General features: G+C 36.9%; 3 protein-coding genes across 5 annotated transcripts; 2 read left to right on the plus strand and 1 right to left on the minus strand.

Annotated features, from left to right (window-relative positions):
* Window positions 1–3,115: 3,115 nt before the first annotated feature.
* LOC121421317 (nuclear pore complex protein Nup50-like) lies at window positions 3,116–27,835 on the plus strand. Of its 2 annotated transcripts, none has more exons than XM_041616000.1 (8): window positions 3,116–3,223; window positions 14,254–14,409; window positions 17,689–17,775; window positions 19,413–20,205; window positions 21,165–21,380; window positions 21,632–21,722; window positions 26,556–26,671; window positions 26,897–27,835. In XM_041616000.1, the coding sequence occupies exons 2-8, from the start codon at window positions 14,338–14,340 to the stop codon at window positions 27,172–27,174; spliced, it is 1,653 nt and encodes a 550-aa protein (XP_041471934.1). In that variant the 5' UTR covers window positions 3,116–3,223; window positions 14,254–14,337; the 3' UTR covers window positions 27,175–27,835. The 2 variants fall into 2 exon arrangements, with proteins under 2 accessions (XP_041471934.1, XP_041471935.1); XM_041616001.1 differs by having other exon boundaries at window positions 3,131–3,249.
* Window positions 27,836–35,483: 7,648 nt separating this feature from the next.
* Window positions 35,484–48,413, plus strand: LOC121421321 (PHD finger protein 21A-like). Of its 2 annotated transcripts, none has more exons than XM_041616005.1 (12): window positions 35,484–35,654; window positions 37,298–37,330; window positions 38,247–38,312; window positions 39,110–39,175; window positions 39,680–40,003; window positions 41,280–41,456; window positions 41,837–41,971; window positions 42,796–42,862; window positions 43,934–44,013; window positions 44,767–44,910; window positions 47,331–47,510; window positions 48,221–48,413. In XM_041616005.1, the coding sequence occupies exons 1-12, from the start codon at window positions 35,592–35,594 to the stop codon at window positions 48,341–48,343; spliced, it is 1,458 nt and encodes a 485-aa protein (XP_041471939.1). In that variant the 5' UTR covers window positions 35,484–35,591; the 3' UTR covers window positions 48,344–48,413. The 2 variants fall into 2 exon arrangements, with proteins under 2 accessions (XP_041471939.1, XP_041471938.1); XM_041616004.1 differs by having other exon boundaries at window positions 35,485–35,654; window positions 48,108–48,413.
* A 10,084-nt stretch (window positions 48,414–58,497) lies between these two features.
* On the minus strand, window positions 58,498–67,435 carry LOC121422129. The gene is made up of 3 exons (XM_041616970.1): window positions 67,193–67,435; window positions 59,160–59,417; window positions 58,498–58,964 (listed from the first exon to the last, which is right to left on the minus strand). Exons 1-3 carry the CDS (start codon window positions 67,248–67,250, stop codon window positions 58,648–58,650), a joined length of 633 nt encoding a protein of 210 aa, XP_041472904.1. The 5' UTR covers window positions 67,251–67,435; the 3' UTR covers window positions 58,498–58,647.
* Between the last annotated feature and the right edge of the window lie 2,056 nt (window positions 67,436–69,491).

Genomic DNA, 69,491 nt, shown 5'->3' on the forward strand with positions numbered 1-69,491 from the left:
CAAAGTGTGTTCATAGTGTGTAGACAGTGCGATCATATTGTGTTGAAAGTGTTTTCACAGTGTATACACATTGTGTTCAAAATGTTTTTGCAGTGTGCTGATGTCCACAGTATGCCCACTGTGCATGTGTTCATAGAATTTGTTCAGGGCATGTGAATGTGGTTATATACAGTGTGTTTTCAGGGTGTGTTTGCAGCGTGACCCCTCCTCTTTTGTTGTAATAAGCTCATATGTAACAGCGCAAAAATAATTTCACGCTGTGGGGCATTTTTAGTGTGAGTGATTATTGTGTGTGTACAGATTGGAGTCTGAATTGAGATTCACAGTTTTTATCTGTTTTAGCATTTGAACGGTGCCCCTACAGGAAAGAACACATTGTCTCACAGTGTGTTCACATTGTGGACTATGTGAAAATATTATTCACACTGAAATTCAACAGTGTAAAGATATTTTCACACTGAGAACACCTCGACGATGGGATTGTTCACAGTGTGTTCACATGGTTGACTATGTGAATATGTGATTCACACTGTTGAAATGCTCAAATTCAACATGAAGATATTTTCACACTGTGGACACCCCAACAGTTCACAGCGTGTTCTCAACAGTGTAAAGATGATCTCACATTGTATTCCACACTGTGAACACACTGTGGCTCATTCTGCTGGACACTGTGGTCTATCCTGCAGGGTGTAAGACAATTTCATACCGTGTACCACAGTGTGAACATACTGTGAACACACTGTAGAACCAAAAAGTTACCATCACTTGGTTGGACCCATGGTGGGACATTGTTATAATTTCTAGTATGGACTGGGTGTGCTCTGTTCAACAATCTATTCAAATTTAATACCTCAGTCACATTTGCTCTACGGTGGCCGTAAATAGCGAATCAAAAACAGCCGTCTTATTCATTTTTATTCAAACCTATATATGTAGCCCGTATGTAGCTGGTACAAAAAATGTTAAAACGGCTGTTTTCGACTGGCCGTACGGCGGCCGTGGGGCAAATGTGACCAGAGTATGATAGTTTAGTATTAGAGTATTTAGGGGCATGGCAGTCTTTTATATAATTTTCTTTTTTTTGCTTGAATTTTCGAAATTCTTAAATTGCACTTTCGTGATTTTGTATTCATATTTTATCGTAAAAAGATTTGAAATTTACATAACATTTCGATAAAAAAGACTAATTCCGTGATTATATAAAAAAAAATGGTCAGGATCCAGGGTTAGGATATTTACATACATATTGTCAGCTGAGAATCAGAAGGGTACTATTGCAGGGCAAAGATGTTCAATTGAGAACCAGAAGGACGCTGTTACCGTTGACTTTGCACAGCAACAGCAATGGAACATTTTCTTTTGATAATAATACTACTAATAATGAAGATAATAATAATGATGATGATGATAATAGTGAATAATAATGATGATGATAATGCTAATAATAAAAATAATAATAATAACAATAATAATGATAATTATTATTGAAGATTTTAATCAATGTTTTTACTTTTTATAATGCCACACAGCAAAAACTGAGGTGTTAACCGGTGTACATAGAGGACCACACCAGTTATTTTACACCGGTGTTAAATTGGTGGTGTTAGTTTTACACCTATAGGATATTACAACACCTATGGTTGTTACAATTACACTCTTTGGTGTTATGTTCAATCTCTAGGGTGTTATTTTAACACCTCAGGGTGTGGTCCTCTATTAACACCAATTGGTGTCAGTTAACACCACAGTTTTAACAGTGCACATTTTCATTGTCACCCCCTTCCTTGTGTTGCAATGAAGGTTGTACATTTTTATCATCAAACTTGCTGCTGTACATCGTATTCCAATTTTACTATTTGATTTGTGCAATAAATGTGATGAAAATAAAAATCAAATTAATACATAATTTTGTCAAATGAAAGACGTATATTCTCTCTAAAAAAATTACATGGAGGGGAGTAAAGCCAGAGAGGGAGGGGGGAAGATAATGGGGGGGGGGGGTGGTGACCTCGATGGGGCTATTAGGCTATTGTTGTTTTTCTTAGGGGGCGATAAACAGATAATGTTTTTGTAAACGGAACGGAAATACTAATAATGGAACGCCGTATAGGCCTAGTATTTTAAAAAAAATAAAATTCTTGTGAAAAACAAGCAAAACACATCGAGTGATTGACTTCATTGGCTTCCTTTTTTGCATAAGGACCAGGACTTCTGTTTATGTGTTGTGTTTAAAATACACGAAGGGGGGGGGGGAATAACCTTTTATTTTATACCGATTTTGAAGAATTATGTTAAGGGCTTGCTTGTTTTTTGTCCATATATTTAAAAAATAATTCTTTGATTGTATTTTTTTTCTTATAATTATCTATTTTTAACTTGACAAATGTCGCCATATGAAAATCGAAAGTTAGATACCAAGAAAGTTACCGTACACTGGACAGCCAGGGGGTGGGGGCAAATTTTTATCTTCTGATTTTCATATGATTCTGGAAAAACACATTAAATTGATGAATGAGTGCAGCTGCCTCTGGTGAAAGGTCCTGACCTTATCTGTCCATCGAAGATTGAAGTCTCATATGAGGAGCACTATACACACCAACATACACAGCAACACAGATACAACAACCTCCTCCTCTCGCAGCCATTCATTTTGCCAAAAAAAAAATGTTGTCGACAAGAACAGACGGCGTTAGCAATACTTATTCGTCAAATCTTCCCATAAAGAAACAGCATCGTCGGTAAGGAACAAGCAAACAATGTTCTCATTGTTCTATGTTACTTCTTATGAAGTGAAATTCTGAATAAGATTTCCTATGTGTCTTAAGTTTCATGAGTCGTGTGAGTGGGATAGTAATTTTATTTTCTGTTTTTTTTTAAAGAGATATTGCCCTTTTCCGTGCCCCCTGTCCACTTTCAACTTCTCTCCGCCGCCCATGTGTAAGCCTAGTGATTGTAAATTCAGATGTTCAAATAAGACCCCCCCTTCGAGTTTTTACATCATAAACGCTAGAAGAAAAATATAATCCCTCATTTTCTAAATTTCATGTGTAACTTGGCAGGCGCAAGGCCAGGAAGGAAGCTAGGACATAAAATGCTGTGCCGCCCTCTGTTGTTCATTGACCTTTTATAAAATGGCGCGCTACATGCAGAAATGAATGAAGTTGATAGTCAACATCCGTTTACGAAATAACGAGTTTCCATAGCTTCAACCCCCAAACAGGTCAGCAGAGTCCTCATATTATATCGGTGATTTTCTTATTTAATATTTACGTTGTCATGTGGCTTCTACTCGTGTAACCAGCAGCCGGCTACCGGCGCGCAAGGACATGAATTGAAGGACAGGTCGCCCCGGGCGCGCCGGACATGCCGGGTGCGCTGCCGCTGGGCTGGGCCGGCTGTATGGCTCTGTAACTCGGCGCGCTCGCAGCGCCTTCAAGTACAACTAGGCCCTAGGCCTATATAGATCTACAACTTATCAATCACTGCACTTGCTTGACGGTGAACATGGTGAAAGTTAATTTAAGGATGGGACTGTTACTGTAGCTGTAGGCCAGGTAGGCCTACTAACTAAATTATACCACTCATTCAATGAACAAGGTTATATTATAACCTTGTTCATTGAATGAGTGACCTTGTGCTTGTTCTCACTTTTATCTCCACGTGTGGCAAAATAAGGGTAGCAATGCAATGTTTGGCTTATTTTCTCTTTTTCTTTGGGGCAAATGCTTGATTTTTTTACACTGAAAGTAGGGTTACCAAAAGGTCGGCCGATCCAATGAGCAAAAAGCCTATGGGCAAATGAAAAGCCAATTGCAAGTGCGTAAATCGTGCGCATTGCCACCCATCGTCTGTTCTCGATGGCAAAAATGAGCATTGAAATGCTTTTCCTCAGCAAATTAGTTCATCTTAGTTACAAATTTTAGGCTCGTTGTTGTCTATATTAAATTTGACTAATGTGGGATGAAGTGTCTTACCTTCATGTGGTATCGAAAGTGACGTTTGGAGGTTAAATCCACGAGAAATCCACGATTATCGTCGCGTGTATTCGCTATGGAGAAAAATGCGTGCGATCGCATGCATTATTGCAAGCTCGAGATGGCGCTGTTGAACATGGTCTAGAAATTCATAAAAAATAAACGAAAATCCTTTGAGTAGGCTCACAATAAAATCATAAAAAATATGGTTTATGACTAAAACGGTAGTTCTCTTGCCCACACATATCATACTTGTTGTTGCGTAAGAAATCCTTTTTTCATTACAAAAATATAGCAATAAATGTTTTAAAAATTATGTTTTACACATGGAATATTTTGGAAACATCTATATTAGAAGAAAAATGCTTTTTTTGAATGAATTCAAATTAAAATGAAGTTTATACATGCCTGCACTTTTTCCTACTACTCAAAAAACTAAATGGGCCGTCAATCAACGTTGGTTACCTCGGCAAGTAGGCGTGGTCTATCGTGAAGTTCGTTGGTGACTTGTAGACTTGACTCAGCCGCCGAATTTAATTCATTCTCCGCGCACGTCCAACTGCAACTTGTGCACTTATCATCACTGCTAGTGTTTGCCGCACTGAGGACAGATGAAACAATTCAGATAGAGTTGCGCGTGTACAATGAGTGAAACAGCGCGATCGTTTCATGATCGAATGAATTAGTGTGCCTGTCGAGATAAAATTCATCTGCCATGTTATTTTCTTCCATGTTTTATACAACTGCAATTGATTTGTTATATTATTTTCTTTGATATTTTCCTGTATATGTATGTATGAATGTTATTTGAAGTGAATTTATTATGCTGGTGTCCTTGCCATTGAGGACATATGAAGATGAAACAATACTGATAGAGTTGTGGGTATACAAAGAGTGGAACAGCGCGATTGTTTTATGGTCGAATGAACAGTGTGCCTGTCGAGATAGAATTTAGCTGTCATGTTATTTTCTCTGATGTTTTATACAACTGCAATTCATTTTTTATATTATTTTCTGTGCTGTTTTCCTGTTTATGTTTGAATTTTATTTTAAGTGAATTAATGATATAAAGATTAATCGAAAACAAAGCAAATAATTATCGGTTTCATTGTATTCGTGATGAACAAGTTAAGGTATAAAAAATGATGCTTGTTTTTTTTATTTAAAGGACTTTAAGTTAATTGGAATTGAAAAGGACGTTTAGTGTTTCCTATTAAGTGCACTTTTTTCTTTTTTTTTTTCATTTCACATTCTCGGGATGCGAACCTCCATTATTAATAAACAAAAATATTTAAAAAATAAAGACTCGCAAAAATTTTAGTACTATAGTGCAACGGTGATTTGTTGATTTTTTTGTTTCATTTACTCAGAGGTACGACAGACAAATACCCAGTGTAGATCAAAATTTTGCTAATGGGGGGTGGCTACAATTTTTCTCCCCGATCGGCGCCGTTAAAAAAACGATTTTTTTTTCTTTAACAAAACAGCATGATATACCTTTCTTTTTATTTTTCGCACCGCCAGTAGGAGGGGGTGCCGCCGCCCATAATTGGGTCCGGCACCTGGATCTGCCTATGGAATGGATGAGGAATAAGGAAAGGGGAGAAAAATAAAGGTGCCCCCTCCCGTAATATATCAAATATTTGTTAGTGGATTTTGTCGTTCATTCTCAAGTGAGGACTTATTTTTCAACTTTTGATGATTTTTTTCCTAGCAAATTTCACCTATTAAAGGGGGGGGGGTCTAGTATACTAGGTCTTGTTTATTTTTTTGTATTGAATGCCTCAACTTTTGAAAATCCTGGATCAGCCCCTGTCAAGGTGTATATAGATGAAAATAAACTTGAATAGGGCTCCATCACATTAATGATTTTCAAAATTAGCCATTTCCTATTTTCCCCGTTTAACATGCACTGTGAGGTGAATAATTCAAATGCTTTCACAATCGCTACCAAAGAAGGGATCAGGGGGCCGGTCACCCCCCACCCCGTTGGCCAAAAAATTAAGAAAGGAAGAAGAAACAGAAGGAAAAGAGAGGGGAAAAGGAAGAGGGGAATGGGAGGGAGAAAAGTGAATAAAATTAGGGAGGGGATAGACTTTGATGATTTAAAAAAAAAACATGCAAAATTGACATTTTCGCTCGCGCTTCGCACTCGCATTGCTCATTTTCGATGAGTACATATTGCTCAATAGCTGATATATATCAGCTTGACATTTCAAGCTTTGCAGTCAAAATACAAAACATATACTCTACAGTCAGCTATAGAACATTGAACTTTCATTATTATTTTTTTTATTTATACCTCGGTCACATTTGCTTGTACGGCGGCCGTGCGGAAAGTCGAAACAGCCATTTCATTCTTTTTTATTGAAACCACCAATATTTAGCTGGCACACACAAAAAATGTTTAATACAACTGTTTTCTACTCGCCTTAGAAAAAAATGTGACCGAGGTATCACGAATCAATAAAAAAGTGCTTTGTAAAATATTTGTCTTATGATCTGAGTATCAACATTTTTAGCTCACGCTGTGCCCTAGAGCATTATTTCATTTGTGGACTACCTACACTCTTCATGAAGGCCCTATTTCATAAATTTCTCAAAATCTTATATCAGTTAGCATTGAGCGTGCGTGCTTGAATAGGTAAGTCGTTAGGCATTAATAGATCAGATATTAATTTTAATGGTTAAATTGTCCATTTTGTTTCATCTCGCGCTTAGCAAGAGGAATAGAAAAATATTCATCACTTTCAGGTCCGATCCTTTGTCAAATCTATATCAGCTCTTTATTAAGTGCGATCCAAATGCACCTCACAAAGTACTTGATCTGAAATCTATCCTTTTTTCAGATCGGAATATCAAATATTTTAAGGACGCGCTTCGTGCTCGCTTGGATTTTCGTATATTAAATATATATTCAGAATGCCTAGATTGTAGGCATAAATCGGAAACACGCGCGCGCATGTTTATCCAGATACTCAACTTGTTAGTATTTCAATAATTATTATCCAGTTTCAGAAAAACAAAATTATGTTAGCGCTTTGTGCTCTTATTTTTAATGTAGGAGGAACCCCTATTACTCATCCTTTTCATGATGTACAACACATGAATCGAGTGTCCCATTTTTAGGTCTAAATCTCGATTTTTTTTCTGCTCGGGCTTGGCGCTCGCATTAATTGTTTTATAGCGACAATCCTGTTCATGGTCACAATAACTGATTTAAATTTTCCATTTTTTATTTAGAAGAGTCCAAAAAAAATCGCCGGGCTCGCCCTTCGCGCTTGCATTATTTTATTGTTGAAGTAACGTCTCCATTAAGTGAAATAGTCCTTAACAGGTACCTTTTTGATCAGTTTGAAACGTATACAAAAATCCCCGGGCAAAAAATCCTTTCCTTGCATGATGTAAAAAGACACGAATAGACATGTCTCGTTTTTAGGTCTAAATCTTCAAATTTTGTGATCGCGCTTCGCATCAGTTGCTGAGTTGCGTACCTATCCTGTTTAAGTTACAAAAAGTGCCTATATATGATGTCAATTCTGCTTGCGCTTTGCGTTCTTAGTAATTGTTTAGTTGCATAAACATTTTTTTTCATGATAAACATTGCCCAGAAATTTCAAAGTTTGTGGATCAAAAAATAATTATTTCAATGAATTAGCTCGCGCTTTGCGCTGGCACTAAATAAAAAGGGTTATATATCTATGTTGATTTATAAGACAAAAGCTAAAAAGTAACATTTCTTCAAAGAAACAAATATAAATCATCTTCGCGCGGCCGCTTGGGGAAAAATACGGGTGAAAAAAGAATTCGCCCCCCCCCCTTGACGAAAGCTGAATCAACCCCTTCATCCTATTTGTTTCTCTCCTTTCATCCATCTCTCCATTCTTCAAGGAGCCGCGGAATAGTTTTGAAAAAGGGGCTAAACATGAAATTTTGAATTTTGTGTGTGTGTTTCTACCAATGAAATTATTAATGAAATATAATGCGGTACAAAAATCAATGTCATTCTTCTTTCTGTTTTAAACTACTTGAAAAAAAAAACTGGGAGGGGGTGGCAATACCGCCACTGCTAGTAATATGATTACCAGGTATACATCCGTCACTATTTTTTTAGATAATCATGAGGATTGCCCGAGGAGATATCTTTTAAAGGGGTTGCTGGCTTTGAAAAAAAAGCCAAGGGAAAGAAATTATCTCTCTAAAGATAAGTTGATTTTGGTCGAATATCATACTAAACTGATTTCCAGGGGATGGTGCTTCTGGTTCAGGGGCGGCGATCCTGGGGATAGGTGGGAGCTCAATGCCCCCACTTTAAAAAATCACTAAAAAGTGCCCCTTTTCTGTTTCCCCACTTTCAACTTTGCTCCACTCCCCCTGTCGTACGTGTACAAAAAAAACGCACCACCAGCTAAAAAAAAAAAAATCTTGGGGGTCACAACCCGAGCACCCCACTTCCCAGGACCATATACAAGGACTCTAATTTATTAATTTTAAAGAAAGCGTGAGTGAGACATCATTTGTTGAAAAAAATTAGAGACCTATTAATGACTGCATGTGGTCCTACCGGTACGCTAGATCTGCACACAAAACTACTTTCATGTGACACGCAAAAGGGATAGATCTTAGTGGAAAAGTAGGATAAAACAAACAGGTTTTAGAAACGCCTTCGTTGGCGTTCAATTATATGGGTGGTATGATACAAATTCTGCTAGCTTATTCGTACTAACATTTCTGGCCATTGTACTTAGATCTGTATTTTAATGTGGAAACATTTTTTTTATGATACAAATCGAGCGAGGCAAGCACAGTGATATGGGGCACAGTTCCAAGTCTCCATGCCCCAGACAGTGGTGTAGCTAGGATTTTTTTCCAGGGTCCTTGCTTTTTCAGGGGGTGTGTATGTGTCCACAAGAGATCCGAATTTCGCCAATAGGGGATGGGGCCCGAAATTATCTTCACCTATATCAGTCACTTGTTAGTTTTATTCTTATAAAACAACATAAACATAAAATAATCTCATAAAAGTGCGAGCGCGAAGCGCGAGCGATTTTTTTTTTATACTTTAATGTATTTTTCCTGAAATTTAATTTTCTGGGCAATGTTATGTGTGATCCTCAACAAGATTCGTATGTACCCCCAAGCTTGAACATAAATTTTTATCAACTGTTCTAGCCTTATCGAAAAGAGACCTGTTAAGGACTGCTTACAGTTACCCATGAAGACGGTATATATTTCAATAATGCGAGCTCGAAGCGCGAGCAAATTTTTTGACATTCCGACCTAAAAAAACGTGATCATTCTGAGCACTTTTTGTATTAATTAATGGGATAGCCGATAGGTATTTAACTAAACAATTGATGCGAGCGCGAAGCGCGAGAGAAAGATAACTGAGATTTTAGACCTAAAAGCGGGACACTCTATTCATATTTTGTAAGTCATAAATAGGATATAGTCAATTGGGTATCATTAATAATGCGATCGTGAAGCGTGAGCAGACAATTATTGATATTCTGATGTAAAACTGAATAATTTAAGTACATTTTAAATAAAGAACGTGCACGCTATCGCGCATGTTTTATATTCAGACCTAAATTCTGGGCATTCTGAATTGTTGAATGGAATGAACATTATGGAATACCCGTAGACAATATGAACTTGGCAAATCAAACAATGTGACCACGCAGCATGAGCTTAAAATGCTGATAATGTAGACCATAAAACGGACATTTTACAGAGCAATTAAATTTGTAAATGAAAAAAAATAATGAAAGCTCGATGTCCGAGCTAAAATATGTGTTGCATATTGACTTCAAAACTTGCTCCACATCAGCCTATTGAGAAAGATATGAATCCCATCGAACAGGCAATTATGGCGCAAAGCGCCAGCAAAAATTTTATATAGTAACATGAAAAGATTTTTTAAAAATTGCAAGTCTTCCCCTCACATTATTTCATTCACTCGTCTTCCTCCTTATTTTTCTCTTCTTTTTTCTTCTGTCTTTCTACTTCTTTTCCTTTTTATTTCTTCTTTCTCCCTTTTTTCTTTACTTTTTTTTCTCTTCCAATTTTTTCTGGGGGGGACCTGGGGAGGGGGCCCCAAATCTCAGGGGGGCAGATGCCCCCGGCCCACCGTTGCTACGCCAATGGCCCCAGACTGAATATATTTTTACATCAACTTACTCTAAAAACAAGTGTTTATGTTTTATTTTGTATCATTCATTTTTTAAGTATAAGGTAAAATTATAAGTCTCGGAGTGTCAGTTAATGCTGCAAAAGAAGTATAAAGCCTACTCTTTTGCAGCACTATCCAGCTACCGCGGCGAGGACGCCCTCCGAGAAGGTAGCCATATCAAAACTATAAAAAAAAATTCCCCTTAGATTACTGGTGGATCCAAGGGGCATAATTATCGAGAGCCAATATTGTAATTTGTTAATAGGCCCTATTTTTTGCTTGTCAATTTTTAGGGACGAAAGGACTTTCCATTTTTGGTAAAAGCATTTTTTAAGGCATATCAAATTTGTATCGGGAAAATGTGCCCTCCATAGGCCTTATCCCCCTAAATTTCAAGTGGGGACCATTGGCAGCGGAAAGCAAAATTTTGGGAGGGGGGGGGGCACCAAACTTTAGTGACAAGCCCTATCCCCCCAAAAAAAGTTTATCAGCACAAATTTTAGGGGAAACCACATGATTTTTTTAGGGGGGTCCACTGGAATTTAGGGGGCACGCACGAAAAAAAAATTGACAAGCAAAAAAGAAAAGGTTATCAACAAAAAAATTAGGGGGGCGATCGTCCCCCACCTCAAAATTAGAGGGGGGGGGGCACGACCCCCCCCCCCGCTGCCTATGGGGGGACGTTACTTTTTTGGGGCAATTTTTTTTTCGCCCCCCCCCCCTTTGATAACCTTTTTTTGTCAAAAATTTTGGTGCCCCCCCTAAATTTTTTTGACTGCCGTAGATAATAATGCTCCCCCCTTTGGAAAATCCTGGACCCTCCCTTGTCTAGATATAGATGTTTAAAGAATTAATAATTTTGAAAGTCAGAGTGCCCTCGCCCCCCCCCATGCTTTAGTTATCATAGCATAAAACTTATGCCATGTCTAATCCTTATATCAGCGAGATGTCAGAGCATACTATCCGTCACCAAACGACTGCATTTGAGCCGTTTATTTCTTCTTTTCTCTTCTTTTTATTTTTGGGTTGTTTTTTAATCATTGTGTATTTGGATAAGCTCGGATCCGAGACTAACTGGGACGATGAACGTACTTTCGTTATTTGGGTAACAATAGGCCGAGGCGAGAAAGGACACGCCCACAATCCCTCGTTCAGTGCCGAGCTTTGTGCATGCGTGTCGACGAAATTTCAACTACAAATTTGTACACAAAAACTGTCACAATTCGGACCTAATTTAGCCTCAGATTAACAGATAATTAGATCTCTTTGATATACCAAAAGTCATTCACTTGGGGTTTTTGAGTATGCTGATTCAGGTGAGGTACTTTTCAATGCTTTTTAACATAGATTTAAAAACTTAGATTTTCCTTTTGGTAACCCTACTGAAAGTTTCCATTACACCTATTCATACAACTTGACTCTTAATCTTATTTAAATTTGATTCTTTAAATTATTTTTTTCTTAATTAAAAATAGAGATCAAAAAATGAAAATTTTCTTGCCATATTAGTGATTATTACTTTCCACCAATAGAGGGCATACAAAAAAATATGCCCAAAAGTCAAGTTTTTTAGTGCTCTGGTGAATACGAAAATTATTCGCAAGTTACTAATGAAAAATGAATTGCAACTGTATGGAAATTTGTAATTTTGGTCACAAAAGTGATATTTTAATGATTTTTTAAGTGTGTGCTCTGACTCTGTACAACATTGGCATACCATAGTCTATGGCATAGCTAGTCCTACCTGTAGATTCCCCACAGGCAGGGTTGTAGCAGTGAACAAGTGCTAAATACTAGTCTAGCAGTAGAGGCGCTGGTCAGAAAATTGGGATCGTCCCAGTATACAGGGACTGTCTCAGTTTATAAGGATTTCTTCACACAAGAAATCTAGGAAAGTTCATTCACCAGTTGAGTACTGACACCAATCAAGAGTGCTAGTCAATGTAAACATATCGGGTTTCATAACAAGATTATTGGAAGACGGCAAGTCACAATAAATAAACGGTGAACCTGGGGGAATTGAGGTCACTGAATCTATTTTTAGCACTCTCAATTCCCCTAATTGCTGTCTTTGTCCCGTAGGGAGAAGTGAAGAAAAAACGTCCCCATAAACAAGGACAGTCTCCATTTATCAAGACATAATTTGTCTTGGTTTATAAGGATATCCTTGTTTTCTGGGACAATCCCAATTTTTGGACCAGCGCCTCTACTGTCTCGTTAGTAGTGTCATGATTAAGTATTTAGAAAAAAATGTCTAAAACCCTTTTCATAAACCTATCCTCCAATTAGCCGACTGGGCGTTGTGGCGTGCGCCTGTAATCCAAGCTATGGGGAAGTTACAAATTGATGCAGAGGTTCGAGGTTCGAGCCCTGGTCACGTCTTTCGGATGGTGACGTTAAAGGTCGGTCCCAGACGTAAATAATCATATCTGATTGATACACGTCTGACAAAACTCAAATACACACACACACACACACGCCTAAGAGTAATGCGAATAATTCAATAAAAATTGCGTTCATAAACTCCGGAAATAAGCCGCATTATTTTTACGAGCGCCCGTCCTGAAAAAGGCGGATAATCGCCATGACAACTGGACACGCCCCCTCCGATGCGGTTGTGTTGGAAAAGGGTGACCTTGTGACCGCACCATGGCAATTATCCGCATTATTTGGAAATGCGTTCATAAACTCAAAATCTTATCCCGATGCCGCTATTATGCGGATAATAGCAGCATCAGAGTAATGCAGATAACTCTTGTCCTCCAATTTTACGACCAAATTATGCTGCTATTAGCCACCTAATTCATTTTAATTGGGTTTATGAAAGGGGTATAACTTTTTAATGTTATATTTGATCTTGATCTTTATCATCTTGATGTGCATGATGGGCAGGGTGACCAAAGACCAGATTTCACAAAATGAAATAATGGGATAATCGACCCCCCCAAAAAAAAAAAAAATCAACGAAGGCCACACAGTGTTGTTAGACTTGTGACAAAAATATGAAGAATTGGAAAGGAGGGTCAATGAGAGAAAGAAAAGACGAAAGAAAGATGAATTGAGAAGAAAGAAAATGAAGGATTCAAAAAGAATAAAAGAAAGTTAGAATAAAGGAAAGATGAAAGAAAAGAGAAAAAGGTTTCCGTCATTCTTTGAACTGAATATCAATATAGAAAGAAAGGAAGATGAATGAATAAATGTGTGAAAGACAAAGGAGATAAAGAAAGAAAAAAAGAGGAAAGAAAGAATGAAGTAAAACATGTTTCCTTCATTCTTTGAAAGAAACAGGAAGGGAGAAAGGAAGGGAAAGAAAGGATAAGGGAAAAGAATTGGAAGGAAAAATAAAATAAAAAAATGAAGGAGAGAATGAAAAAAAAATAATGGAAGAAGAGAAAGAATGAAAAGAAAATGGAGAGGAAACTAAAAAGAAGCAAAAAAGTTTTAAAAAAGAAAGAATGAAGGAAATAAAAAGGAAATTTAATGAAGAAGGCAGGCAAGAGAAAGAAGGAAAGAAGGATAGGAAATGACGATAGATGGAACAAAAGCAGGGAACAGTGCGTGCGCGTGTGACATTAAACTAATTTAGAGCCTTGCTATAGCCTATATGTATATATAAATGGCTAATTAAACAGGTACGCATGATGACGTCATATGCTTGAATCATATATAGATCTACAGTGTAGATCCAAATGTACAAACAATTTTTGTTACTCTCGCGTCTCACGGGCGCATGTGCTCATTGCAAGTACATCCTGTACTTGTTTTGTCATTTTGAATTAAAAAATTGCAGTTGAATGGTTGTTGACGATGCGGGCGCATCGTGGTCTAGTGGTCATGGGTTCTAATCCTAACCATGGCGTGTTTTCCTTCAGCAAGAAATTTATCCGCACTGTGCTGCACTCTACCCAGGTGAGTTGAATGGGTAACTGGCAGGATTAATTCCTTGCATGCACTGAGTGTTGGTGATGGTAGCTCGAGCTACATGTAAAGCCGGGGTAATAATAGCAGCTGTTTGTATCCTCAGGCAAAAGGCGCTTTAAAGATACAGCTATTATTATCATTATTAACTGATTCTGTTTTTTTTCTTTTTGTCTCTTTAAAAAGGATTTGTGATTAAAACCAGGAATAACAAAGAGGATAAACTCTGAATAACTGATTTCTCCTGGAGGAACAGCGACGATAATAAAGATGTCAAAGCGGAGAGCAGGAGTTGAACTCACCCATGATAACTGGGACCAAGACGAAGAAGTGGTTGAAGAAGTAAGTTATCTTTATTTGTCCCTTCTTGCATTTTTAGTTTCATGAAATGACTTGTCAAACGTTTTATCCTACAAGTCCCATTTTATCCTACAGTTACCATCTTAGTAACACTTCTCAGCCAATCAAATTCTAGGAAAGTTATCAGATCTGACAACTTGTCAGATAAAAATATAAATGAAATGCTCCCCTGTTCACCCTGCCAATAAATCGATTTTAGTAAAAGCAGAACAAAATTGGGAGAAATGCTGCTGAAGTTTTAATGAAAATCTGTCAATGAATAAGAAAGTTATGGATTTTAAAATTTGTTTTAATATGTGATGTCAAATGTTGGTTTATTGGTATTTGATCCAATGCCAATAGACCAGTTCATAGTTACTTCATGGACAATTTTGGTCAAATGACCTTTTATTTCTTTCATCATGATAGGCAGATTTCAAAGCAAGATATTACGTAAGCTTGCCTTACATAGCAGGGTGAAGAAATTCAATAGACCAGGTGACTAGAATAGCACACAAATGAACACTTAATGAAAGCATTTGTTGCATCCCTTCTTTGAATGCATATCTTAGCATGTTGCACAATGTACTTAGCAAACTGTGTGAAATACCAGTCGTTCGTGGAAGTGTTGTTGTTTTTTGTGGATGTAAATGAAAACGACAATTCAAAAGAATATATGAATAATCAAGACATCAAAGTTGGTGCTTATCTCATTAGATTTTAAAGCTCCATGCGTAGAATCTTTTGATCATTCGCAGAAAGGAACTACGAACTGGCTTATTCGTCCAAGTACCAGCTCATTCACTATATTTTGGTTTACCATGCTGAATATGTCAGCTTCCCTGTATATCATGCATTGCAATATAAATTCCCTAAATTCCAATTTCTAAATGGAACATGACTGATATATTTTTTTTATAGAACTTTTTTAGTATGATCACGAGTTTGATCACACATCTACTGCCAAAATGAAATTACTCATTATTTTGGAGAAATTGGCATTCCCAGGGGTGTGAGAGTTCAGATATTTAGCTGTTACAAATTCTATGGTTCTATGGTGATATAAAAGTCTCACCAGAAAGAGTTTTAAGAGGATTACTACCAGACATAGCAACAGATGACAGAATAAGTTTGTAGTTCCTTTCTGCACATGACCAAAAGATTCTACGCATGATCAGAGGAAGGTCATTTGTACTAAGTGATATGGTGGTTTAAAATCTAATGAGATAAGCACCAATGATGTCTTCATTATTCATATATTCTTTTTAATTGTGGTTTTCATTTACATCCACAAAAACAACAATGCGTCTGCGAACGACTGGTATTTCATAGTTTGCTAAGTACATTGTGCAACATGCTATGATATGCATTCAAAGTAGGAATGCAACAAATACCTTCATAAAGTGTTCATTGGTGTGCTATTCTCGTCACCTAGTCTATTCAATTTCTTCTTCCTGCTATGTAACCAAGCTTACGTAATATATTGCTTTAAAATCTGCCTATCATAATGAAAGAAATGAGAAGGTCATTTGACCAAAATTGTCCATGAAGTAACTACAAACTGGTCTTTTCAAGATAACCTTGTTCATTCATAAATACATGTAGTCAGTTGATATTTATACTTCATTACAAGTTACCAAGTGAGAAACATGGATATTTAAAGAGCTTGGTGATTTATCCCCTGTCTAGCGGAAATTCTTGATAAGGTACATATTGCTTGACAAAACTTTCTTTTGAAATTCTAAAAAAAAAAAATTGTCAGCTGTTTGTCATTCAATAAAAGACTCTGTACCAGGCCTTCTTTCTTTGGGGCATGGTAGCAAGGTATTCATTGAATTTGGATTACTACTCAGATTCAGATTTGCATGGATCAGTTGTTGCTATGCCGGGCAAGCTGTCAGGCTATCAAGAACATTCTTTGTGAAAATAGTATGCATAAGATTTGAATACATGTAGGTTGGGAAACTGGTCTTTTGTGTGACAGACATAGCTACAGTAGTTTTGTGTGGTGTGTTTTTAATTTAGATTCTAGACAGTACAAATGCTGAAATTCCAAATATACATGTATTGAATACAGGATTATAATAGCGAGTTCCATGTGTGGAAAGCTGCATGCATACATTACAGCATTTTGCTGTCAGATGTACGTGTGTGATGTAGTTAGTCTGCTGTACTCCGATATTCTGCATGTATTGGTTATTGTACTGGAGTGAAGTTGTAATGTCATACTTTGGTCTGTTACATGGTGCTGGGGTGATTCTGATCTAGATGTGTTCTGATTGTCCGGCGTAGTATTGGCCCATTGTGCAACGCAACTGCTATCCTTGACAAAAGCCAAGATGGGGGCGTGACTATCGACAAATTTTTCCTGCGGTTTCAAAAAATTAATTTTGATCAAGCATTTTGTGAAGATGAGTCAGACTTTTATCATCATTTCTTCATTTGTGAAAAGTTGCAGATTGATTATTACATTTTTACCATCTGCCATTGGGAAAGGGTTTCCAGCCCTTGTTAATAACATGCAGTTCTTGCTCGGTGTGATTGATAAAAACAAGTGCCAAGCGTCTTTGAGGAGTTCAACCTCACGTTGGCGAATGATTTTTACATTCCAAATGCCTCCTGGTTGCACTCTAGTGGGAATTAAGATCTCAATAAGGTTGAAAAAAGCTGCCAGAGTAGTTATACCTTGGTCACATTTGCTCTACGGCGGCTGTACGGCGAGTCGAAAACAGCCATTAATTTTAATTCAAACCACCTATATGTAGTTGGTACAAAAAATGTTAAAATCGCCGTATGGCAAGGTATTAGACTTTGAAGCACTATTGTACAAAATACACCGATATTTACCGGTAATCAGAATTTTTACCTTGGATGCAATTTGTGATATCGAAAATGCAATCTAACTAATTTCACACAAAAATGTTCATAACTATTAAAAAAAAGAAGGAAATCACTAGCCAATTCACTCTGCTGACAAGTCTTGTTGCCATCATTATTTTTGAGATAGGCTGCAGAGCCCTTTGAAGATTACAGCAGATCATGATGATGATGATGTGTATTGTGTGTTACTGTCAGTGAAGACTGTCTACAAGTGCACCTCCCCGTAATGTGCTATTGTCGCCCATGAGGTCAATACTGCTATGTTTTGACCTCATCGGTACTAGGAGTGCCTGGCAAGATGATACTTCCCCTCTTTCATAGAGATATGACAGCTCCCTCTTCAGTCAGCCTTTGAGAGAAGATTCCCATGTGATTCATCGATTTTTTTTCTTTTGTTTATAGGCTGGTACGTTTGCTGTTGCGGATAATGAGACCTTATCGCGCCGACCGATGATCAAAGCTAAAAGGAGAGTCAAAGGGCAACAGCAGGTAATGTACAATTTGACCAGGGCCCCGTTGTACAAAGAGTTACGATTGATCCGATCAGTCGTAACGATGGAAATCCATCAGTGTCATAATTTTTCTACAGGAAATTTGCAAAATGTCCTTCATAATCAAAGGAGATCACTCCAAATTGTCAAGAAATCAATGAATTTTTGGATATGGATTCATATCTAGAATTTTTTTTGAGCAAACATGCATTTCATATGTTGATTTTGCTGGCTTTCTATAGTTGCGATTGATTGGATCAATCATAACTCTTTGTACAACGAGGCCCTGAGTTCCATATGTTCCTCCACTAAAATTGAAAAATATGGAGATTAAAATAATACATTTACTCCTGTATAATCGAGAACATTTATGAAGGGAGAGTGGAAATACATACCAATATATGGCTTTATTCCGTCAATTTTTTAGCAGAATCAAGCCCGTGTAATTGTCCATAGACATCGGATTATGTAGCCAGTAAATGGTCTGAAAGCTTAGACTAGTCAAACTATTGGCTCATAAATCACAAAATAAAACTACTTTCGCTATCAGCTTTTTTTTGCTAGCATAGTGGAAAGGGATCTTGATTTCAGTTAACGAGGTGAGTTTGAGTCTCAACTATTGTAAGTAATGGAAAAAAATTGAAGTGAGAAAACCAGAAGTCTCAACATTCTTTGGCTTTATTTTTTTCTGGTGGGGGTGTGTCTGGAACTCTTTCCCAATTTCTAAATTTTGTGAATTGATTTTGAAATAAAGTTAAACATTAATGCCACTTGTGGTATAAATCTCAAATGATTTCCTACAGAATCAATTAAAATGACCAACAGAATGGACCAAATGATTCTTGTAGCAAAAAAGTGTAATTGTTGAGAAATTAAAGAAAAACGAGCATGTTTATGGTATTCCATGGAGATATCGGGTACTTTACTAAGCAACAATAATACACTGCCCCATATGTGCTTATCTGTGTTTGTGATCCCCTGTGAGATTGTGGTAACTCTTCAGCTTAGATTTCATGATTCCACAAAGAAAGATATAAACCAGATCAAGATCGACCATAATGTGATGGCAAATGCCCTCGATTTTACAGGCTTCCCCATGAAATCTGTGCCTGCTGCAAAGTTGTTTTACATTAAAACTACAAAGGCAGAGCTTATGAAGTCCTTGTGTATGGTATTGGGCAGGATAAAAAACTGAAACAGAAAGCAAGTTTAAAGTTCATAAATCTTTTGTTGATTTTTTGCTTTGAATATGGATAATAAATATTGATATTATGCTCAGTGCTTGGTGCAATGTTTTTAAATATATGCTCCATACTGATGAAAAGTGTTTCCTCTTAATGATGATAGTAATAATAATAGGCATTTATTTTGCGCCATCTATCCAGAAATATTCTATTCCGAGGCACGTTGTTATTATTACCCCGGCTTTAGCTCGAGCTGCCTTTCAGTGCTCATGCATTCAAGGAATTAATCCTGCCGGGTACCCATTCACCTCACCTGGGTCGAGTGCAGCACGATGTGGATAAATTTCTTGCTGAAGGAAATTACACCATGGCTGGGATTCGAACCCACGACCCTCTGTTTCAGAGTCAGAAGACTTATCCACTTATCTCTTGTGATTCCCTTTGACCATAGGAAAAGGAAACAATCTTGCCACCAGCACAGACCCCATTCGCTGCATTCAAAGGATTCTCAGGGTTTGGTGCTTCCACGCAGAGCTCATCAACGCCATCCGCTTCGTTCGGCTCCAAACCCGCTTCATTCAGCTCCAAACCTGATTCATCCGCTTCGTTCGGCTCCAAACCCGCTTCATTCAGCTCCAAACCGGATTCATCCGCTTCGTTCGGCTCCAAACCCGCTTCATTCAGCTCCAAACCGGATTCATCCGCATCGTTCGGCTCCAACTCGCTTTCATTTGGCTCCAAACCGGTCTCTTCTGCTTCATTCGGCTCCAAACCGGATTCATCCGCTTCCACCGGTGAACCCCAAACAAAGAAAACTGTCACATTCGAGTCTGCACCCTCATCGGCATCCACGTTCAGTTTCAAAGCCAGCACGGACTCGCAACCATCCACAAACATGTTTACGTTAGGCAAAACAGACACGGACTCCAAAAGCTCGTCAAACGGGAGCGTTTTCTCTGCGAAGTCGGAGAACGGGAGCAAAGATGTGGATGCGTACGCCGATGAAATTACGGCGTTGAACCGTTCGGTTAGTGCGTGGATACAGAAGCACGTTGAGGGGAACCCTGTATGTGACTTGACACCGATTTTTGAGGATTATAAAAAGCACTTGGGCGAGATTGAAGAGAAGCAAGCAAAGAGGAAAGAAAGCAAAGGAGGGGAGCAGAAGGACACGAAAGTACAGTTTGGAATGGGTGCCGCCGAGCAAGAAAAGTCTTCCAGTACGACAGCAGCTGCATTTACAGGTATTGTAAGCTAAAATTTCCTCAATGTATACAGCTTTGAAGAAATGTCAGAAACTGAAGAGAGGCTTTAACTTAATTCTTGTTGTTTCCCACATTGTTGGATTCATTACACATTATTTTGTAGGAATCCGCTTGACCAGGTGAATACTTAGTCAGGTTTCTTGATTTTATTGAGGAAATTCACTTTAGTCAGGTCTAATATCAACAATGGAATATATGCTGTTCTTATCTCTTTGTAAGTGAAAGCATAACACCAGTCATTGAGAGGGGAATTTGAACCCATGGTGACACAAGTTTGCTCCAGGCCATCTGTTCAAATAGCATCATGTGACCAAATATATTTAAACTATGATGTTGTGTGACGTCATTATTTCAGAAAACTGGATATATAGCTAAACTCTCGGGCGCACCGGCAAGCGAGCTCTCTCTCCCGGGCAAGTCCCTTAATGCGTTGGCGCAGGCACTAATGTGCTTTCCGCTAAGCGCGGTGGCTCTGAGAAAGGTAGGTAATTCAACGCAAGTAACCGGGCTTTGCAAGTATGATATAAAACAAATATATCAGGTGTTTCATTCAAAAGCATAGTGGGAATTATTAATCCTCGGTTGGACTGGCAAAACCAACCTCGGATAAATAATTCCACAATACTTTCTCAAAGCCTGATATATTTGTTTAATATTCACTGATAGTCTTTTTGAGCATTTCCTGTAGGCTCATATATAAAGAATGTTCAGTAAACTTAACAAATACTAATCCAAGTTTTATGTACCTGCTTGTCAGGCGAAAAGTTATGTTTTATTTTGGGGGGCTTTTTTCACAGCCAACTGCCTAAATATTTTGCATTGGATGAGCTTTAACAATGCAGTAAATGGTAATTTCCAGGGCTTTTAAAGCATTTCGCTGATGAAAACACCCAGAGTCCCTCAATAATTTTTTCTCTACACTTTGTTCTTTTTTCCAGGATTCAAGTTTGGTGGGAAACCGGCAGCAACGGAAAGTGAGAAGGCACCTTCAGCTCCGAAAACCGGCTTCAGTTTTGGCGATAAGTCCTCCTCGGAGACGAAAGGTTTAAGCTTCGGGACATCGTCTTCGTTGTCATCGTCCTCATCCATACTGGGATCGACTACGCCCAAATTTTCTTTTGGAACTATGCCCAAACCAGCCTCCTCAAGCCAAGGTGAGAGTCGGCTTAAAAGCATTGGTCAACATCGATATAACTTTTAAAAAAATCAGGGATTCGTTTCATAAAGACTTCAAACTATTGTAACTTTACCAGAATTGTACTTAACCATGGCAACCTTGGATTTTGATTGGCTGCTGAGCCATGTTACCTTGGTACTTTCATTATGGCAAAATTTGGTAATAACTTATACAAAATTATTCCCACATTCATTCAGTACATTTACTCCTTTACCTTTCCTTTTTAAGACGAGAAAGAAAAAGAGGAAGAAGAATCAGACGAGCCACCAAAGGTCGAAGTTAAAGTGATTGAGGAGAAGGATGCCCTCTATTCCACGAGGTAAGTCGGTTTGATTTCCATATTTTCTCAAAGTCAATGGCCTGTATTCTGAAGTTGGGTTTATCTTAAACTTGGGTTTAAAGTTGAGGTTTAACCCTAAATCTCCCGGGGTATTTTGACTCTTGTCATTCCGGGGGAAGGCATTATGGCCCCCTTTACCCCCCTTAACCCTAAATAGACTGGGCTATTTTGACGCCTAAAAAGACTGGGGGGGGGCTGATTCAGCCCCCCCTTATGATCTCGGCTGTTGATCGCGCGATCGCGACGAAAATTGGCACACGCGTTACCCATGGCATTATCTACAAAACTATAACATCAAATTTGGCAAAAAATCTCATGTCTCATTAATTATGCTAATTTATGCGTAAAATCATAAGTTTGCTCTAATTAATAAAATAATGCCCCTGAAATGCTAATTTTTGTTTCACATACTCTAGATAGGCATTTGATCAAATTGATTTTAAAAATATTTCAAAATCAAATTTATTTTCTTATGTATTCTATTGTTTTCTAAATTTCTTATGTATTTCTTTGTTTTTCGACTTTTGTTTTTTATTGTTTTTTCAATGGAAATTGTCGGGGACTTTATTTTGACCATAAACAAGATAAAATTAATTGATTTTAAGCAGTAAAAGGAAAAATAATGAAACATTTATGAATTTTGGCTAAGAACACTATTTGCATTTGATTTGTACACAAATTCACGTTTTTGAGTAATTTTGGGTCTGCATGCACTTACGAAATGTTGCGTAATTTTGGAACCGCGTACCCGGGGGTCACAATTTTGGTCTCAAAAGTTGCGCGAGACTTGAAAGTAAAAAGTCAGCGAGCGACGCGGTCAAAAAAATTCGCGCAGCGGATTTATCGCGAAAAATGTCGAGGGGGGGGGCTGAATCAGCCCCCCCAGTCTTTTTAGGGTTAAAGGACAAGTCCACCCCAACAAAAACTTGATTTGAATAAAAAGAGAAAAATTCAACAGTCATAACACAGAAAATTTCATCAAAATCGGATGTAAAATAAGAAAGTTGTGGCATTTTAAAGTTTCGCTTATTTTCAACAAAATAGTTATATGAATGAGCCAGTTACATCCAAATGAGAGAGTTGATGACATCACTCACTATTTTGTTTATTTTGTTCCATTTGTTTATTTTGTTCCATTATTTTAACATTTGGTGCTTCAGGCAAGGAGGTCCTAATCATCAAATTCATAAAAATTGAAATATTATATAATTCAAACAATAAAAAACAAAAGAAATAGTGAGTGACGTCATCGACTCTCTCATTTGGATGTAACTGGCTCATTCATATAACTATTTTGTTGAAATAAGCGAAACTTTGAAATGTCATAACTTTCTTATTTTACATCCGATTTTGATGAAATTTTCAGCATTGTGCTTGTCTGATTTTTCTCTATTGATTTAAATCAACATTTTTCTGAGCTGGACTTGACCTTTAAGATCTCAGCCACAGATTGCGCGATCACAACAAAAGTTTTCATGATGGTAGAGAATGACTTAATCTACGCAGTAGCATTGGTAAATATCATTGAATTCATATATTTTTATTTTATATAAATTATGCTAATTTATTCATGAAATCATACTGTTTGCTCTGATTCACTAAATAAAGCTGTTAGATTGCTATTTTTTGTGAAAATATTCTTCATAGCATTCCTAACAATTGTGAATAAAAAAATTCTGGTACCAAGACCGATATCCTATGTATTTGATAGTGTTTTTGATTTCTTATGTATTTCTTTGGTTTTTACTTTGTTTTTCATTACTTTTCAATCGTTCCAGACGTAATTCTGATCATAAACAAGGCAAAATTAATCATCAGTAATAGTAGAAATAATGATACATTTATGAATTTTGGCTAAATTCACAATTTACATTGGATTTGTACATGAAATCACATTAAAGAGCAATTTTGGGTCTGACATGCACATACACGTACATAATGTCGTAACCGCGTACCTGGGCGTCACAAATTTGGTCTCAAAATTTGCGTGAGACTTGATAAAGTCAGTGAGCGGCGAGGTCAAAAAAAATTTGAGCAGCAGATATATCACGAAAATTGTTGAGGGGGGGCATAGTGCCCCCCTCAACAATTTTCGCGAGAATGAGGGTTAAGTATCGATGGCCAATTGTTACATTAATCACTAACAGTAGAAACATCATATTTTAGATCATTTGGCTCTCAAATCATTCATAGTTGTCTAGGAAGTTTAAAGAGATGATTGTCTTCACCATCGATGAATCGGGAAAGAGCACAGTAAACATAAGAAACATACATTGTAATGAAAATTTTGACACTTTTGGCCTTCCATAAATTTAGCAGAGTTTGGCCATGGTCTAAGTTAAAACCTGACTTCAGATTGGATTGTGTGTAAGTTCTTTAAAAAAGGAGATTATTAAAGGAAAATAAAATCACTGGAACAAGAAATCTTGTGTGAGAAGAGAAAAATCAAAGAAACAGATCATTTAAACTTCGAGAAAACTTGAATAGATAAGAAAATTATGAGTATTTTTAAGTTTAGGTTGTCTTTATAGTCAAGTTCTATAACACATATTCCTTTGAATTTGTAGACAATTTGATGACCACTAAAGACAGGTTTTTGTCTCACCTGCGAAGCAGAGTGAGACTATAGGCGCCGCTTTTCCGACGGCGACGGCGGCGGCGTCAACATCAAATCTTAACCTGAGGTTAAGTTTTTGAAATGACATCATAACTTAGAAAGTATATGGACCTAGTTACTAAAACTTGGCCATAAGGTTAATCAAGTATTACTGAACAGCCTATTAGAGTTTCATGTCACATGACCAAGGTCAAAGGTCATTTAGGGTCAATGAACTTAGACCATGTTGGAGGAATCAACATCGAAATCTTAACCTGAGGTTAAGTTTTTGAAATGTCATCATAACTTAGAAAATATATGGACCTAGTTCATGAAACTTGGACATAAGGTTAATCAAGTATCACTGAACATCCTGCATGAGTTTCACGTCACATGACCAAGGTCAAAGGTCATTTAGGGTCAATGAACTTTGGCCAAATTGGGGATATCTGTTGAATTCCCATCATAACTTTGAAAGTTTATAGATCTGATTCATGAAACTTGGACATAATAGTAATCAAGCATCACTGAACATTTTGTGCAAGTTTCAGGTCTCATGATTAAGGTCAAAGGTCATTTAGGGTCAATGAACTTTGGCCGAATCGGGGGTATCTGTTGAATTCCCATCATAACTTTGAAAGTTTATGGATCTGATTCATGAAACTTGGACATAATAGTAATCAAGCATCACTGAACATTTTGTGCAAGTTTCAGGTCACATGATCAAGGTCAAAGGTCATTTAGGGTCAATGAACTTTGACCGAATTGGGGATATCTGTTGAATTCCCATCATAACTTTGAAAGTTTATGGATCTGATTCATGAAACTTGGACATAATAGTAATCAAGCATCACTGAACATTTTGTGCAAGTTTCAGGTCTCATGATTAAGGTCAAAGGTCATTTAGGGTCAATGAACTTTGGCCGAATCGGGGGTATCTGTTGAATTCCCATCATAACTTTGAAAGTTTATGGATCTGATTCATGAAACTTGGACATAATAGTAATCAAGCATCACTGAACATTTTGTGCAAGTTTCAGGTCACATGATCAAGGTCAAAGGTCATTTAGGGTCAATGAACTTTGGCCGAATTGGGGATATCTGTTGAATTCCCATCATAACTTTGAAAGTTTATGGATCTGATTCATGAAACTTGGACATAATAGTAATCAAGCATCACTGAACATTTTGTGCAAGTTTCAGGTCTCATGATTAAGGTCAAAGGTCATTTAGGGTCAATGAACTTTGGCCAAATCGGGGGTATCTGTTGAATTACCATCATAACTTTGAAAGTTTATTGGTCTAGTTCATTAAACTTGGACATAAGAGTAACCATGTATCACTGAACATCTTGTGCGAGTTAGAGTAGTTTTCAAAGTCAGCACTGCTGCTATATTGAACCGCGTGATGCAGGTGAGACGGCCAGAGGCATTCCACTTGTTTCCATAAACAGATGGTGTCTGAGGTGCTGCACAGTGGCTGATGGGCCCGTAATCAATTGGGCAAAATTATTTTCAGAGTATTTCTATTTCAACACATAAAAGAGGGATGTATATTTTCACTAAGACAGGTTTGAATGTACATTAAGTGAAAGTGTTTGAAGTTGTGATGTGTAAAGTTATAAAGTTGTATCTATGCTGAACAGAATGCTGCTGCTTGCCTGCTAACTGTTACTAAGAAATATGACCACATCACCCCTATTCTCACAGAGTTGCATTGACTTCCAATTAAGTACAGGATCGAATTCAAAATCCTCCTTACTATCAAGGCTGTGCATGGTGCAGCTCCAGGATACGTGACCTCCCTTGTAGAACAACGCGGTGTACGTCCTGACTTGCGCTCATCTGGTACTGGTATCACTCTTCATGTACCCCTAGCACACCTAGGGATTTGGAGACCGTGCCTTCTTTTGCTCCACGCCTTTGGAACTCTCTCCCTTCTTCACATCATGAAATTGACAGCATAGAACTCTTTAAATTGTCCCTCAAAATTCACTTATTTCGGCAGATGTGTAGTGATTAACTTATTGGATGAGCCTGCGCCTTTGAATGTTTTTAACAGATATATGGTGCAATATAAATGCTGTTGATCATCATGTGGATCAGTTATGTATTAAGTTTTCCCCATCTTGTTAAGTCTCAGGGCGTCCAGGTAAAATCAAACCAGTAAATAAAAGTAAATTAAATGAGTTTGTTTGTATTATGTCATTCTTCTAGATGTAAGGTATTCTACAAGAAAGGCTCCGAGTTCAAAGAGAGGGGCGTCGGGATGCTGCACGTCAAAGCTGCGGGAGGAACCGCTCAGCTTCTTATCAGAGCAGATACTACACTCGGTAAGTACACTGGGAAATTTCTATTTGGTCTACACAAGCTTTGTCTACTTTTTGTTTGGTCTTATCCCACATAATTCGGCACAGCCACATATTTTTTTTATTTAATTATCATTATACTAGATTCTGTACAAACTCATTTTGATATCGTTTACATGTTAGATACTACAACCGGCATTTTTCTTTGATCTGTAAATAATTGATCTACTTTGGGTGTCTCTTGTACAGGAAACATCATCTTGAACATCGGCGTGGTATCCAGCATGCTATCACAGGTGACCAAACAAGGAAAGAACAAGAACAGCATCATGCTACTCTCTCCTCTAAATCCTCCGGCCGAGAAGAAATGTCCCAAGTGCAACAAGAACTATCTAAACCCCCAAGAGAGTACCGCCTGCGAGGAAGGCTGCGCCCCGACGCCTACCCCGCTCCTGCTTCGCGTCAAGACCGAGGCGGATGCTGACAAACTGATTGAACAGCTCAAGAAGATTTGTGAAGACAAGTAATGACCAAGAACATTTTTTAAGATAAGTAATGACCATAACGCGTCTCCTGCTTTGCGCCAAGATCGAGGCGAACGTGGACAAATTGTTCAAAGAACTCCAGAAGATTTGTGAAGATACGTAACGACAATTGTCATACCAGCCCCTCTCCTGCTTTGTGCCAAGACTAAGGCAGATGCTGCCAAACTGATCAAAGTGCTCAAGAAGATTTGTGAATATACGAAATGATTTATGATACCGACCCGTCTCCTGCTTTGCTTCAAGTCTAAGGAGACACAGATAAAATTGAAGAGCTATAGAAGATTTGCAAATATAAGTAATGACCATATGATACCTACCCCTATCCTACTTTGCGCCAAGACTGAGGCAAACGCAGACAAAGTGATCAAAGAATTCCAGAAGATTTGTGAAGTAATGACCATTTTGATACCAACCCATCTCCTGCTTCGCATAAAGACTGAGACAGCCACCAACAAACTAACCGCAGAGCTCAATAAATTTTGTGAAGATAAGTTATGACCATTACGATACCAAACCCTCCCCCGCTCCATGTCAAAACCGAGGAAGACGCTGACATAGGAATTGAAGAGCTGTAAAAGATCTATGAAGATTAGCTATCAGGATTTGCCGGTCTTTTGGCTTTGTGAGATAATGGTGGATGTGACAAAGACATTTGAAGATTGATAAAGGCGATTGAAGCCTCATTCAGATGTTGCCTGACAAAGCTTAGTGGCATTCTCTGTACAAAGTCAATAGGATATGAAACATGAACTGGAATATTCAGAGATGTGGGATAAAATTTTGTCTCACTTGAAAAAATTATGAGCAGATCTATTCAAAGTCGTGTACATGAATGTTTGACATATGACCTCGCATTGCATTGCAGTGTCATTCATTTGTGCATGCTATTTTGTACAGAAAGGCGTGTGATATTTCGCAAGGGTTACAGGAATTAGGTAATTGAGTATGTACGAGGGGTTATTGGTTCTTTAGGATATGAAGATATAAAATGAATTAAAGAATTAATTTGAAAGAAGTACCCGGTAGGTGAAGTAATGTGGCATGACTATCGTTTACGCCTGTACTTTGTCATGCTAGTAATGTCAACTTTTCAAATTTTCCAATGGGTTTTGGATATATTAGCTATGTTTCTGTTTGTGGCGACTCCCGTAGGAACTCAAGAGAACAGCATTTTTGCTGGTAAATGCCAAGATGGTGTATAACCAATTACCTTGGAAACATTTTACGTCTAGGTTGATCAGTCATAGTGGCTGACGTAATAGATGACAGATATCACTCTTGGGCCTTTTTCTCAAAGTGGAGACAATGGCAGAGTTAAGGACTCGAACTCACAGCCTAGGGATTTTGAGTCCATTGCTCTAACCACTGGACCACACTGGACTTTACGACCCATGATATATCTGTTTTTTCCATATGTAGAGTTGTAATATTACCATGACTTCAGCAGATCATGAAGTGATGAAAAAATTGATAAAATGTTTCTTAGATGAACTAAATGGTCAATTTTTTTTACTGAATTGCCCATTTTAGGCCTCATCTGAAATTGTTTTAGTGCAGAAAGAAGTAGATGCATCATCCCCTATTATAGATGATGTCACAAACAACTACATGTATGCATCGCAGTGTTTTTCATCACATGATGAAAAACACTGACAATCCAAATTTGGTGGGAATCAGTCCATTGGGGCGTAAGATGTTGGAATTCCTACTTTTCTCCATTGAATTCAGTGTACATTTGCATTGTTCCAAACTCTTTTCAACCAGGAGCCAATTTAAAAGAAACCAGAACCCAAGAGGAAATGCAATAATAATAATAATAATAATAATAATACCCAATTTTTATAAAGCGCTTTTCCCAGAATGGCCCAAAGCGCATTACAGCATATTATTACCCCGGTCATTGGATTCATTTCAATCCTGCACGACAGTACACAATATCCACTCCCTGGGGAGCATTCCTTGCATTCATCGCAGCCTCATTATGGCGCTGGCAAAATCAAACATACAATATCTTTCGCATCCTACCGGGTACCCATTTAGCACCTGGGTCGAGAGTGGCAAAGTGTGGATTAACGCCTTGCCAAAGGACGCTAGACCGCGGTGGGATTCGAACACACGACCCTCTGTTTATAAGGCGAGAGTCAGAACCACTACACCACGGCTCTTCCACACTTATTGGAAGAGTAAAACAAGAAGTAAAATTTAAAACAAGCTTCATCAAAATCGGTTATGAAATAGAGAGGTAATGGACGTTTAAAAGTCTTGTTGTAATTTCTATGGGGATCCTCAAGTTGGCAAACGTGCTTCAGAATGGCCGATATTGAGGACAACCCACTATTTGTTCTGTACACAAATTTTCAGATTTCTCCTTTTATGTCACATATTTCATATTTCCTCCTGACCTTGACATATATGTATCTGGTGTAAATTATATGTTCCCATGACATATATTATACTAATATGCTCAGATTGAGGCAATATGCAATTTGAAAGAAAAAGGGTGAAATATAAAAAAATTGTGTACAAACCGAAGGGAGAGTTGCCATTTTGAAGCATGTTTGCCAACTTGAGGATCCCCATAGTACAACCAGACCTTTTGAACGTCCATAACTTGCTTATTTTACAACCGATTTTAATGAAACTTGTTTTAAATTGTTCCTCTCATTTTGCTCTTTCCAAACAGATTGCTTCTTTTCTTGGGTTTTGGTTTCCTTTAATGGGGCCTATTAGGTATATATTAGGTCATGGTTTGGGTCAACATGGAGCGACTCCCGTCAAATTTAACGTATGGAAGGTTTTTCATCATGCTCTACCGAAAACTTGCTATGAAATCGTCGAATGTTAAGAGAGAAATTTGACTTTGTACTCTGTTAGAGACTATTAGCCCAAATTTATGGAAGAAATGGAAAACATTTGTGGTGATGGTATGATACCCATGGTTAGTTAAACCAGGGTTAACTGAGACCACAGGTTTACTGAGTGCCATTTGTCACAAATTGAAACTTATTCTTATCGTGCTGCAAAAATTTGTTCGAAAATTAATTGAGTTGTGAAATGGAAAGAATAGGAAAATGTAAAAATATAATGAATTTTCATGAATTAATTGGTATATTATAATTGTAATGAATATGGAAGAAATATGATGCCAGCATTCCATAGAAGTGCAGTTTGAAATCCAAATTTACACTAGGGTTATACCGTAGTCTAAATTATTTAGTTTTATCAGAATACCAGCCATTGATGATATGGTTATAATATACCTCAGGCATATTTGCTCTAAAGCGGCCGTACGGCGAGTTGAAAACAGCCGTTTTATCAATTCTTATTCAAACTTAGCTATTACAAAATATGTTAAAACGGCCGTTTTGACTCGCCGTACGCTTGACATAGAGCAAATGTGACGGAGGTATCAGTCAGCCATCTTGAATTGAAATGTGAATTGAATAAAACTAATATGAGAACTTTGCCTGTGATAACAGAAGTAATTTACGAGGAATCCTTGACTTTGATTGTCTACTGAGTGTTATTACCATTGAACTTACCATTGGATGGCAGTGTTACCATAGAGTGATTTAATGCAATAGGGCCATGTGTGTGGTCTTGGTGGGCAGTATTCATATGGCGAATATAAGCCATTATTATTGAATTATTTCAAAGGAACAGTAGAATATGTTTCTCTTTCAATTTTCATCTCGTACTTAAATCTTTGTGAAACACCCCCAGGATGTTTCAATTGCATTCACGAATGTGAATAAAGTTTACCCAAGGGGTAAAACCTATTCATTTTGTTAAATGATGCGCTTTTACATTCACCATGTTGTGAAATAAGCCCACCTTTGCAAATTCCTAAATTTAACTTTTGACGTCAAATGACATGATTTCACTCATGTATACTAGTTACATGTAACAACCCTTAAAGGGGAATCCAGCCTTGGTCATAAAATTTTGTGTTGGAAAGGCAAAAAATAAATAAAACAGAATGGTGAAAGTTTGAAAGAAATCGGCCGAGCAATAAGAAAGTTATGGCTGTAGTTAAAATTGAGATCACTAAGACTATGTAGATTTCAAATTGGCAACTGGGTAAGTAAATTTTGACAGGGGCAAGGACAACTTTCCCATAGGCCATATACTTAATTATCACGAATTGGGGTTTTCTCCTAAGTACACATTCTCCTGGGGCAGCAGTCTAAATATAACCCAGGTAGTATATTGTTTTATGTCCTCATGAAAGAAAAGTATAATTTTAAGTAAATCTTTTGGGAAAAATGATATTTTAGTAATTTTATGTACTGAAGTACATGGAAAAGTAGTCCTTGCCTTCCATGACTGTGACATCACATATGCGGCCAATTTGAAGTCTCCATGGGTATAGTGATTACCAATATTTACAACTTTTAAACATTCTTAAATTTCTTAATGTTTGTCCGATATTGTTCAAACTTTCACCCATCAACTTGTCTGATTTTTCTTTTTCCTCTAAATACAACTTTTATTTGGGTTGGATCCCCCTTTAACGAATTCAAGCCATTATTGAATTATTTAAAAGGAACAATAGAATGTGTTTCCTCTTTCAATTTTCATCTCAAAATTTTAATCATTTACATTTGCAAAAGGAATGAAATGTTAATTAATCATATTAAGCATTATGAAATTGAAACATTGTAAAGATCTCTTAATTGAAAAAAATGTAATTGAGCATTTTTGGGCATTTATTTAATACTGTTATAAATTTCACAATGGGGAAAGCAGTGTAGTAATTCTAACAATATTTGTGGTCTCATAATTACCATCGAAAATATGATTGTAAATATACTAATTACAGCAATAGTTTTGAAATGTCGGGGGAATAATTCATTTTCTTCATGTTCCATATGCTGCAATGCACTAAAACAAAATTATGAAAACCATATAGACACCCATCTTTCAAAAGATTGTGATTGATTAAAGGACAAGTCCAACCCAACAAAAAGTTGATTTGAATAAAAAGAGAAAATCCAACAAGCATAACACTTAAAATTTCATCAAAATCAGATGTAAAATAAGAAAGTTATGTTTTGCTTAATTTCACAAAACAGTTATATGCACATCCTGGTGTGTATGCAAATGAGGAGACTGATGTCATCCACTCACTATTTTGTTGTATTATATGAAATACGAAATATTCTAATTTTCTCATTGTTGTCAAATGAAACAATTGATTCCTCCCTGAACATGTGGAATCACCAATGTCTAATACAATATGAGTTTGTCAAGCTGGTCCTTATTGTAAAATCTGTAAAAAAGTGAAATAGTGAATAATTCTAAGTTTCAAACAAACTAAAGAAATAGTGAGTAAGGGACATCGACTCTCTCATTTGTATGTCACTGCGTTGTGCATATAACTGTGTTGTGAAAAATAAGCGAAGCTTTTACATGTCATAACTTTCTTATTTTACATCCATTTTTGATGAAATTTTCAGCATTATGCTAGTTTGATTTTTCTCTATTCATTCAAACAAACATTTTTCTGGGGTGGACTTGACCTTTAATATTCAAACTATCATTGAGATTGATCTTCTTATGGACTTAAAATTTCACTTCAGTTGAAGCAATTAAAGGGGAAGTTCACCCTGACAAAAATATTGTTTTACAAATACCAGAAAAGAAAAACTAGTGGTGAAGCTTTGATGAAATTTAATTACAGATTGAGAAATTTATTTGAACTTTAAGATGCGATGTCATACGAGCTGCTGCCCCATATGTTATGTAAGATGAAATACATAAATTTATCTTTTTCTAATTCACAATACACGAGAAGCTTCTTGTATATATGACGTCAAAAATCAAATAATCAAAATTCTAATATTTTTAATTTTTTATGTTTTTTTCTCAAATCTTCGCCAATAGTTTAAATTATTTTTTTCTTCTGCTATTTTTACAACAAACTCTTTGTTAGGATGATTTTTTTCTGTAAACCTGAAGCAGCCATTCATGACATTTTTATTGGTTAAATTGTTTTTAAAAAAATTCTGAAGGGTTCACCACCCCCCATGACTCCATTAGTACAGTGTCAATTCTTGCTTTAATATCAATATTTGTACTTTTGTTATGTTCTGTTTGGATGGATTACTCATTCAGGTACTCTTTTACAGTTCCATCTTCTGTTAATTATTTGTTATGAGATACAGATCAAATTTATACTTTATTTCAACTTATTTAATCAATGATCTAATGATATTGAAACTTTTAATTCACATTAAAGCCTTTGGTACATGGTTAATAATTCAAATTATACTCAAGTATCATCTTAAATTTCTACTTATACAGTGCGCTCCACAAAAAGGAAACCAATTTTCAGAGATAGATTTACAGTTAATGGTTGTTTTTACTGTAAATTTGACACTTAGGTAAGAGTGGAATCTCATCTTTGATTCAAGACCAACATCTTTGCAAATCATTCATGCATGGCAGGTTATAACCAAACATTTAGGACTATCAGAAACCATTTGCGCCCAACTCGCATGTGAATCATTTCAGAGATCGATGAGAGAAACTTAAAGAATAAAAAAGAAATGCTACTGAGCCACTCATCGAATAAGCATGGTCATCTAATGGTTAGCAATTTTGTCCAAGTTTTTTTGACATTAAAATTTCAATCTCGTCTTGCGCATTAATGTGTGAAATGTGAAGAGGAATAATTGAATTTTATGATCTAAATGAAATATCATTCGTCTTTGAAGAAAAAATGTTTACTTTTTCTGTGATGCACTACATGTATATAAGTGTAGTGGCCATTTGAATATTGTTTCAGTCATGTAAATTCAAATTTGGCATTGTTTCCTATCTAATGCCTTTTTGATAATTTTTTTTATCTTTTATTTTTTTAAGTACTTAATTTACAATGTCACTGATTGGATATCAGACAGCCACAAACAAGGATACTTTGAAATTCCCAGCCCATTCAATGCTTATAATTTTTATATGTAAAAGAAAAAATCATTAATATTTTTTTTATTATGCAGATTTATTTTGCAGAATTATTTGGATTGGGTGCCTCCAAATCCAAAAATTTATCCAGTCAAACACATTTTTGTTTCACGTCCTCCACGCACACACCGGGGCACACGCATTCATATAATCTGGTAATAAGTATGAATAGTTATAGATGCATTTGGGAGATCAGACTTTAGCTAAAGGCACATTTTAATGATTAGCAGATTAAAATACAAAATCTGTTGTATTTTCGTTTTACACGAGGCCCTTTTCTCACTTGGTATTTATTTTTAACTCCCTTTTTATTTATTTTTATTTTTTAGATAATTTTTTTTCTTCAAGATTGGTCATACATTTATCGGATCTGGGTTCCCTAAACTTGAATATTGTGATACAATCATGAAAATGTTTGCTCATTGTTTTAAAAGTATTGTATTGTTTAATTATATGAAAAGAAAACTTGTTTTTATTTGTATCAATTGCTTCTTTTTACTTTCAAGCCCTGGAACATTTGATTGTAACTAATAAATATGAATATTTCATAAAAAATTAGCGTTGTATTGAAGATTTTGTGTGTAGATTCATTCACACGGAAATAATAACAATTGTGAAAGAATAAGCAATATTGTATGGAGACTTTATAACACAGGCAAGGGGGAGGGGGTGTTAGGAGAAATACAATAAAAGAGGGAGTGGCAAACAGATAAGGAGTGGGCCAGAGATAGGGAGAGTGGAGATAAGATATAAATACAAAGACAGTCATAGACAGAGAGGGAGAGAGAGAGAAAGAGCAGGAGAGTGATAGAGAACAATGGTAAGAACACCTACCTCTATGGTAAGAACAAAGAAATATATGCCATTAGGCCTACAAACTTTATTAACCCCAGTTTGGGAATAAAATTAATTAAAAATTCAGGGATATGGTATATAGTAACCCCTTCTTTTTGATTGAAAAAAATAATGTAGTGGATGTATTAAATAAGCTATTTGATTCATATTAACTTCTATTCTCCTCCATTCTAATGAATTTGATTATTTTGTAAACAAGGAGCATTCCATCAACAAGTTCTCGTCAACAAAGCAGATACGAGCTGGGAATCCCACATCCGGGGACTTTGAGAGATGCATAAGACCACTTTACTCATTATCCCATGCATCCGCGAAATAAGCAAAATCCGCTGTCAAGTTTGGTTACTAAATTTGGGATGAAATGTCGAAATATAATGAGAGAAATATATTTCTCACTTTGAAATATTATTTATAATAGGCTTTATCTTTTCGACAGCGTTCGATGATTAATTTATAACTTTAATTTATCACTACGCCCACGTAATGCGGTGCACCAAGTGAATCTATTTTTGTTGTCTCTTACGGTATTTTTATCTGCTCGAACTGGAGTTTAGTGACTATCTGGTGTCGCCTTGAAGATGTCTAATAAAGATCTGGAGAAGCTGCAGCAATTGTTGCGAAAGGAAATACAAACCCATCAGGTAACTTTTCATAATAATACAAGGTTTTGTGAATCTTAGCTCGCAGAATTCAGGGGCCGATACCCAGTGATGCCTGCTGCTGCACCCCTCCGGTTTAAATGTCCTATTGCAACTTGTGTGCGTGCATGTGTAATTTGCATGCAAGTCTACGACTATTTCTGGGTGCTCTACCGGCGACTCCTCGCGAGTTCGTGTTTTTGACCTTTACAAAATCTTTGATTTTAGCCACTGCAAGACCCTTTTGGCCACTTTCACTCAAATGAACTTTCCTCTTCTTATTTATAGTACACATAGATAGTCTCAATTTTCTGTGGATGCTCACTATAATTTTCAGAATGGGTGGTTATTCTGGTTCTCCCAAACTTTCTCGCCGCATCTTTCCCACATCATTTTTGGTCTATTGTCCTGCAGCTCTGCTGCTGCAAGTTTCATTCATTGACATTTGTTTACATGCATGTGTATATGGACTGGGAGTGTACCGTGGCCGTGCAATATGTGAGCAGAGAGTGTGTGTGTGTCATGTGTTGTATGTAAGCCAGGCCTAATAAATAGTATTCCACAAACCCTGCACATTTTGTATTTTTTCAGTATATTTACAAATGGATCTAAATCCACAGCACAGGGAATTTAGTGTGAATATGCATGACATGGGAACTTCATACAAATCCATAGCATAGGCTACATGTAGATCAAGTTTTCGGTCTAACAACAACATCAAGAAAAATAAGTTCTAACACTACAGTTACAATGATGTACTCAAATTGTATTCTTTTTTTAGAACTTGTCATATTTTTAATCTGTTTCGTAAACTTATAATGTTCCATATTTATGAAATAATGATTAAAGAAAGCTGTACAAGGGTTGCAAATTTTTTTATTAGTGTCTCTTGAAAAATGTGAAGAATATATAATTTTGGCCTTGGGCACGAAGGCTGAAGTTTGGACAATCGTGAGTTGTTCGGTTCATTATATATTAGGCCTACATAAATTTAGTTGTTTTTTTATTTGTGTGAATGAAATTACTGTCTTTTGTCAGATTGAAGTGCTGTCTTCACATGTGCATTTTTATTTAAAAAATATCCCAGGCAAAAATGCTTTATTTTCATTTTGAGGGTTACACTTCTCACAACCCGAAATTTTCAACATGGGATTTTAAACTTCAGCACTGCATTGAATGTGATTTTCTGTGGCTCCCTTATATTAATTTTCAGGGACCGATTGCACGAAAGGGTCTTTGCAAGGACCGTCTTTCGTGTCGCCATCTTTTATGATATGCGCCATGTGAAACGCATTTTAAATAAATTATCTGCAAACATATTTTATTCGTCCGTTGAATTAAACAAAATATTTGTTTAAATAAAATGATGTGATACCTGTACTCATAAAATTGTATAAAATTTGATTTAAAAGCAAACTAACAAATCTTATTCTTTATCATAAATTTCAGAAACACCCCGCCTATAGCATATCGTAAAAGATGGGCGACACGAAAGACGGTCCTTGGAAAGACCATTTCGTGCAATCAGCCCCTGGACTACTCCTTTTAATATTTTGAGGTGAAATTGGCCAAAGGCCCTTGACGTGATTTTTATTTTCCTGAAATATTTTGATCTTTAATGACTTGCTTAAATTCTTTCCATGCAGATACTTGTGACAAAGATCAGGAGTGAACCAAATGTAAGGAAACTTCTTTTATGTTGCTCTCCTCCCCATCAAGTAATAAGTTTTTTAGAAGTAAATTTCATACAAACACATATCATTAGAAAATCCAAAAATATGTAATGAAGTGATGTCATGAAGACTCACATTATATGTATTATATTTGAAAATGTAGGTAAGTGTAATAAAAAGATTTAAACCAGGAAGCCTTGAAAATTGGGTTGTCCCAATAACAAAAAAAAAGAAGAAGAAAGAAAGAAGACTGTTGTACATGTAGCCCTCTGAAGACAAAGGCAGTCTTGTATTAGCAGAAGGTCTTTATGGACAGGATCTTCTATAGCATGTCAATTTGGAGAACAAATAATGTATTACTTAGGGAAACAAATCTTGTGGTACATGTATTTGTAGCCAGGTATTGCATACAGTAGATCTAGAAATTGCCAAAGAAGGTTCCTCTAAAAATAATGTATGAAATAACATGCATTCATGATATAATATTAGCTCACTCTTAGAAAAGGGTAATTATTAAACATGGTTATATTATAAAGCATCATGAGACCATCAAATGATAAAGGGCCTGTCTTACAAGAAGTTACAATTGATCCAATCAATCATAACTATGGAAATCCATCAGTGTCATAATTTTTTATACAGGAAATTTGTAAAATATCCTTTGTATACAAAGGAGAACATACCAAATTGTGAAGAAATCAGTGAATTTATGGATATACATCATATTCCTAGAAATTATTTTGAACGAACATGGACTTTATACGTTGACTTTGCTGGTTTTCCATAGTTGCGATGGATCGGATCAATCGCAACTCTTTGTAAGATTGGCCCCTGGTGAGGACTAATAAAATACTCTGTTTGTTTTCTTTTGTTCAATGATATTCCTAGTACGGTAATTTATTGATTTTTTTTATTTTTACAGAATGTTGAACTGCGTAAGAACCTTCAAGACCAGCAGGCGAAGATTACTTCTCTTAGTGAAAAGCAGGTGGGTTTTGTTACTTATATGTATGTATATATATATATATTTTTAAAATTTATTTATTGTTATTAGTAATTTTTTTTTTTTTTTTGGGGGGGTGTTTTTATTTTTGTTCATTTTGTTGTTTTATTTTTGTAAGGTTTTCGTAGGCTTTGGAAAAAATTATAACTGAAGGATATCTTTTTTTTCATTGAGGCTGCTAAAGGCAAAGTGTTAATTCTTTAAATGGTTCATTATTATGGAGCAAAATACACATAAGACCTACATGCAGGTCAACCATACATACTCCCCAAGAAAGATGTTTGTTCCCTAATTTTCGAGTCCGCTAGTTAGCGGTATCGATCGATTTTTCAGCTTGTTACATGTACAGTACAATGCACTGTTATTACGCAACAAATAAGGGTCTGAGTTCCTTTGGTTTTGTTTGTTTTATAGCACTGTGCATTGATTAGCTGTGTGTACCCTTCATGAAATTTCATTCATTTTCATTTCATTTTATTTCATTTTGACACGGTACTGTTAACAGCCAAAGGCTGTTCTTCAGAATAAATACAAAATGATACCATTCAATGTACAAGTAAAGCACTGATATTACATTAAAAAAGAGAAAAGTGTTGAAAAAAAAAAAATAAAACCAAAATATATTTAAAAGAAGAAAAAAAAATGGGGGGGGAGAGCTCTTATAAATATGAGTGTTGTACTCCTCAAGTCTGGTTTTCCAGCCTCGCACACAGCACTGTGGAGTTTCTTTGATACACTTATCACCCTTGTTTTTTTGCTTTTATGTTATTTTTTTTTCATAGAAAAAAGTTGTGGAACAGCTGCGCTCTGATCTTGGAGTGAGGAAACCCTCCACACAACATGAAGGGGTAAGTTCAGTCACACTTAAATATTGGGGAGTGTTTTTATGAAAAGTTTTGTTGAACCCTGATTTGCACTGACAAATGTGATAAGCTACTGCAGATTCTTGCATCAGATTTGATGAGAAGTGTCTTATTCGATGTATTACAATATTGACTGGACATCTCTTCTTTTGGGGATCATAAAATATTTTGCTGTTAACAGAACCATATTGCCCTTGTTAAAAGACTCTGGCCATTATGATTCTGTTGTGGGCATATGTTTAATGCTCGTTTGAGGCTAGTCAATATGATGTAATTATTCAGAATTTGCAAGTCTGTATCAGATTCAGATTTAGATATTTTATTGCCAATGATGCATTGGTACGGTACATATGGAAATTTAGTTTGTTATCATTAAAAAATTTGGAAATGTCTGATATGCATATAAATTTACATGGTTTTAAAGAACTACATGCGTTAACAATAGAAATTAGTAAACGAAACACTTTAATCGTTTGTTTGTTTTAATAGAAAATCACACAACTTCAAATCAGTGCACAGCCCCTGACAACATCACAACACCTCAACATCCCTAATCGTGTGAAGGCCAACATGCTCGGCAATCCAACCACTAAACAACAAGTAGCACCTGCAACCATCCATACCACCACCACCACCACTGCCACGCCCATTACCGGTGGAGGAGGGGGAGGGGGCGCCCAGCACACCCCTTCCACCCCCACTCGACTGTCCATCCTCACAAACAAACCATCAGTGATCAGCATCAAGGTGCCAAATATTTCCAATCGGTTGAACTCTGTGGTGAAGAGACCAACTTCACAGAACCTGTCTAAGGTAGGTGCTCACTTGTTGTAGTTATGATAGTTATGGTAGAGTGACTGCCTCATAACTGGAAGGCCTGGAGTTCAAGCCCGGGCTGCGTCAGGCCAAAAGACTTTAAGAGATAGGAGCTGCTGTTACCCTGTATGGGGTCCAACGATTCAAGGGATAGCGCAGCATCAAAATTGGCTCTGCTCAGTGGCTGCCGGGTCCACAAGCATTTGGCAAAATGATTATTTTTTTTTAATGATTTCTATTTTCTATTTTTATTTTGAACAAATAAAAATATGGATTATTATTATTACTATCATTGAGGACATTAATGAGAATGTTCCATGCCCAAGGCATCAAAAGTTGGTAATTCTTGTAATTGCAAAACAATGTTATGTGTTATAAGATTGTGATGTGGATCAATGTTATTTCATATACCATCATCTCAAGACAAGACATGGTCCTGTAACGCAAAGGTTAATGATTAATCGTACGTTTGATTGTTACGGTTGATTACACATTGTAGTCATTGGAATTGATCGTAGAAAAATGTTCTACGATCATTGCTAAGTTTTGTGGTAACGACTCCTGATAACTAATGACTTGGATGCTGGGGATGATTTAGCCTCAAATGTTCAAACTAGCCCAGGGGACATTTCATAAAGCTGTTCGTAAGTTAAGAACGACTGGTGATTCTTTATTGTGGTAAATGGTATTTTCATTGACGATGGTTACTCGCGTAAGAAAGGTTCTCCAGTCCTTCTTAAAGTCGCTCTTAACTTACGAACAGCATTATTTGCCTCCAGGAAAGTTTAAAAAAAAAACTAAAAAAAAAATCCCCATTCAGTGCAATGTTAAAATTTATCCAATGTTGCAGATTCAGGCAGAAAGTTGTGAAAAGGAGCCCTCAAAATTTTTATTTTTGCCCTTCTAAAAACCTTGACTTGTCATTTTAATTTATGTATGACCATTTGTCACCGGACATAAATCTACATGTTAGGCCAAATAAATCCCTTCTTTTCAACCAGAGAGCCCCGAGTACAAATTTCAGCTCAGACATTATTTCCCCCAGAAAGAAATTCATCTGCATTGTGCTTCACTCAACGAAGGGATAGTAAATGGGTACCTGGCATGAATATTCATTCCTTGAAAAGCTTGTGCACCTTGAAGGTAGCCGGCCAAAGCCAGGGTTATGATAGTAAGCACCTTGAGCACTCTGCGTTGTGGATATGAATGCTTCATAATTTGCAGTGTTATTGTATGGTATTTTCACTTGTATTTTAATATGGTTTCCATTTAGGAACTTGACTATATGGCAAAGCAATACAAGCGTCAATTTCTTTCTACGAGACCTAAAGACAATCCACTGCCCTCATCAATATCGAGTATCGCCGTCTCTCAGCCGTCATCATCGTCAACGTCTTCTACAAGTTCTACGACTAGCTGCCAGAAGAAGCCTCTTACTGCCGAAGAAACGGTATGTTGTAGTCTACGTTCTCTATTGCAGACTTATTTGCTGTGTGAACTATCCACTCAAGGAAAGTGGTCTTAAAATTCAACCCAAAGACCCTACCATTGACTAGGTAATTTATTGAAACACTCATTTGTACTTGTAAAGACCCATGTGTTGATTATAGTCTCAATGGGATTTGGCAACATCCAAATCAATCTTTTGGGAAGCATGATATAATCTTTACTTCATTTATCAAATTTGAATCCACAAGACAAAGAACAATAGATTTGGTTCAATCTGAAGTTTCTGAACCTACTGTCCTCTGCTGCTGTCCAAGTGAAAGAATTTCAACTGGCACTGTAGTATTTACTCACCTTGTTATTGTTTTTTACTTGTTGCTATAGAAACTTGAATTCATGGCATCCATTGGCCTGGTCACCCCAAAGACGGCAGAGACATTACAGAGTAAGCGGTCAGAAAGGAAAAGAAGAAGTACTGCCAATCCACAGTTCTCAAAGTTTGACAAGCATGAATTAGAGGTAAGTATATGAGAGGTGATTGAGAAAGATGCCACATGGTCTACACCCGCTTTGTTTACTGGTGACATTACATATGCTCCAGTCTTAATATCTCAGAGGGCATAGGGTAGAGTTTGGAATGTAATAGAGTTTTTGGTTCAGAATAATGTAAAGATGAGGTTTAGGGGTTGATTAGTGTTGGAGGTTAGATTTTATGTTTGGCTTGCAAAACTGCCCTCAGGTTATTGCTAGTATTGCATAAATTTATTTTAGAGGCATTAAAGAAAATTACAGTGTTTCAAATTACCTCGCATTCCAACTAACCCCGATCTCCCCTAACGAGTAAAGGAAGCAGCTTTCATCAAAGTTTGCAGGCCAAATATGTGCAAAAGCATGCCCATACTAAATTCATTATTGCTCTTTAGAAAGTCCATCGACTCCAATTTTTTTCATATTGGGATACAATATGAACTGTGGATATGATTTCATTTGTGTTTTATGGGTCTCTGTTCTTTGGAAATAATAATAATATAGGATTTGTATAGCGAACGTACCACCTTGCTAGGTGTCCAAGGCACTCCTATATTACCCGGCAAAGCTAGTCTACCGATTCTGGTGTGCACAGCCGGTACCCATTTACCTGTGCTGGGTCGAGTGCAGCACAGTGTGGATAAATGTCTTGCTGAAGGAAAACACACTGTGGCTAGGATTCGAACCCATGACCCTGAGTTTGAAAGGCGAGAGTCAGAACCAATAGACCATGACGTGCCCACGTGGGCCTGAGATATTTTATTTCATATGGTAAGCCTAGTAACCCGATATATCAATTGATTGTTTGTAAACAGAGTCGGAGATCGGCTACAAGTTATCTAGCTGCTGCAAACGGATGGTCAGGAGAGAAGAGAAGAAAAGGTATGAACAGTGGAAGGTTTTGTTTGTCAATGATTTCACTATAAGAGGTGTTATAAGCTACTGGAAATCCTTGATTCTGATTGGCCGAGAGTGATATAATCAGTGAAAATCACTGACAAGATATTTATTGAAATGCTTCCCAGAAAAACATTCAGTGGCATTGTGGTTATTTATTAATTTTTCATATATAAACTATTTGCCATTAACCAGGGTGACTTTTGTCAGGGTGGGGGTGACTGGACAGTTTTTTAATCAGCACCATTCTTTTGCTGTTGGTTTTTTTATCTGAAAATATTCATGTATGTTAGGAAAGGGGATCATACTGCTTTCATGATACATAAAAATATTTTCAAAATCAACAAAACTGTTCAGAGCCTCCCCCCTTCAAATTTTCCCTGATTCATGGTATTGAAATGCTCACTAGAAAACATTCATTGGCATAATAGTTATTTCTTATTCAGTGTACAAGCAATTCCTAAAGTATGTTTGTTGACCCCCTACATTGGAGGACCTTTCTGAAATGATTCGAATGTTCACTGTTTCACATGGAAGGGTTTAATTTTCTCAAATGATCATGGCTCAAGTAGTTCATGAAGAAAATAATGAATGGGGTCACATGTACAACTTAAAATTTGATAATTTTAGGGGATTCCCCTTTTTGTAATTTTATCAGCACCTTCATTGTCACTGAAATTTTGATTCAATTTGATTTCATTGAGATTCCACATAACACACAAATATTCAGGATTTGCACATACAGTGCAAAGAAAACTTAGAGAAATACAACATATCCATTAATAAATAAGAATAATTTGAGGGATCTATGTACATGAGACCAAGCCTAAGTGATAAAAATCCTTGAAAACTGATGGATAAGACAGTGTATTTAGAAATTTATTTAGATATTCTTAACCGATTGGCATATGTCAAATTTGTAGTTGATTGCAAAGCTCTTTGTTACTTGCCCTTCAGGATATAATCAAATGGAGGATAAATAAATATTGTATGTGCTCATTTAGATCAAATCATTAAATCTTTGACTTACCGTATTTTGCCTTCTGTTTACTACAGCTGCCAGGCCTGCAAGGTTTGCAGATGGTGCTGGGTCGGAAAATGTAGGAGTCAATGGTGTTCCTAAACAAGAGTCCGATGTGAGTGGATCAATTTTGAAATTAGCTTTTGGGAAAAAATTGTGGCAGATTGTTTCTCTGGAATCCGCCCCCCTCAACATTTTTCGCGATTAGTCTGCCACGCGAAATTTTTTGACCGCGCCACTCATTTTACTTTCACTTCTCCCGCAACTTTTGTGACTGAATTTGCGATGCCCGGGTACGCGGTTACAAAATTACGCATTATTATGTCAGTGCATGTCAGACCCAAAACTTCTCAAAAACATGAATTTATGTACAAAGCCAATGCAATTTGTGTAGTTAAACAAATTCATAAATGTATCATTATTTCTACTTTTACTGATTAAATTTAATTGATTTTGTCTTGTTGTTTTTTGTTTTGTCTTAATGATCAGAATTAAGTCTGCAACAGTTTCCATAAAAAAAAACAGTAAAAAACAAAAGTAAAAAAACAAATAAATACATAAGAAAAAAATACAAAGAAAAAAATTGCAAATTTCTTTTGAAGTACAGTTGATCAGGATCTAACAGAGTCTGTGAATAAAAACTTGGCAATTTTGAGGCAGTATGTTTCGTGAATAAATTAGCATAATTAATTCTTTTAATGAAAAATCTTATTACATAATAAATTAACCATACTGCCTTGTAGATTATCCGCCCCTCCACGGCTGTGAGATGGGTCCAAATAACCCGGGTTAATGCATTGTCAAAACACTGTATATAGATATAACACTGGCTACCCACTTACTTTGTTTATCTATGTCTAATAACCAGGGCCATGAGGATATATGTGCAGTATGCAGGCAGATTGGTGAGCTGTTGATGTGTGATACCTGTAACCTTGTCTATCACCTGGGCTGCCTGGACCCGCCCCTCTCGTCTGTACCCCCAGGAGCCTGGAGCTGTCCTCAATGCAAGGTAAGGGTTGGTTTAAAACTGTTCTTAGGAACTGTTGTTTGAACTGTTGGTTGATATATGTGCAGTATGCAGGCAGATTGGTGAGCTATTGATGTGTGATACCTGTAATCTTGTCTGTCACCTAGGCTCCCTAGACCCGCCCGTCTCGTCCGTACCCCCAGGAGCCTGGAGCTGTCCTCAATGCAAGGTAAGGGTTGGTTTAAAACTGTTCTTAGGAACTGTTGTTTGAACTGTTGGTTGATATATGTGCAGTATGCAGGCAGATTGGTGAGCTATTGATGTGTGATACCTGTAATCTTGTCTGTCACCTGGGCTCCCTAGACCCGCCCGTCCCGTCCGTACCCCCAGGAGCCTGGAGCTGTCCTCAATGCAAGGTAAGGGTTGGTTTAAAACTGTTCTTAGGAACTGTTGTTTGAACTGTTGGTTGATATATGTGCAGTATGCAGGCAGATTGGTGAGCTATTGATGTGTGATACCTGTAATCTTGTCTGTCACCTGGGCTCCCTAGACCCGCCCGTCTCGTCCGTACCCCCAGGAGCCTGGAGCTGTCCTCAATGCAAGGTAAGGGTTGGTTTAAAACTGTTCTTAGGAACTGTTGTTTGAACTGTTGGTTGATATATGTGCAGTATGCAGGCAGATTGGTGAGCTATTGATGTGTGATACCTTGTCTGTCACCTGGGCTCCCTAGACCCGCCCGTCTCGTCCGTATCCCCAGGAGCCTGGAGCTGTCCTCAATGCAAGGTAAGGGTTGGTTTAAAACTGTTCTTAGGAACTGTTGTTTGAACTGTTGGTTGATATATGTGCAGTATGCAGGCAGATTGGTGAGCTATTGATGTGTGATACCTGTAACCTTGTCTGTCACCTGGGCTCCCTAGACCCGCCCGTCTCGTCCGTACCCCCAGGAGCCTGGAGCTGTCCTCAATGCAAGGTAAGGGTTGGTTTAAAACTGTTCTTAGGAACTGTTGTTTGAACTGTTGGTTGATATATGTGCAGTATGCAGGCAGATTGGTGAGCTATTGATGTGTGATACATGTAACCTTGTCTATCACCTTGGCTGCCTAGATCCGCCTCTCTCCTCCGTACCCCGGAGCCTGGAGCTGTCCCCAATGCAAGGTAGGCTGGGCTTAAACTGTTCTTAGGAACTGGAGGTTGATAACCTTGGTTGATATATGTGCAGTATGCAGGCAGATTGGTGAGCTTTTGATGTTTGATACATATAACCTTTTCTATCACTTTGGCTGCCTAGACCCGCCTCTCTCGTCTGTACTGCCAGGAGCCTGGACTTGTCCTCAATGCAAGGTAGCGTTGTTCTGAAACTGTTTTTAGAAAGTGTTCTATGAACTGTTGTTCTGAAACTGTTTTTAGAAAGTGTTCTTGGGAACTCTTGTTTGAAACTGCTGGATAAAAACTTGCTTTAATCTGAGTCGAAATCGTTAAATGAAACTACCAGTTTTGTTCATCAAGGTCTGAATACAAAGTTGGTTTGTAAAAGATAGGTGAATACTGTTAATTGGAACATTCAATTAAAACTGTTGGTTGAAAACTTTGTTTGAAATGGTTGGTTGAAAGTCTTGATTGGTTGATAATGATGATTGAAATTGTTGTTTGAAGCTGTAAGGTTGAAATTGCCATTAAAAATAAGAGCTTATTGAAGAACTTGCACAAACATTTACTTTAGTTCATGGGAATAAAAAAGAAGAACTTCAAGAAGTCATGAAGAGAAAGATAATGATTAATCATCAGAGCTTGAATGAAATGAACACCATCAAAGACCATGGCAGTGGATGCCATTTTAATTGGCTTCACTGTCCTTCACATTGGTCTTGGAGATTCCTTATGCTCTTAAATTTTTTTATTTCTTCATTCTGTTATAGAAATGTGCCTTATGAGGAAGTGGCCCTGACCTAAATATATCAAGATATCAATTATTTGCATCCATTTTTTATTTGAAAGGCAACGTCTAGCTGGAGAACCATTTGATTGGTCTCCATTACCTCTCTATTTGCCTGTAGACATACATGCATATTGAGCCCTCATGTATTTTTACTGTTTGTGCTGTAATGAAAATATATGCCTTATGGAAGGGTGGCCTCGACATTAATATGTAAAGATTCAAAGGCCCCGTCATATCGTTCCGTGCAAGCCTTGCTAGTGAGTTGCAGGTGATTGCCCGCAACTCACCTGTAACAAAGATTTGGGAATGTTCAAAGCTTTTCTGCATGCATATCAGACCTTAGCGCGCTTCGGTGGGCAACTGCGTATGAGATGTGTGCCAGATACTGTCAGGCGGGCGACCTGCCTGTAGCAAAAGTAGTTTCCTGAAAGTCACTTGCAAGGCCTTATGACGGAATGATGCGGCAGTCCGAACCTTTGACAATTAACTTAGTAATTTGTATGAAACCTGTCTTTGACCATTGCAGTTAAAAGGCAAAGACAAGCCGGAGAACTGGCAAGGGACCTTGGCCGTCGTGCATGCCTTCTTATCCCACAAGCAGTCTATGGAAGATGAGAAGAAGAAACTTGGTCGCCGGGCCGCAGAGCTCAGGATGCAGAGGGTTCAACTAGAGGAAAAAGCTAAACATCTCAATGATGCTATCACAGTAAGGGCAAATTCTTGTTAGGTTTCAATCGCATTGCCAATTTAGGGACTTAGGTGATTATTAAATCCAGATATACTACTAGGTAGGCCTAAAAACATATAGGTTTGCCTAATTGGGGGGGGTGGGTTGGTCAGTTTGCTTGTCTTTTAAAATAGTGAATGAAGCCGTACTAACATCGTCCATGTGAATATTATATGACAGGGAGGATGTCAGCAATGCTTTGTTTGCAGTAGATAAATCAATGAAAATTAGGGTCAAGTGACACATTTTTTTTTGGGGGGGTAGGGGTGGGGCTAGATTGGCAGGTTTGACTTTGGTCTGCCCAGTTACAGCAAACAAACTCTTGTTTTGCCTTACTTGAGAAGATTGCTATTATCTTGATGATACTATCACTGTAAGAATACATTTTTTTATTGACATTTAGGGATTTTAGTGATTATTAGAAGCAGAGAGTTAATGCTAATCTCTCTTTTTATTCACAGAAACAAAGCAAAACTAATGAACCCTTGTTGATTTCCATCCACGAGACAAGCTACGATCTCAACTCAAAGACTTTCTATCAATCTTCATCCCTCTCTCTCTCTTTTGTTCTTACAGAAACAAAGCAAGGCTAATGAATCCCTGATGACGTCCTTCCGCAAGACGGAAGCAACGATCACCCAACTCAAAGACTTTCTATCAATCTTTATCTCTCTCTTTTGTTCTTACAGAAACAAAGCAAGGCTAATGAATCCCTGATGACGTCCTTCCGCAAGACGGAAGCAACGATCACCCAACTCAAAGACTTCCTATCAAGCTTTCAGGTCAAGACAGAACCCATGGACACCCAATAACAAAGACCTGATCAGCATAGATTTGTATGATTTTTATATCAGTTCTTTTCTAAACTCGTATTCTTGGGGGATTCGGTTTCACAAGGCCATATCCCTGGATTGTCCATAGCCGACAGGACCCTGTGCCATGAAAGATCTAGGGCATTTACAATCGATTGCAATTGCCATGTACTAGTACATAATAGGGACAGGTTCCTGTAATGAGGGTTTCAATCGGGACTATTTTTCAAGGGAAACCTATCCTCTGGTCCTTATAGACAGGTCTTTGCCAAACTTGGTTTGACTGTTAGACCATGCACAGAGAGATTGAATGGGCAATAGATAAAGTGAGACCAGAGACCTAGTGGCGCCAAATAGCAGTGGACCATCAGATTGGCCTGAAATAGGCAGGAATAATGTGTATGAGGTTTGAATGAATAGAACTTCATGTAAACCTGGGGAGTGTTTTTCTTCGATATTTTTGTCCGACATTTTGTCAGATCTAACAACCTTGATTGGCTAAGAGGCACTGTTACTATGGTGACTGTCGGGCAAAACAGAACTTGTCGGATAAAACGTCTGACAAGTATTATCATGAAATGCTCACCAGGTGAACATGAAGACGAGGGGGGCATTTCATGAAACATATAGTCTTATTTTCACCAATGATTTGTTATAAGCTACTGAAATATTTGCATCTGATTGGCTCTGAGCAAATGTATCAATGAAAAATCCTTCATGAAAACACTCCCTAGGAATATGGCCTCCTAGGAATATGGCCTTTTATCGCAGGAAAATCTCGCATCAGATCCTGTTTTACCGAATCGCCGTTGCATGCAGTCTGCCTAAATCTGTCTTTTTCTACAACTCAGATGAGATAATAACTTTGAGATGTAATGTGAGGTGTGCTTTTATGAAAATGTTTCATCAATGAAACCATGTAATGATTTATACATGAAGAATTGAAGTATCGAGGGGTATTTACAAGCCTATCTAGGATTATTTAGTACTTATATTTTTTGCTATGGCTGGTGACATACCTTGAGGTGTTTGGCTTGGTGGGGGGGGTGCCTTCTTGTCGACTTTTCCCTCCCTCTTTCTATCTTGGTAAAGCGAATAGTTGCATCAGTGGTTTACCTAACTTTAGTATGGCAAGCACATTCAAGCTTTATCTTGAAAAATGATTTCAAAACTCACCAACAGAATATGGGGATGTTTGAAAAAGAGATATGTCTGACTTAAGAGTCGTGCGTAAGTGCCAACCTGCACATGAGAAGTTGTGATCACTGAAAAGCACGATCCTTGATCATGCACATCTTTTAATGGCATATTGCATCTCTTGGGTCTCTATACCTTGAATTGACTTAGAATCAATTGCAGTCTTTATGATGTCCCATATTATCAGTACAACAACATACATTTAGCACATCTCAGCTTCTATTACTATGGGTCAACATCTTATTCACAAAGAGTCGGTCCCACAAGGCTAAGTACTTGGGCCATTTCTTTTCTCTGTATGATCGCAATGATGCAAGAATAAGCGTAATCTTCCTAGGAGTGTGAGTCGGGTTAGTGTTCTATCGGTTTCTTTTGCTTTGCTTTGCTTTACGGGTTTTGGATTGCTGTGATGCTTGTGTTTCTTATCAGTTTCCTTGGCAACCAAATTGTGGTGCACAATCTTGTCTTTAGTTTGCATGAATTGTTGCTTTGAAGCTTTTTACACCCTTTACATTGCTATAAGCCAAACACTCCTTCAAAGGATAACCTTTTTCTGATCATGAGGAGTATTCAATTTGTTTTGCCAAATTATGATTTCTTGCCCAAAGCCTATCCCACTGTCGCCTGATATCCTTCAACCAGTATTTTGTTTGTTACACATGAATGTACTATTTTTTGTGTACTACATGATGTCATTATGATTTTCAAAGCAATTGGTTAGTGCTTTATCATCCGCTAAACTATTTGATGACTTATACATCCCTTGATACAAAAAAAAGTTGAAAAAGTAATGACTTGTAATTTAGAACTCTTTTAGAAATGTATAAAAAAATGATCTGATGTTAATACTTCATATTATCTTCCTTTTCTGATACAAATAACCTGATGAATGATTTGAATGGAATGTGCAATATATCCTTGTCTGAGGATTCCCTGTTATATAATCTATATACCTACCACAGGAAGTGGTACTCCTAGGATAAAAAGGGACTTTTGATAGTGATTATGTCATTGTCCATGTCTATGCCATCTATTCTAATGGAAAGAGTGCAGTCTACAATCTCTAAAAGTGATTTCTGCAGGAATGCAGCTATGTGCTAGCTGGTTCCAGTTAAAGCAACCTATTATTGACAAATCATGGGGAAATCAAGGCTTATCTCGGAACAGAGAAGGGATTCAAGTCCTTCACTCGGCTGCATGCCTGAGGGTGTTATGTAATAGATGCCGGCATGTCTGGGAGGTCTATAGGAGAGCAATAGTAAGTAATGTAGACTAACCAACCAGAAGTTAACTGCGTGTGTCATGAAACATGTACCTTCACAGTGGTTATTGATTTTGGGTTAGCAATCAGGAGACCTGCTATGAGTCTAGGAATTGGGATTGTTTGAACTACGATGATCCGAAGTAAATAACCATCACGAGTTCACGGTCAAATTCGTGCTGTCCGAACTTTTATTGCATTAGTCCGACGGGCGCTCATGACGGACGTATTATAATACGCAAGTCAATTGGCCTTTTGCAAATTTCATATTGTTTCAATTTTCCCATGATTTGTCAGTTGCTGGGCCCTTTAAGTAATTATTGGCTCCTGATGGTATCACATATGATGTGAGATTTACTTACCTGATCATGAGGTGAACACTAATACCCCTTTCATAAACCTATCCTCCAATTAGCCGCCTAAGAGTAATGCGGATAATTCAATAAAAATTGCGTTCACACACTCCGAAAATAAGCCGCATTATTTTTACGAGCGCCCGTCCTGGAAAAGGCGGATAATCGTCATGACAACTGGACACGTCCCCTCCGATGCGGTTGTGTTGGAAAAGGGTGATCTTGTGACCGCAGCATGGCAATTGTCCGCATTATTTGGAAATGCGTTCATAAACTCAAAATCTTGTCCCGATTCTGCTATTATGCGGACAATAGCAGCATCAAAATAATGCGGGTAACTCTTGTCCTCCAATTTTACGACCAAATTATGCTGCTATTAGCCGCATAATTGGGTTTATGAAAGGGGTATAAGTGTCTCACAATTTGAATCTTTTTCCTTGAGACTAATGGATGAACATTGCATAATGCAACATTAGTATGAATATACTGAAATTTATTAAATAAAAGTTAAAGGAGAATGAAACCATTGGAAGAAGATAGCTTGTGTGAAAACAGAGAAATCAAAGAAACAGATCAACAAAAGTTTGAGAAAAATCGGGCAAATAATGAGAAAGTTATGAGCATTTGAATATTGTGATCACTAATGCTAATTGCTATGGAGATAGCAAATTGGCAATGCAACAAAGATGTGTGATGTCACTTGTGAACAACTCTCCCCATTACTTTAGTATATATTTCACTTTTGCCTCTTTTATCACATCTATCCATAGATCATGTGTTCTTTCTATATAAGGGCATGTATTACATATTTTTTTAAGAATACATCATGGATAAATAGTTTGTATCATCATAAAAAAAGCAAAAAGAGACATTTTGAGGGTATTTTATAGTCCACCAAAGGGAAAGTTGTTCATCAGTGACATAACACATCCTTGTCGCATTGCCAATGGGAGGATCTCCATAGCATTAGTGATTGCAATATTCAAATGCTCATAACTTTCTCATTATTTGTCTGATTTTTCTCAAACTTTCTTTATTCTTATTCTGAGATTTTTCTATTTCTACACAGCCTATTTGTTCCAAAGGTTTCATTCCCCTTTAAGTAAATTGTATAATCATTAAGTGATTGTAGGTTATGAATGAATCTAAAGATTTTTTTTCATGAGTCTAAAGATTTCTGATGTTAAACATATTTTGTGGAAATTTTGGTAAGATTGTTTTCACCCCAATCAAAGTTTTCGTTGTAATCATCTGTTGGGCTTCTTGTTTCTGTTGTTGTTTTTTCTGCACCATAGTTCATCCATACAACATTTTGTTTTCAACTTGGCTCATCCGTGAATGGTCACTAAAATGTCAAACATGTGTACACAAATATATTTCATTTTATTTTTGTTTTATGTACCTATCCCATCATCTGTGGTTTATGCTTACTTGGTATACCAGCAGTTGGTCTACTTATCTGATAGTCTTGTACAACCTGAGCTAAATCCATAGGCCTGTATTCTGAAGTTGGGTTTAACTTAGACCATGGTCTGACTCCCATGTTAAAATTATGGAAAGCCAAACATGTCAAAACTTTTGTTTACATGGTTTGCTTCTTCTGTTTTCTTTGCTCTTTACTACTTCAATAAGGGTGAAGACAGCTATTTCACTTATCCTTGCCAGACAGCAGTTAAAGGTATTGTTTAACTTTGTGAGCAGCCAATTTAAAAAATTCTTAAACCAAGATGAAACATGGGTTTAAGTGCATGAATTAGAACTAATAAACCCTGAAAACAACCATTATTGAGAATGAAAAGCTAAAACTACAAGGCAAACGCCAATTTTGTGAATAGGCGTCAGATAGACGCCTAAATAGTACACATAAGTGTATGGGATGAAATTAAGATGGTGTTTCCGGTCACTTTATATTTCAATTTTTGAAGCACTAAATAATAATTTTTTGAACACAATTTTTTCTGGGCTTCATTTTTGTAACATATCACAGACAAAGGTGACAAGTGTGACCTTCTAGCTCAGATTTTTTAAAAGTCAAACCAATGTTAACCAATCACTTTAAGAATAATTTGGGAGTTAAATTGGATGATTCATTTAACATTTACTGTAAGGGATTTAGGTCACAATTGGCTATCCATAGTTAAATCACAACTTAAGACCTGGGGAGCGTTTCATCAATATTTTCATCCGACAAGTTTTCAGATCTGACATCTTTCCATGATTTTGATTGGCTGAGAGGCAGTGTTCCTATGGTAACACTCGGATAAAATGGGACTCGTCGGATAAAACGTCCGACAAGTCCTTTCATGAAACGCCCCCCAGAGTTTGAATGAAACCTGACTTTAGAATACGGGTCATTGAGTCTACTATCAATTCGGTGTGATTGCCATTTGGTCTACACTAAACTTGGTCTAATTCTCATTTAGTCTAATTCATTCCTCCCTGAACACGTGGAATTCCATTATTTTAACATTTTGTGCTTCAGGCAAGGAGGTCCTAATCGTCAAATTTGTAAAAAATGAAATATTGTATAATTCATACAATAAAAACAAAAGAAATAGTGAGTGAGTGACATCATCAACTCTCTCATTTGGATGTAACTGGCTCGTTCATATAACTATTTCATTAAAAATAAGCGAAACTTTGAAATGTCATAACTTTCTTATTTTACATCCGATTTTGATGAAATCTTCAGCATTGTGCTTGTCTGATTTTTCTCTTTTGATTCAAATCAACATTTTTCTGAGGTGGACTTGACCTTTAAGTGCTATATAAATGCTGCATATTATTATTATTATTATTATATTATGATTATTGGAGCTTAGGAAAGTGGACTGATAATTATCTCCTTAACTGTGGCGTTAGATCAAGTGGTTATTAGACAAAATGGACATGGCCTAAATTGGAATTAGACATATGGTAAATTGTCCAAAAGGTTATTGGGCAAACTGGTATTAGACAAATGAGGATTAGACACTGAAGGACGAGACTACAACAGAACGAAGACGAAACATCAGTAGTCCAATCAACAATTTGAAATACATATGCTGCTCTTTTGTATTTTTCTTGCATGTCGTTTGACCGTTTGTTTTCTCTGATCAATCGTGCTCCTATTTGTACCAATGACTTTGTAACATTTATGGAGTGTTTTGGGTGCCACTCTTTGTACTGCCATTAGTCTTATACTCTTATTATTACATACGTTCTTTGTACTTGGCATTGAAATAAGATTGTAAAATTGCTATTGTTATTTTTTCCTATTGAATTAGAGCACAATGCGCATTGGATTATGTAAGTAGATATACAACGGTTACAAAATCTTCCAAATTTTTCTAACCAAGGGAGCGAGCATTTCCCGATCACACAGATTAGACATTAGATATAGAACCTAAATGCAAAAATCCACACTTTTTCTACATCAATGCATTTTTATACCAGATAATGTACATTCTTATAAGATACTTTTATGTGTACTTGTGTGTGTGTTGTAGTCTCCATATGTTTTTGTATACATACAATGTGTTCCATTTTGGGGGAGGTTGTTCATTTTTTCAGTGCCTTTTATACTTTTGGAGGGAGTTGAAATATAGTTGCAAAAAATTACGATCCAGTGATGTTTGCTCTGAAGGAACACAATAGTCACTTTATCGGTGAAGCAGTTGTCGATTAGGATGACCCCCTCTCCCCCGCCAAAAAAGGATATCTGATGTTTCCTAAACATGTTTTAAAAAGTGCTGTTAGATGGTAACAGTACTTCTTTATGTGCAGTGGAGAGTATTTGCTTCCATGTAAAATGTGATTTTAATTAAGTTAAAAAAAAAACATGTAGAGAAAATATTTCCCCTTACTCATTTGATCAGATAGAAAGCATTCTTATGTTCATGTTGTAAGGAAATGTATTTGAAGCCTATAATTTCACAGGCAAAGCTTAAAAATGGGTTGATTTTGTGGGATTCGAATAAAAACCATGTTTTCTCATGTCAAACCAAGGACCCTGTTTCACACAATAACAAATCCACATTTTCTACAACAAGTTTACTATCGGCCAATCAAATCAAAAGATTTCAATAGCTTAAAACTGTCATTGCAAATCTGTTACTATAACAAATTTCATGAAATGGGGTTGTGTTAACCCTTTGTCCTTCCAGAGCAAACATTACCAGGGAATATTAAGGCTTACTAAATTATCATGGAGAGCCAAAAGGGCATTCGACTCTTCCCCTTTGCAGAGATGTGCCCTTTTAGCGCCAATGTAACTACAAAGTGAAGCCATGCTACTTAAAGTACTGTACAGTTCTAATATTGTCCAATGTACATTGTGTATTTATTACTGTTCTCATAGGTACTTGTACACTTTCAGAAGTCTCTTAGTTGCAATAATTGATAATAAAAGTTCATAGTTGGTGTTATTTTTTTTCAACTTGAAATTGAAAATACTGTTTGTTTTAGCGTTTTATTTTGCTGGAGCGAGTCATGGAAAAGTTACACTAGAAAGAGTTAAAAACATGTTGATTTTTCAATGGCTTATGATATTGGAAGTTTACTTTGCATGTACATCTGAATTTGTGATTTTATGTGTTAAGTCAAAGGAACTTCATTGGAGAGAGAAAGGAAGGAAGAGCCAGCCACAGTACATAGTGAATCTAGTCTTCCCTACTTCAGACTCTGCATTATGCACCAAGCGAATTGCGAAAACGAAGGGGTCTGTGCCTGCAGACTACTCTCCTCCCTCCCCTCTATTACCTTCAGCCTCCTTTTACCCGGGGGCCGTTTCATAAAGCTGTTCGTAAGTTAAGAACGACTTTTATAACGACAGGTGAATCTTTCTTACGCGGTAAATCATCGCCAATGAATATACCATTTACCAAAGAAAGGATCACCAGTCGTTCTTTAAGTCGCTCTTAACTTACGAACAGCTTGATGAAACACCCCCCCCTGTTTCGTCCCAAAACCTCCTTCAAGTGCGACTGATTAAGTTCAGTTTTCAAGAGCTACCAGTAAAAACGTGTCTGTAAGGTTGAATGTCTCGATCATGAACGAATTACTCATACAGGTCAAGGTAATTTTTGGAACATGAAAATTAGGGGATTGAGTGTTAGAAGGAGGCTAGGAAAAGAACAAGGAAACAGAAAAGGGAGATAAGATGGTGAAGAAGATGAAGGTGAAGACGATAAGGAGAAAAGAAAATGATGATGATGATGGTGACGATGATGGTGATGATGACGATGATGATGGTGATGATGATGGTGATGATGATGGTGATGACGGTGATGATGGTGATGATGATAATGATGATGGTGATGATGGTGATGATGATAATGATGGTGATGATGGTGATGATGATAACAATGATGAAAATGATGATGATGGTGATGATATGACGAGAATGATGATGATGATGATGATATGGTGGAAGAGGAGGAGCGGGGGGGGGGGGAGAGGGAGGACCCGGAGAAGGAATAACACCGCGTGATTAATTTTGATGGTTCTGGTAGAGGTTTTCGGTTTGTATATGATTATGTACCCTTTCCACCAATGAAGAATTAATCACAAAAAGTATTTGTTTATAATTTTCAACTTAATACACTGCATACATGACTCTGCTCTCCTGAAATCTCAAAAAATGATTTTTTTACAGTTTAATTCAGAATGCAGTACATGTATGAAGTTGAAAATTATGTTTCCGTTAAAAAATACTGTTCTCACTCTGTTAGAAATTGAAGTACTCAACTTCTGGGACATCGGTTTGGTGGCAGACATTAATAATGAAACTATAACCTTTGAGTAGCTGGAAAGGTGTTGTATTCCTTACCTGCGTTAGCACTTTCGTGATTGTTCAACGAGTATGTGGTTAAGATTCATGTAGGCCTAGTTCAAGAGATACCAGCAAAATCATCAAATTAAATCATATTTCCCAATTACCAATGTCACACGTGAGAACATTATTGATTAAAAAGAACACAAATAACTAAAACAGAGTTATGGAAACAGTAGTAGACGAAGAAGTAGTATGCAGAAGCAGCAGCAGCAGCAGCAGCAGCAGCAGCAGGAGGAGCAGCAGTAGTAGTAGTAGTAGTAGTAGTAGTAGTAGTAGTAGTAGTAGTAGTAGTAGTAGTAGTAGTAGTAGTAGTAGTAGTATATAGTAGTAGTAGTAGTGGTGGTAGTAGTAGTAGTAGTAGTAGTAGTAGTAGTAGTAGTAGTAGTAGTAGTAGTAGTAGTGTAGTAGTAGTAGTAGTAGTAGTAGTAGTAGTAGTAGTAGTAGTAGTAGTAGTAGTAGTAGTATATAGTAGTAGTAGTAGTGGTGGTAGTAGTAGTAGTAGTAGTAGTAGTAGTAGTAGTAGTAGTAGTAGTAGTAGTAGTAGTAGTAGTATATAGTAGTAGTAGTAGTGGTGGTAGTAGTAGTAGTAGTAGTAGTAGTAGTAGTAGTAGTAGTAGTAGTAGTAGTGTAGTAGTAGTAGTAACAGTAGTAGTAGAAGTAGTAGTAGTAGTAGTAGTAGTAGTAGTAGTAGTAGTAGTAGTAGTAGCAGTAGCAGCAGCAGTAGCAGCAGCAGTAGCAGCAGCAGCAGTAGCAGTAGTAGTAGTAGTAGTAGTAGTAGTAGTAGTAGTAGTAGAAGTAGTAGTAGTAGTAGTAGTAGTAGTAGTAGTAGTAGTAGTAGTAGTAGTAGTAGTAGTAGTAGTAGTAGTAGTAGTAGAAGTAGTAGTAGTAGTAGTAGTAGTAGCAGCAGCAGCATAGTAGTAGAAGTATAGTAGAAAGCATTGGTGGTAGCAATAAAGGACAAGAAACACGATGAAATTATATTCTTCTATTATTTTTTTTAAATAAAGGGAAACTTTTCCATCCTGCCCGAAACAATTACAAAACTTCGTTGTAAATTCCAAGGTGAAATAACATCAGTCATCACAAAGGGTAATGAATGAAATATATTAAATTAACCGAGTAATATTCAGACCGCCTGTTTAACATTGCTTATCATTATTAAGATCATTATTATATTTGAAACCCAGAATTCCATAATTGGCCACCCACCAATAACTCGAAGTTACTGGAATTTTCAGTAGAGTGACTATTAATGATCGATATTGTTCATTCTTTGCTTGAATATATATTTTAGTAATAAAAAGTAACATATTCTTCACTTTGATAATCATACGTTACTTTGATTTCAATATAGGTAAATTCAACAAAAAGTATTTGGTAATTAGTAACTTTATTATGAAATTTTGATTTGCATCGAATTTACTCGAATGAATCAATGAAGCAAGTTAGAATAACGTGAATTTTTCTTATTGTATGTAAAATATCAAGCAAATTTAATTAAATGCACTTATACATTTTGAGTAAATCATTCGGACCGCGAGTAAGATTAAATTCAAACATGTGGAGGGAAAATTGCCCTTTTAATGGGGAATCTACAAATGGAAATTAAGAAAAATTACGAAGGGACAAAATAAAATATTTCAACAGTGTTCGTTTTCAGGAACTGGTATTCCAGTTCTTAATATTGTGCATCGTTCGCAAAATAAAAGACATCATTTTGAAGCCAGTCAGAGCTCCAAACAAAGGCCTGATTATCGCCATCATCATCATCATCCTCGTTGTCGATATCATCTCCTTCGCCAGAACCACTACCAGTATCTCCGCTGCCATCTTCTTCATCGGCATCGCCCCCGTCGATGGGGCGTCGATTGTTTCGACAGAACGATTCCAAGTCAACATGGTCAACATATCCTATATCTTCGGCAGCTCGGCACGCTCTCTCTGCGAATGCACTAAGGAGTTGCTGGGAAGCCCAGTCGGGTGTGAAGATCTCGACTAGACAGAATAAAAGATGAAAAACAAGCAATTAAAAAGTAATCAAAATGAGGGTCTGGTGACAAGCAAATTTGAAAAGCAAAAATAAGTAAATGAAAGATAAAAAATGCACGACATATTCCCTTAACCATGTTATCAAGTATTCTTATGGCTCTCAAAAGGAGGGGGGGGGGGCGGAACTGGTCAGTTGTTTACCTATAGGACCAAAGTCGTAGATCCATTCTTCCAAGCCGTCACCGGATCCGTCACCAGAGCCTTCTCCTGAACCGTCGCCCGATGCTTCAAGCGAACCTGTAAATGCCAGGCAGACGGCGTCGAGAAACTGGTCGACAGACGTCGCACGACCGCGGTTAGTGTCAGAAGCTCTCTCTTCGCAGATGTCTACAATAGCGTCTAGGATTCCGTATTCCTCCGCATCGTATCCACTTGCGACGTCCCGTTTGTAAGGCCGTGCTGTAATTGGAATTGAAACAAACTTAATTTCAAAGATTTTCAGCTTGCGCTTCGCGCGCTCATTATTTCATTGTTGAGATGCATCATCTTCGTGAGTCATTAAAACAGTTCTTAACAGGTCCATTTTTCAGGCCAGCATATTAAAAATTTCAGCCCGCGCTCGCATTAATTGATTAGTTAAATACGCACATCCTTAATGACCACAATCATTGATCAGGGCCCCGTCTTACAAAGAGTTACGATTGATCCAATCGACCACAAATATGGATGGCCAGTAACGTCAACATCTAAACTGCAAGTTTGTTTAAAATATTTTCGAGATTATGATTTATATTCATGCATTCATCGGTTTCTTGAAAATTCAGTGTGCTTCTTTTTTTAACAAAGGACATTGCGTAACTTTCCTGTAGTAAAATATAATGACGTTGCTGGCTTTCCATACAGTTGGGGTTTATCGGATCAGTCGTAACTCTTTGTAAGAGGGAGCCCAGAATATTTAATTAAATAATAAAAAAAAACAAGTTCTAGCTCGCGCTTCTTGCTCGCATGATTTAATTATGGTGTTTGAGATATCTTAAAAGGCACCTAAAGCTTCAGTCTTTAGAACTACCTCTTCAAACAACAATTAATTTTAAGGCCTGGTCACACCGCCCGAGCGATGTTGGAGCGGTCGTGGAGCGGTAGGGAGAGAGGGTCGAATTTTGCTCACAAATTTGGGGAAAAAATCGAGAAAAAAATCGAAAAAAAGAAAAAAAAACAATCAAAAGTGGTGATCGGTAGCGAGCAGTGATGATTTTTTTCTCTCCGCTACACGACCGCTCGAACAACGCTCGGGCGGTGTAACCAGGCTTTTAAGCTGCTGATTTTGGAAAATGTAAATGAAAATATTTTTAGCCCCCCCCCACTCCGTATTGGCGAAAGATTGATCCGCCGCTTGGTATCGGTAGGAAATAAAGGAATTTCTCTAAAAGTTGAGAGAACCGGTATTAGTATAGCTTAGCCGAGGTAATAGAAGCCCCTTGGGCACCTAATGAGGTTAATATGTGAGCTTTACAGTGCGTCCCGTCAAAAAGGAAACCCGCCTTTCACAATCAGTAAGTATGTTTTCACTATAAATTTCATACTTCAATTTCAATTTCAATTTCAATTTTATTTATTTCACTTCCATCAAACAAAAACAAATTGTATACCATATATATAAAAATAAGTATTTGTATCCAATGCAAAGAAACAAAAATAATAATACATATGTTGTGGAAAAAACTTACACGATTTGGGCAACACATTGGAGGTTTTAACTATTTTTCAATAGAAATTAAATTAAGATGGAAATGGAGGGACCCACTAAAAAGCAATGCTTGTACAATGTGGGCCCCTCAAAAATAGATAACAAAACCATTAACAGAGTACAAATGCAGACATATGTAATCAAATAAAAAAATAATAAATGAGAGAGAAATAATACTTACAAAATATAAAATACGAAGATATCAAAAAATATAGTTTGTATAGGACAAAACAAACCGTCCTGAAATATATCCAAAAATATATCCACCCTTCCCACCCCCCCCCCAAAAAAAAAAAGAAAAGAGAAAGGGGAGAATGCCCTGAGAAGATGGATGGGTGCTGCTAAACGTAGGTAGAACATATGCCATCGTGGACTCAAGCAAACTGGATTCAATGTGTATAAAAGGAGAAAAAAATATATAAAATGACCTGGAAAGAATAAAATGCGCGAAAAATGTGATTGATGCCGTAAATAAATAAGCGGTAGGAAAGCGGATAAGCGGACAGGAAAGAGAAAAAAGATGAGAGGATAGACACAAATAATATATGAGGTTAAAAACCGAGCACAATTGGGAAGGACTTGTGTCAGATTTTTTTCAATTAAAAAAAAGGGATGATTTATGTTTTAATTATAGTCTTTATAGTAAAAATGATGACTAACCTCTTGACAGAGATGATGAATAAGATTTAATTTGAGGATACATTATAAGATTTTAATAGAGATAATTTGAATTTAGTCTTAAAAGAGTTCAAAGATTTTGCAGTTCTTATATCATTATGAAGTGAGTTCCATAACTTCGGTCCCTCATATATAAATGTGTTCTGAGCCAGCAAAGTTCTTAGAAGTGGTAAATGGAATTCACCCAATCGCCTTGTTGGATAGTTATGAATGGATTGATTTTTTGGAAACATTGAATGAAATACATTTGGGAGGTTGTTATTGTTATAATTGTACATAAACTGACCGAGATTGAACAAATACAAGTCTTTAATTTTCAATATTTTATGTTCCAAAAATAATGGGTCAGTATGAGACAAATATGCTTTGTGACATATGACACGAAGAGACTTCTTTTGTAATAGGATTAATTTGTCTAAGAGTGTTTGATGTGTGTTGCCCCACGCTAAAATTCCATAATTTAAATAAGGTAATATAAGGGATGAATATAATGTAAGCAGGGACGATAATGGCAAACAAAATTTAAGCTTGTTAATTATACCAATGTTGCGTGAAATAGTTTTACATATGTTATCTATGTGGAATTTCCATGAGAGCTTATTATCGACTGTTATTCCAAGAAACTTAATATGGGATACATTTTCCAAGGGAGTTCCATCCAAAATAATATCAACAGGAAGTGTATTAATAGAGTTGCTAAACAACATATATTTTGTTTTTTGTAAATTTATTGACAATTTATTTGCTCTTATCCATTGGGTGACATTTTTTTAGTTCAGAGTTGATTGTATTAGCAAGGTGAAGAGGATTTTTATGTGAAAAAAATAAGTTAGAGTCGTCCGCAAAGAGAATGAAAGAAAGAACATCTGATGATCTACAAAAATCATTAATATAAACTATAAACAAAATCGGGCCTAAAAGACTACCCTGTGGAACTCCACAATTATTTTTTTTCATTTGAGAATTGCATCCGTTTAAAAAGACATATTGCTTCCTATTCAAGAGGTAGCTCCTGAACCACTCCAAGGCCTTCCCACGCACTCCATAATGATGTAATTTGTTTAGTAAAATATCATGATTAATGGTGTCGAAGGCCTTGGAGAAGTCCAGGAACAAACCAATTAAATGAGAAGATTTATCGATTGAATGTGCCGCTTTTTCAATGAAACTCAATAATGCATGTGTAGTGCTATGCTTTTCCCTAAATCCAAATTGGGAACTTGAAAGTATATCATTTGATTTGAGAAAATTAATAGTTCTTTTATAAATAATCTTTTCTAGTATTTTCGACAATGTAGATAACAAAGAAATTGGGCGGTAATTATTTACATCTAATTTGTCACCCTTTTTAAACAAAGGAATGACTTTTGCTATTTTCATGCTCTCGGGAACAATGCCGTTAAGAAGTGACAGATTGAATATATGAGTTAGGGGATCCGCAATTGACGATATTACCCCCTGAAGAAGAAAATTATTGATGTCATCATGTCCTGTACTTTTTTTAGAACTGAAAACAGAAACAATATTAATTATCTCCTGATTATAAGTTGGAGCGAGAAACATTGAACTAGAATTTGGTGGTCCTAAAAATTCAGAAAAGTGTTTTGCTGCGGGAGGAATATTACTTGCAAGATTTTCCCCAATTGAAGAAAAGTGATTATTCAGCATATTACAAATTTGGCGAGAATCTTCAAAAATGACATCGCCAGATTTAATTTTTGTAATATTGGATTTATTATTTGATATATTCATTGCTTGTTTTAAAATTTTCCATACTTATGGTAAGAGTGGGATCTAATCTTTAATTTGATGCCCTAAGCTTAGCAAATCGTCCCCGCGTGACAGTTTAAAATCAATAAATATTGAGGCACATCAGAAACCGTTTGCGCAGGATCTCACGTGTGACTCTGCATTTGAATTTCCGGGATCAGTGAGAAACTTAAAAAAGAATAGGCCTACAAAAGAAGTGCTAATGAGCCAATCATCGAATAATCACGTATCACGAACCAATCTCGTCCAATTTTTCTGCGCAACCTGATTTTGACATTAAAATTTCAAACTTGTCTTGCACATGCATCAATCCGTGAACTGTTCGTTTCCACATACATTCGTAATTCCGAATCTTCGTTATTCCGAAGCTTCGTTATTCCGAAGCTTCATTATTCCGAAGGTTCGTATTTCCGAAGGTTCGTAATTCCGAAGCTTCGTTATTCCGAAGGTTCGTATTTCCGAAGGTTCGTTATTCCGAAGGTTCGTATTTCTGAAGGTTCGTAATTCTGAAGGTTCGTTAATCCGAAAACGAAATGAGGTTCGTAATTCCGAAGGTTCGAAAGTCCGAAAACGAAGGGAGGTTCATAATTCCGAAGGTTCGTTAATCCGAAAAAAATGAGGTTCGTAATTCCGAAGGTTCGTTAGTCCGAAAACGAAGGGAGGTTCATAATTCCGGAGGTTCGTTAGTACGAAAACTAAATGATTATCTAACCTTATTTCGTTTTCGAACTATCGAACCTTCGGAACAACGAACCTTATTTATTTTTCGGATTAACAAACCTTCGGAACAACGAACCTTATTTCGTTTTCGGATAACCGAACCTTCTTTCGTTTTTGGATTATCGAACCTTCGGAATAACGAACCTTCGGAATTACGCCACAAATTTACGAACCCTTTTACGCTTTCGGATTAACGAATATCGAGGTATAGGCAATTTATGTGTTTCGGAATTACGAACCTTCGGAATTACGAAGTGTAACCGTTCGTCTCATATGATGTATCAAAAGAAAGAGGGATAATAATAATAATAATAATGATGATGATGTAAATGAAATATATTTAATTTGCCTTTGAAGAAGTCGGACATGGGAAGACCAGTTTCCTGTTTTTCTGGGATGCATTTACAAAATAATATCCTACATAAACATTATTATGAAAATGAAATAAAATGAGTAATTTCCGACTATTTAGTAAAATATCAGGTGATCTGGATCATTTATACAACAGAGATAAGTTAACTTATCCACGATAACACTAAGACCTGTACATGTATCAGGTGTACCCTTTTCTATGATCATCTTCCGTATATCTGATCTGTGAATATTGTAATGTGCCAACGTTTCAGTTTGTTTTCAGTGTGATTTTTTTTCATTTCCAACAGAACAGTATACAAAAACCATATAAAAAACAATTATGATAATCTACTCAAGTACACTACTGAACAAACATGTAATACAAAATACAGGCCTATGTCTCAATTGCGCAGTTGAAACTTGGATAGATTATGAAATTCTGTAGCTGAAAATAACATATATCAATGTTGGAAATGGAAAGACTGACCGTGAAGCTGTGTTTGTAAATCGTGGACCCCTCGGATGAAAGTCTTCAAAAGTCAATTATATAAATTCATTTGTTTGTAAGCTATTAGCTTTATTCATTTTTTAGGTTGTGTATTTATTCATTCATAATTAAAAACGTTGTTAACAAAAGAAAAAATATTTAAAGATATTGTTAAAAAAGGAACCTATTTCATTTGAAGAATACTAAAAGTTACTCGCTGGTTTACTTGGTGAAATGAATTAATGAAAAAAATGTGAACATAATCAAACAAGAAGAAAAGGTAATGCAGCAAAAGCAAAGAAAAGAGAAACATATCTTATGTTAGAAGAATCTAGCCCTTTTGAATATGTGTATTTCATGATATGGGTTAAGCACATAAATCTTAATGAAATCGGGAAAAGGGAGAAGGTTGAATTTTAAGCGAGTTCATTTAAAAATGATGAAATAAAATGAAAAATGATAAAGGACTTTTTAACCATGGATACGATAGAAGTATTAGCAAGATAGCTCAGTCGGTAGAACGGGGGTTTCGATTTCCGGTAACCCTGGTTCGATTCCCGCTTAGCAAAGGGCACTAGCGCACCCTTTGCTAAGGCATTTATTCTCATTACCAGGTCCCGCGGAGAGTACCTTATGCCGTCGGTCCTCTGGTTGCTTGCTTACAAGCATTCATCTTTTCTTAGCAATTAGGTTTAAAAAGAATCACCACCAATCAAGATTGTGACGTACATGGCAATCTTCCTTCGTATTTTCCAAGTACTAGTATTTAGGTCTGAGAGGAAATCGAAAGACAATGTTTCCGTTTAGGTAGAGTACTATAATGCTTTGATTTATAAATAGATTCGATCATCGGAAAGGGAAGAAAATGAATTTCATGGAATACTATGCAGGATAACACCGGTGGATTTTGACGTGACTCAACTTTTTGATCAATAGGCGCACTATCAGATTAAACATGTGGAGTTAAACGCGGAAATCTGTCGTTTTACATTCTGTTTACTTCTTTTTTTTCAATTTCACTCTTTCCTCCTTTCAATTCTTGATAACTCGCCCCTTTCGAAGAAAGTATACCAATAGTTTCGATTTGACTGACCATCAGTAAATTCAAAATAATTAATCTGGACTCCTCTCAGAGTGAGACGAGTTGAGAGTGCATACCGCTCCTTCTGGAGTGAATAGTGTATATATTTTTTAAATATATATTTTACTCCAAAAAAGATGTAAATCCACTCTCAAAAGATTATATCCCAGTCTAATACAATTGGTCCCTCGCCTCACTCTGAGATGAATGTGATTAGGGACAAGATTTGCTCTTTTGCATTAGAGAGTACTTCAGGGGCCGCGGAAGCGGGTGGGGGGGTAGCCGCCCCACTTTTTCCAAAACCGTATATACAAAAACGTTAAAATTTCCATTAGATTTTGATTTTTTTTCGCCCCCTCCAATTTTGGCTCAGCCCCCCATTTTGAAAACCGTTCCACGACCCCTGTACTTGACACTGTGACTAAAATTATTATCATTGATTTTCCAGTATCATGGGTTTCATATACGAAGTGTGTGGTATGAGCCCGGTATGAGAAGACACAAGGATCTCATTTTGAATAAGAAAGTAAATATCTACAAATGTGAAAAGGCAAAAGAGAGTTTTCAAGCCTAGGATATGATAAAAATAATCTTAAATTTTGATAGTTTTAATTCATCAGATAAAAAGAAGGGCATTCTTTAAAACTGAGGCATGTTGCATAAAAAAACAACAATAGAGGTAGATTCATTATTGCATAGTCTAACAAAAAAATATTAGGTCCACGACAAGATAGATGACAACATTTTTCTTTCGGTATAAAACACGCACTCAAGCACTTTATTGCATTGGGCAAATATAAATTAGGGAAGCAATTTTCGTACATGTAATTAAGTTTGAATGGCCTTTATTTCGAAAAGTAGTCACATTGCAGATAAGAGGCGATAAGTCTCATATGTTAAAAGATAAATTTCTCGCTGAGAACTAGTCAATAAAGTGGTATAGATTTTGACCTTTTCTTAAATATGAGATTTGATGCCACTACATGTAGAAAGAAGATTTAACTAGAAATAAAAATGACTAGAAAAGTACTTTCTGACCTAGCTCTTTTCTAATCATAATCAGTTTAATTTTGACTATACTAGTATAATAATTATTTATGATTTTGACAATCGACTAGAATTTTATTAAACCTGACTAACTATTTCAACTGTCTGAAACTTTCACAATTATCATGTCTTATATACCTGAATATACCTGAATATTAGGCCCACACTTAAAACGGTCTGTAACTAAATTAACATGCTTTACAAGACAAATAGTGTTGCCCTTCTATGTCAAAATAGGTCATTGATGATTTGATGTTAAAGAATACGTCTTTGCTATATACATGAAAGACGGAATTAATTTATTGACGAGCTTAATTTGTTACTGGTAGAATAAAAATTTAATCACTTACCTCCAACCATGGTAGCAATTATGCCAAGCAACTTAAAAGCAGTAACAATCGACGCCATTCTAAAATACACTTGTGAAACTTCCACGAAGAATTCTATACTACTGACGACAAAAAGAAACAGTTATTAATAAAAAAATTGCAATGATTTCTGAAGTAAAATTGGTTAACGAAGAGATGATGATTAGGGAAGTTACAACCTTACCAAGCGATGTTGCGAAACTATAGCGGTAAATAATAGCTTCCCGTACGTATATATATACCCGGATAAAAACCCAAGGAACGATAAAACTGAATGAAATATGAATCGCGAAAATGGAAGGTAACCCTTCATGATTTGTTTTTAATTTCCGCAAATATTCAAAGTTAAAAACAATGCTGTATCGCGGGTGGCATCAGGTTGTTTGGATGGGGGGGGGGAGTAAGGCCGTACGCATTTTTTCCAGGGGGCAGGACTCGTAGTTCTTTTTTAAGAATTCAAAAGCGAGAGAGAGAAGCGACCGACCCTGTCATTTACGCGCTTTCGCAATTTTTAAAGTGAAATTGGGGGATTTCGTGTACACTTTTGGTCAATTTTGTGAATAGTTTCTGGACAAAAAGAATGTAGGTTTCCCAAATGTCGGGGGGGGGGTAGGAGCGAGGCAAACGGCTTTCAGTATTTTTATGCCATCTTTTCATCCCTTTTCCTGCTCAATTTTTTTTTTTTTTTTTTTTGGGGGGGGGAGCATAATCGAAAAAACATTTGCTGTCTCCTTGTTGAAGGTTGTTTAATGGTGTTGTCGTTGAAGGGTTGGGGCGAGGTTACAACTTGTGACCCCTTTCTTTTAAACTGAATAGGGAGGAATCTTTCAACGGGAGACGGAACCAGTCATCCATCAACCAGGGTGTAATAGGAGTCGGTGCCGGGGGGGGGGGGGGGGAGGCAAGAGCCAAAATCATCCCAGTGATGAGTTTAAATTCAAGTCTTTGGGGCACAATTTTCATCATTAAAGCTCCGAGCGCGATTTTGTTTTACCTTTTCATTTTAGAATTTTACATAGAGATATTTAAAATATAGATAATAGAGAAAATAACATATCTCACTTTTCTTTCTTTTCTCTTTTTTTGCTCTTGGTCATGCCACTTCCATTTGTACGCCAGTGTGCGGTTGCCTCTCTGCGCATTGTGGGGTCCGGAGGCTCCGCCCCAGAACCTCTCGAGATTCAGCCATTTTAAACCCTAAAGATGGCCGCTATTTTCAATCAAATCACAGGGTAGGTTTTACACAACACATTACTTCATTGCAGTGGCGGAATAAACCAAAAACTTTGAGAGGATCAACATGGCAACTGTAGGGAAATTTCTAAGAGGTCGCGAGCGAGACATTTTTTTCGTTTTGAAAATGAAATTCTAATTATGTAATTAAGGGGGCATGTCTCTTGCCCTTGGCCAGGGACATATAAATGCTTCTTCAGAGGAGCTGGGCGGTACCTCTCGAAGTAAAGTAATTTTTCCTGATTGCGGCGGTTTTTTTCATGAAATTCAGAAAATCAATAATATTATAGACTTCATGCACATAAGCCATTCATATCTTTAATTTAAATCGTTGACAGGCCGGCCGTGTTCTTAAATTCTTCTCTTGTCCCGTTTCCATTTTCTTCATATTAAAATTATGGTCCCCTTTGCCTTTTAGCTCATTCCATTTTACTATCATTTCCCCGTTTCTTTTTGCCTCTTTTCTTTCCTCTTCCGCGTCATAAAGTCCCGCTGCATTTTGCCATCCCTTAATTTATTTCCCGATTTTCACTCGTTTATTTGTATTTCGGGATTATTTTCCTTACTCACAAGTCATGTAATTTTTTCTTTCGTATTCCCTCTTTTCTTCCGTTGTACCTTTCTTCTTTTTATTTTCTTTCTTTCTTTCCTTTTCCTATTTTGCCCCTCTTTCCACCCTTATATTCATTCATTCTTTCTTTCATTCTCTCTCTTTCTTTCTTTCTTTCTTTCTCCCTTTTTCCCATATTTTTTGTATTTTCCAGATGAAATCCACCAAGTGGGAGGGGCAGACCGCCCCTGCTTGTTACACCTTTGCCACCTATGCACCTCTTTATCAGTGGCGGAGCCGTTGATTCTTTTTAAATGGAGGTGGAGCAAGTAGGAGGGGAGGGGGGCGAAAGCAAATACTGGACAGGGGGCAAGGGTTGATTGGGGGCATCCCCCTCCTGATGCCGCCACTAATCTTTATACCGTCGTTTAGAATGCAAACTTTGGATGTAATACGTAGGAAAGATAATAGCAATAGTACGAAAAGTGGTAGTAGAAG

This window comes from Lytechinus variegatus, chromosome 9 (genome assembly GCF_018143015.1).
Source record: "Lytechinus variegatus isolate NC3 chromosome 9, Lvar_3.0, whole genome shotgun sequence".
NCBI classification, from domain to species: domain Eukaryota; kingdom Metazoa; phylum Echinodermata; class Echinoidea; order Temnopleuroida; family Toxopneustidae; genus Lytechinus; species Lytechinus variegatus.

Bases quoted from the DNA above. Each gene is read 5' to 3' on its own strand.
- LOC121422129 (XM_041616970.1), bottom strand. From the start codon at position 67,250: ATGGCGTCGATTGTTACTGCTTTTAAGTTGCTTGGCATAATTGCTACC. The intron at 59,418-67,192 runs GTAAGTGATTAA...TTCCAATTACAG, and splicing joins AATTGCTACCATGGTTGGAG to CACGGCCTTACAAACGGGAC. The intron at 58,965-59,159 runs GTAAACAACTGA...TATTCTGTCTAG, and splicing joins CTACGACTTTGGTCCTATAG to TCGAGATCTTCACACCCGAC.
- LOC121421317 (XM_041616000.1), top strand. From the start codon at position 14,338: ATGTCAAAGCGGAGAGCAGGAGTTGAACTCACCCATGATAACTGGGAC. The intron at 14,410-17,688 runs GTAAGTTATCTT...TTTTGTTTATAG, and splicing joins ACGAAGAAGTGGTTGAAGAA to GCTGGTACGTTTGCTGTTGC. The intron at 21,381-21,631 runs GTGAGAGTCGGC...TTCCTTTTTAAG, and splicing joins ACCAGCCTCCTCAAGCCAAG to ACGAGAAAGAAAAAGAGGAA.
- LOC121421321 (XM_041616004.1), top strand. From the start codon at position 35,592: ATGTCTAATAAAGATCTGGAGAAGCTGCAGCAATTGTTGCGAAAGGAA. The intron at 39,176-39,679 runs GTAAGTTCAGTC...TTGTTTTAATAG, and splicing joins CCTCCACACAACATGAAGGG to AAAATCACACAACTTCAAAT. The intron at 44,911-47,330 runs GTAAGGGTTGGT...TGACCATTGCAG, and splicing joins GGAGCTGTCCTCAATGCAAG to TTAAAAGGCAAAGACAAGCC.